Raw genomic sequence first — 71519 nt, 5'->3', positions numbered from 1 at the left:
AGGTCGCTGTAGCTTAACAAGATGGTTTTAATGCTCCTTGGAAGAGACGTGGAGGTCGCAGTAGCTTAACAAGATGGTTTTAATGCCCCTTGGAAGAGACGTGGAGGTCGCAGTGGAATAAAAAGACAATATCAATGCCCCTGGGAAAAGTGGTGGAGGTCGCAGTAGCTTAACAAGACGGTTTTGATGCCCCTTGGTAGAGACATGGAGGTTGCACTGGAATAAAAAGACAATATCAATGCCCCTTGAAAAAGTGGTGGAGGTCGCAGTAGCTTAACAAGACGGTTTTAATGCCCCTCGGAAGAGACGTGGAGGTTGCAGTAGCTTAACAAGACAGTTTTAATGCCCCTTGGAAGAGACGGGGAGGTCGCAGTGGAATAAAAAGACAATATCAATGCCCCTGGGAAAAGTGGTGGAGGTCGCAGTAGCTTAACAAGACGGTTTTAATGCCCCTTGGAAGAATGGTGGAGGTCGCAGTGGAATAAAAAGACAATATCAATGCCCCTTGAAAAAGTGGTGAAGGTCGCAGTAGCTTAACAAGACGGTTTTAATGCCCCTTGGAAGAATGGTGGAGGTCGCAGTGGAATAAAAAGACAATATCAATGCCCCTTGAAAAAGTGGTGGAGGTCGCAGTAGCTTAACAAGACGGTTTTAATGCCCCTTGGAAGAATGGTGGAGGTCGCAGTGGAATAAAAAGACAATATCAATGCCTCTTGAAAAAGTGGTGGAGGTCGCAGTAGCTTAACAAGATGGTTTTAATGCCCCTGTGAAAAGTGGGGGAGGTCGCAGTAGGTTAACAAGATGGTTTTAATGCCCTTTGGAACAGACGTGGAGGTTGCAGTGGAATAAAAAGACAATATCAATGCCCCTGGGAAAAGTGGTGGAGGTCGCAGTAGCTTAACAAGACGGTTTTAATGCCCCTTGGAAGAGACGTGGAGGTCGCAGTGAAATAAAAAGACAATATCAATGTCCCTGGGAAAAGTGGTGGAGGTCGCAGTAGCTTAACAAGACAGTTTTAATGCCCCTTGGAAGAGACGTGGAGGTCGCAGTAACTTAACAAGACGGTTTTTAAGCCCATTGGAAGAATGGTGGAGGTCGCAGTAGCTTAGCAAGACAGTTTTAATGCCCCTTGGAAGAATGGTGGAGGTCGCAGTGGAATAAAAAGACAATATCAATGCCCCTTGAAAAAGTGGTGGAGGTCGCAGTAGCTTAACAAGACGGTATTAATGCCCTTGAAAGAATGGTGGAGGTCGCAGTGGAATAAAAAGACAATATTAATGCCCCTTGAAAAAGTGGTGGAGGTCGCAGTAGCTTAACAAGATGGTTTTAATGCCCCTGGGAAAAGTGGTGGAGGACGCAGTAGCTTAACAAGATGGTTTTAATGTCCCTGGGAAAAGTCGTGGAGGTCGCAGTAGCTTAACAAGACGGTTTTAATGCCCCTTGGAAGAATGGTGGAGGTCGCAGTGGAATAAAAAGACAATATCAATGCCCCTGGGAAAAGTGGTGGAGGTCACAGTAGCTTAACAAGACGGTTTTAATGCCCCTTGGAAGAATAGTGGAGGTCACAGTGGAATAAAAAGACAAAATCAATGCCCCTTGAAAAAGTGGTGGAGGTCGCAGTAGCTTAACAAGACGGTTTTCATGCCCCTTACAAGAGCCATGCAGTACAGCATATTAAAAACATTATTCCCATTATTGGGGAGTGGGTCTCCCATAGTCTTTGCCTATGCCTTCCAAGCAAAAGCTGCCAAAAATTAGGATGGAGGAACTTGCAATGCTGGCAACACGGACCACGGTTACCCTGGTGGTATAGTGGTGGTGGAGGCTGAGGATAAGGAGAAGGAGAAGAGCAAAATACAGCTGAAATTAGGAAGCGTATACCCATGTGTGGGTGTGAAGCTGTGCATGGGAATACACCTCCGGAAATAACACAGTGGATTTGACTTTATGTTACTCTGCTGTCATTTGGTGGTGATGAGAAGTCTGGCCCAATCCAGCCCTTGTTCATTTTTATTAGGGTCAGCTTGTCAGCATTGTCAGTTGACAGGCGAGTGTGCTTATCAGTTATAATTCCCCCAGCGACACTAAAAACACGCTCCGATAACACGCTAGCGGCAGGGCAGGCCAGGACCTCCAAGACGTACAGAGCGAGTTCATTCCAAGTGTCCAGCTTGGATACCCAATAATTGAAAGGCACAGAGGAATCACGGAGGACGCTGGTACGGTCGGCAAGGTACTCCCTCACCATCTTTTGAAACTTTTCACTCCTTGTGAGAGTACCCCGCGCCTCAGGGCCTGTAAGCTAGGCGGGTCTCAGAAAATTGTCCCAGAATGTTGACAGTGTTCCCCTGCCTCAGCTGGATTGGAGTTGCGTCTCTCTCGCCTGTACGCCTTGGTTGGTCAACGAACTGTGACCTCTGCCGCTAGTGTGTTCAGATGGGAATTTTTTTAACAGTTCTGCAGCAAGGGCCTTCTGGTACTGCCCCATTTTTGTAGACCTCTCCACCTCAGGAATAAGACAGTGAAAGTTCTCCTTGTAGCGGGGGTCTAAAAGTGTCACCCAACATTTTGACAACACGAGGGTCACGGTTAAGGCAGCGTAACATAAAGTCAGCCATGCGTGCCAGACTGGTAACAGGCAAGACTTCCGTGTCCTCACCAAGATGACGACTGACAATGCTCTCCTCCTCCTCCTCCCCCCTGTCCTCAGGCCACCCAAGCTGAACCGACTGTATGAGAGTTGTACAGGTACTACCGTCTACAGCACGATACCAGCTCCTGTTCTTCCTCCTCCTCCTCCTCCTCTCCCTTATTGTCCCCCAATGCACATTGGGATGAGATGAGGCTGGGCTATGTGCAATCGCCCATTAACGGGTTCTTGATCCATCTCATCATACTCTGGCTGCAATGCCTCCTCTTTAATTCTCTGCAGAGAGCGTTGCAAAAGACAGACAAGTGGGATGCTGACTCTAATGATGGCGTCATCGCCACTCACCATCTTGGTGGACTCCTCAAAGTTTGTCAGGATGGTACATACGTCAGCCATTCAGGTCCACTCCTGAGGTCTTATGTGTGGAGTCTGACCTGAATATCGACGGCCTTGTTGCAGCTCGTACTCCACAACTGCTCTCTTCTGCTCACAAATCTTTTGCAACATGTGGACGGTAGAGTTCCAACGTGTGGGGACATCACACACCAGTCGGTGTGCCGGAAGCTGCAAATGCTGCTGCAACACAGCAAGGGCGGCGGAAGCTGTAGCCGACTTGCGAAAATGAGCTGACAGGCGGCGTACTTTGACGAGCAGATCTGGCAACTCAGGGAACGATTTAAGAAACTGCTGAACCACGAGGTTAAGCACATGAGCCAGGCATGCTTCGTGTGTGATCTCACCTCGCCTCAGAGCCGCCACCAGGTTACGTCCATTGTCACATACGACCATGCCTGGATGTAGGTTCAGCGGTTTCAGACACAGATCTGCCTGCTCTTTCACAGCTGTCCACAACTCACAAGCAGTGTGAGGTTTATCACCTAAGCTTATGAGTTTCAGCACAGCCTGTTGCCGCTTGGCTGAGGCAGTACTGCAGTGCTTCCAGCTTGTAACTGATGTGGTGATATCTGAGATGGAGGCTAAGGAGGAGGAGGATGCGCAGGAGCTGTAGACTGTGGGGGCAACTCTGACTGACATAGGGCCCGCAATCCTCGGTGTGGGGAAGATGTGTTCCGTCCCAAGGTCCGACTGGGTCCCGGCTTCCACTATGTTTACCCAGGGTGCCGTCAGGGAGATGTACTGTCCCTGGCCACAAGCACTTGTCCACGTGTCCGTTGTCAGGTGGACTCTCCCAGTAACTGCGTTGTTGAGGGCACGGCAGATGTTTTGGGACACGTGCTTGTGTAGTGCGGGGATGGCACACAGGGAAAAATAGTGTTGGCTGGGGACCGAGTACTGAGGGACGGCCACCGCCATAAGGTTGCGGAAGGATTCCGTCTCCACCAGCCTAAAAGGCAGCATTTCCAACGCAAGCAGTCGTGAAATGTGTGAATTTAGGACTGTGGCCTGTGGGGCGTTGGCTGCGAATTTGCACTTTCGTTCAAAGCTCTGGGATATGGACAATTGAACGCTGCGGTGGGACGTGGACTTTGATGCTGTTTCTTGAGAAACTGCCAAAACAAGTGAAGACTGAGAGGAGGGGGCATCTTTGCATGCAGTGTGGACAGTGGATTGCCTTGCACGCACAATAGGGGGTTCTATTACACGCACTGGTCGTGGACGCTGAGGTTCGCCCCACAAAGTCGGGTGCTTTGCTGCCATGTGCTTGATCATGCTGGTGGTGGTCAGGCTGGTAGTTTTGTCACCCCTGCTGATGCTGGCCTGGCAGGTGGTACAAATGGCCTTTTTGGGGTTATCAGCAAAAAACTTCCAGACTCTGGAAGACCTACCGGTTGTATTGGCAACGTCCGTCGTGTTGGTGTTACGGGGAACGGTTGCCCGCCTTCTGTGTGTGGTCACCACACTGCTTCTTCCTGACTGTTGGGGTACTCTGCCTCCCTCCCCCTGTGTGCTGCTGGCCTCACTCTGCATGTCCTCCTGCCACGTTGGGTCAGTTACTAGATCATCCACCACCTCCTCCTCTTCCACTTGCGCACCACGATCCTCCTCCTCACTTCGTGGCAATTGTGTCTCGTCATCGTCCACCTCTTGTGACAAATTGCCAGCGTCGACTTCCTGTGGCCGTGGCTGTTCAACTATTTGGCCAACGCTACATGGGATCTCCTCTTCCACCACTTCAAGCAGAGCAGGCGAGGGGCCCAAATATGGAAATGGACCAGTGAACAGCTCTTCAGAGTGTCCAAGTGTGGGATCAGTTGCTGTCTGACGACACTCGGCATGGTGGGAGGAAGGAGCATCAGGGTGAGGAGGAGTATACGGTCGAGACTCACGGCTACTAAAACTTGACCATGTAGAAGACAGACCGGACGTGGTGGTGCCCAGGTAACTGGAAGTATTATCTGCTATCCAATTAATAACCTGTTCACACTGATCAGTTCGCAATACTGGTGTTGTAGTGTGCTTCCCTAGTAATTCGGTCAAGAAGTGGGAGCGAGAAGATGTGGCTGTTGGTTGTGGCACATTTTCACCTTGGCCACGGCCCCGTCCTCTACACGCACCATCACCAGAACGTCCAGTTCCACGTCCCTTGCCACGCGCCTTGCCCATTGTAAATGAAGTAAAATAGCTTACACTCGCACTATCAATGGAAAAAGGGTAATAAAGAGTAGATTAGAACCGTGGAAGAGGAAAACCACAGTTCTATTTCTCTGGCCTACACCAGACTCTTTTAAACAGATATATTTGTGTCTGAACAGTCAGGGAGACACTGTTACAGTTTTTTTTTACGGCAAAAAAGCAGGATAATACAGAGATTTGACCTGTGGAACTGCAAAACCAAAGTTCTATTTCTCTGGCCTACACCAGACTCTGTTCAGAGACCAATATATCTGTTTAAAAATCAGGAGACACTATTACTGTTTTTCTTTACAGCAAAAAAATGCAAAAAAGCAGGATAATACAGAGATTTGACCCGTGGAACTGCAAAACCACAGTTCTATTTCTCTGGCCTACACCAGACTCTTTTAAACAGATATATTGGTGTCTAAACAGTCACAGACACACACAATTTTTTTTTGGGGGGTGGGGATACCAAAAGGTTAATAAGACGCGTATTTGTACAGTCTGACTGAGGGAAAGAAAAAAAATACAGGATTTAGATGAAAAAAAAAAGATAAGTCTAGCAATTTGACCAACAGGAGCACACAGGACTGTAATGCAGCGTTTGCTGGTATAACCACTGCGTCTCCTATACAGCCTGCCTGCCTGATATCTGGGATGGATATTAGTCCTGAGAAGGACTGTTTGTTTGATTTTTCAGGCTTTAGAGACCCTACACTAACTATTTCACACTATATATCTCTCCCTAACTCAGCAGCACCCTCCCTACACTGTCTGGTCCAAAGCGACTGTGTCCAAGATGGCGGCACCCGGTTTTAAATAGTCGAGGTGACGCTGTGCGGCCAGCCAATCACTGTAATGCCCACAACCAACATGGCTGCGGCATTACAATGACTGGCTGGCAATTCCTGCATGTTCATTGTCTCTGTAAAGAGCGCCAAACATGCAGGGCGGAGACCCGATCTCCCGCCCGAGTAGCGAGATGCTCGGGCGAGTAACGAGCAGTGTCGAGCATGCTCGCTCAACACTAATCATGACCAATTCTGTTCTGATTTAATTTTCCAATTGGACACTGACATCGGTGATGTTATACAAAACTTTTTATATTATTATTATTATGCTAAAATTAAAATTTATGCTACATGAGAAACTTTATAAAAAGATATTTCACAAAAATAAATGCAGAAATTCACTTTTTCTCCCCATTGAAGCAGTCCTGAAGGTTAAAATATGCCATGTTCCCACGTAGTGTAGATGCACATGACGCGCCCCCAGGGCAGTGGGGTACTCGGTGTCCGGGCCTATGGATGCTGGGGGGGAATATGTCACAGTGGCTGGCCCGGTCCGTGGCCCAGGGCGGTCAACAAAAAGGGGATAGTTTATATGGGATTTGTAGTTTGATCGTGACGTGTGGTTTCTGGTAATTTGTACCAGCGCTGCTGCAGACCTCTGAGGCAGTTGATAGGCAGCTAGGATGGAACAGCTCCCCACAGGTGGAGCGGGCCTCAGGGCAGTGTAGAGTTTGATGGTGGGTGGTGATGCTGAGGCTTGTAGTGCAGTCGGGATGGCGCAGCAGGAGTAACTGACAGAGACAGGGGATTCGCTTCAATACCTTTACTGGTGCGGATGTCAGGTACGGTCCAGGGTACTCGGTAGGAAGGGTGCACTTCAGGACTTCTCCCCAGTGAGCGAATATAAGGCCTCCTGGTCCATGTCTCCCTCTCTCTAAGCTCCTGGCCAGCCTGTAACTGGGCCTAGCTTCTGTCGTACTGTTCCTTCTCCTATCGCTTGGTAGTAGGACCTTCCGCTGGCAACCACTATCCCTGGGCGCCGGGGCCTTCGTGGTTCCTGGTCCTGTAATGGGTTTAGCTTCAGGTCGGCCAGGGACTTGTAGTCCTCCTGGTATGCTGGTGATCCCTACTGGGTATCAAGGGACCCTGTAGGCGCGGACCCGGTGTCTGGTTTGTATACTCGGGGGTGAGCCTATGATGCTCCTCTGCCCCCTCAACTCCTCTCTCCTCTCCTCTTTTCCTTCGGCCACACTCGGGGCCCTCAATTCAGCAGCAGACGTGCTGCGTCTTCACTGCTCTCAGTAGCAGCACACTCTCTGAACTCTCTCCCTAAACTGAACTGCCTGGCTCCACCCTCCATATATATATGTAGAACCCCGAGGGCTTGGCTGCTACAGGGGTATTGCACCTCGAACCAGAGGTGTGATATTCCACTCCCGGGTAAGGATGGAGTGTGGACTAGGGCTCGTTAGGCAGCATGCACCACACACACCCCATTTCCGAGGGACAGCTCAACGGTGCTCCCACAGAAGTGCAGGCATGACAGCTTCTGTCCCTGGCTGGAGTGGGGAGGGGAAAGTACACCCAGTGGTGTAGGAGCAGATAGGGGTGGGTCTCTGGGCATAGGTAGGAGTCCATTGGTTTCTAGTTGACTCGCCCCCTGGGCCGTGGGGCACGTGGAACCGGGCAGTAGGGAGACACTGGGAGTAGTAGTGGCGGCCCGGTCCCGCGGCTCACGGTGGTCAGACCAATGGTAGTCTGCTACGTGCTTTAGATAATGTCCGACTACGCCACCCGTGGATTTGCGGTCATTAGGAACCGCCGCTGCAGGGCAAACCGCTGGGGCTGATGGTGGGTGCAGCTGAGGTGGTGTGACTCCCCACGGGAAGAGTGCAGCCCCAGGGCAGTGTAGTGGATGGTGGGAGTGATGGTGGTGAGAGTCCCAGTACTGGTAGTGCTGGAGGCGCAAAGGAGCACACAGGCAACAAGTTACAGTCCAGGGTCTTTACTCACAGTTCATGTGCTCCGGGTCACTTCGGCACCAGTAGTGACCGCCCGAGCCGTGCTGCGTCCACCAGGTGTGGGGCTCGGTCAACTCCCAGGCAGTTCAGAAGTATGGCTCAGGACCCCCTTTTGTCCTTTCTCTGGCCTGCCTCACCAGTGACCTACTTTTGTCTAGCTGCCGCGGACTTGTGCGGTTAAACGTGGGCCCCGTCCTCCGCTGTCCTATATGGTGCCTTCCTAGCAGGTTTGATGAGGTGTCGCACCAATAAATGATCACGACGACCGGTCTTTGGCTGAGGGTAGTTTCTCCTCCACCAACTTGGGATCTGGTACCCTTAACCTGCCTGACCCTTCACCCTGGATTCTCGTGGGTTCTTAGGGTCCCTTCCACCTTCTTGTTCCTGAGCCCTTCTGTTTCTCTCTCTCTCTTCTTCTCCTTTTCTGTTCCTTTCTGTTCCTTTCTCTTGGAGCTGGGATGAGACGCAATCTCAGCTCCCCTTCACCTCCTCCTCGGCCTCTCACTAGGCCCTCCTGGAGTAGAGCTCCTACAGAGCCTCTACTCCCTGTCTTCTCCTCTCTGGACAGAACGAACTGAACCCTGATCTAAGATGGTGCCCACCTTTTATACCTCCCTCTGACCATGAGCCCAGGTGACCAGCAACCAATGAGCTCCTACCTACGCTCAGGAACCAACCCCTATCTGCCCCTACATCACTGGGTGTTCCACCCCCCTCCCCACTCCAGACAGGGACATAGTCGGTCGTGCCTGCACTTCTGTCTAGTGGGAGCACCGTTGAGCTGTCCCTCGGAAATGGGGTGTGTGTGCTGTATGCAGCCTACTGAGTCCTGGTCCACACTCCATCCTTACCCGGGAGTGGAATACCACACTTCTGGCAGCGGTGCAATACCCCTGTAGCGGCCGAACCCTCGGGGCGCTATACTAGTCACCTGGGCTCGGGTGTTAGAAGGAGGTATATAAGGTGGGCACCATCTTAGAGTCAGTTCGTTCAGTCAGGAGGAGAAGAAGAGAGGAGTTCAGCCAGAGAGGGCTGACAGGGAGCAGAGCTGCTGCATGGGCTCTGCTCCACGGGCAGGCCTTGTCAGGAGGCCGGGGCCTGAGAGAGAGAGAGAGGAGAAGGAACAGAGAGGAAAGTAAGAAAGGAACTGGAACAGAGGAGAAAGGAAGCAAGGAACGAAACATCAAGAGAGGCTCAGAGACGCGAGTGAAGAAGGAACCCCATAGGCCCAGGAGATACAGGGTGAAGGGTTGGCAGAGCAGGGTACCGGAACCCAAATTGGTGGAGGCAACAAATTCCTCAGCCAAAGACCGGAGGTTGTGACCACATCTTGGTGTGACCCCTCACTACATCCACCAGGAAAGCATACCATATAGGGTCAGGGAAACCGGAGATAGGTTTCGCCAATAGAAGGCCCGAGGAAGCTGGACAAAGGTGGGTCACTGGTGGGGACGGCCAGAGAAAGGAAAAGAAGGGAGCCCTGTGCCACGCTCTGGAACTGCCTGGGAGTTGGTCGAGTCCCCTGCCTGGTGGACGCAGCACGGCTTGGGCAGTCATCGCCTGCAGGATTGACACGAATAACAACTGTGAGTAAAGCATTGGAAACTGCAACCGCACGTCTCTGTGTTTCATCGCCGCACCAGCACAACTGGTGCTGGGACGCTCGTGCACCATCACTCCCATCTTCTACACTAGCTGCCCTGAGGTAATACTTCTCCCGTGGGGAGTCATCCCATACTTCGCTGCGCATATAACATCAGCCTCAGTGGTCTGCATCGCAGCAGCGGTCCCCACTGACAGCAATCCACGGGTGGCGTAGTCGGACAATTACAATACTAATAAGGCTGCCACAGGTTTGACCACCCTGAGCCACGGACCGGGTCACCGCCACACTGAGACTACAACCCCCAGCATCTTACAAAAGGCCCGGCTCCGGGTTCCCCATGGCCCAGGGGGCGCGTCATATATATATCCCTAACAGGGCTCCCTCTGGTGGTATGAGGTGGAAGGATGGAGGTGTTTGTTTGTAATGAGGGCCTCTTGTGGAGAAGTCCGTCCATGCACCCTTTTGGGTCCTGTGGTACCTGTGAACAGCAGGGTGCCACACACACACCCCTGATTGGCAAATTTCTGTGAACATTGTGGATAGACAGAAAGCTGCCAATCAGTGGTGGGGGGCGGGGTTACACAGAGCAGGAGGACTAGTTGGCACGAGACAGCTAGTCCTCTAATGATAATCTTCTGATAAAAAAAAACACTATATTGAAACAGCAATACACAGCCTAGTAAGTGACACATCCCTGGAATCAGGGTCCCTTCCCCTACATCATAGTGCTCTCAAATTAAAAAGCAAAAAACTTGCAGATAGATTACCTTTAAAAAATGCTATGTACCAAAAAAAGTAATAAATTAATAAACTCAAAACACTAATGGTGTTAACATCTGCTTGTTTACAATGTAGGACTGGGACCCCAATGATTACAAAAACGGGGGTTCCAAATTTCCCTGTGTGAATGAAATGGTAATATCCATGTGTGCATTACTACATTCACTTCCATGGGACTGACAGCTCAACTATCTGCATCTGACCTATTGAAGTGAACAGTGGTGGTTACACATGCCCACTCCAATCACACAGCGGACTTTGAGACCCCCAAACATTCATATCTTATCCTGTGGAACTGAGAATGACCCCATTATAAGTATGCGGTGTTTCGGGCACCATTGGGATATGCTGCCTGAATAACTTCCACTATGATGCAGATGTGAACAAGCCCATATTTCTGGATTTTTACAAACTATATCTGAAAGTGTGCAGCAGTGGGAGAAATGTAATCTGCCACATGTGGAAACACCGGCGTCCTGCTATATAAAACAGGTAAAAAGTGAGACGCATCCAAAAGAAAGAATATAAGTGAGAAAACTGAGCCCCACTCAGCATATTCCCACAGCACAGTGTATGGCCCCAGCTGCCTCACCGCCTCCTCCCTGATGGGTGGGGTGAATGTTGTTTAGCTTTAAAAGGGGCCGAGATCAGGAAGAAAGAAGGCAAGACACAGATCGGAGCCATGTAAGCAACTACCAAGCCCCAATACTCCCATATATGTAGCATTCATGTAATATGTGCAGCATAATGTGTGCGAGGAGGAGATGGCAGAATTATATATTAGTCACAGCGGTGACGGGAGCGTCAGCTCCTACGAAAAGTCCCTATGTGCTGGATATTTAAGCATAAAAGACCCACAGATTGTGGCAGGATATGCTGCAGGGCTTGGCCTTTTCTGTAAGAGCAGAGTCTGACAAAGGGGGAATGTTTAACTCCTGATTGTCCTCTCCATAAAGAACTAGTAAGTAACGAGGACTTTGTACCATGCTCGCTACTAGAAAAATAATAAAAAAAGGAGCGTCCTCGGTGCTTGATCCCTTTTCATGGCAAACTGAAAAGATGGTAACAAATAGCAAGTTCTGTCCTCAGTAACTATGAGTGAGAGATACATTACAGAGACGTTCTAGATCTAGAATCTGCATTTTTCAGAGGGTGGAAATCCCTTATAAGTCCCGTGACCCCACAATCCACCTTTATGGAGAACTTTCCCAAATATAAAATCAACAGAAATTGTTCACGAGTCATTAACCAACCAATATCCAGAAAGACCAGGTCTATCTCAAAAGCACACGAAGATGGAGAACTCCTCAGCTTCCATTGTTCTAGTCTCATGTTCCCATTACTCACCTGTCAGATCCAGCGCGGCTCGAGAACTGATGCCTTGCTTGTCTGTAACTCCAAGTGACGGCTGCAGCCGATCCCTGGCCTCAGCGATGATGGCAGCGTCCAGGGTATGGGACCTCCTGGGACCGGTGATTGGAGGCAGCAGTCATGTGGATGTACAGAACATGATATTGTAAATTATTAGAGAGCAATAGAAGGTTTTACAATTTATACAAAAGTTAGTTCTTCAGATAGAAGCAGCGGTGACAGTTATATAGATTAAACCCTATTATACAAGGCACTGAACATTTACAATAGACACAAGTGTCTCTATGCTGTCACTCTGTTCTATGGTGCATCACAGTCAGCCATGTACCCGTCACCATCGTTACCCGGTCTGGCTGGTGGTAATAACACACGCTGTCCAGGATTTATTGAAAGGCTATGCTACTACAACGTTAGGCCGCAAGTCCTTCCTTGGTGAGTCGCTTCTAGCACAGGTTGCTCTGGCCACCTCCATCCCCTGAAGATTGGCCCCGGTCCCCTGTGTATTGTACTTCTGCACCTCATGTTGTGGATCACACAAACGTCCCTCTAACACGGTTTGCTTGCTTCTCGTGGCTCTGGTCCCATTCACTCTGCTCTGGTTCTGTTCACTTAACTCCAGTTTCGGTTCTTCACTCGGGTCTGGTCACTCAATTCCTCTCTTGGATCTGGTCACTCGATCCTTCTTTCGGTTGTGGTTGTGGTCTGGTCACTTAGTTCCCCACTCAGATGTGGTCACTTGATTCTTCACTTGTATCTGGTCACTCATAATGTCGGCGGTAAGCCAACCTCGCTGCACCACACGTCTGTCCTGATACAGGTCCAGGCGCCGACTCTCCCCCTTCACTGCCCTCCTGGGCCTTTTATAATTACTATCTGCTAAACAGCTTTCACCTGACCTGGTGTCTCCTCCAATCTCTTTCCCTCAGGAACCATGCGCTTTGTTATACAGTTCCTGCTGATGCAATTCTTTCCACTTTCTCTTGTCTTACAATCTTTGGTCAGTTGATGGTGTTGCTTATTTCTAGACGCCTTATTATGCATTAACTGTGGAAATCTTCCATTCATCCATCTCCTTACCAGATCATTACTAGAGGACAAATAAACAAAGACCATCCGGGACCACTGGAGCATTGGTGCTAGAAAGGCACTGGATTTGATGGCTGAGTAATACTATATGTGACGCGCCCCTGGGCCTGTGTCGCGCTGCGTTGCGCACGCGGGAGCTTACCCGGAGCCGGATCTGTTTAGGGTTGTAGTCTCGTGGCGGTGACCCGGTCCGTGCCCAGGGAGTCAAACTGGACGGCAGTCTGTTAGCGGTAGAAAATGGTTGATGACTACGCCACCCGTTGAATGCAGCCAGGGGGCTGCTGCTGCAGGGCAGACCGCTGAGGCCGGTGGAAGGATGGTGCAGCGTGATAGTATAACCCCCAACGGGAGGGGTATGGCCTCAGGGCAGCCGACGTGGATGATGGGGGTAGCAGGAACCACTCAGAGACGGTATGGTAGCGTTCAGGGTCTTTACTGGTAACAACGATAGACCCTCCCGGAGTACTTGCTAGCGAACGGGGCCTGGTCAGTCCTTGAGCAGATGGGATCTCCCCTGGCCAGGCGTAGTTGTAGGCCTCCCAAGCTGACTGTACTCTTCTGGCTACCTTGCTAGAAGCTGATGTAAGTAGCCCACGTCCCTGAGTGTACCGTGTGGTGCTCACCCGTATGGCCGGTGACTCGGGGCCTTCTAATGGCTTCCGCTCCACGATGGCGGTGCTGGTCCCACGCGTGTGACCGGGCCTTCGGGCTTCTGGGCCAGGGGACCTGAAATCCCCTGCCTGACGGATTCTGCTGCTGGGTAGAAGTTAGTCCCCACAGCCTCGGACTCCGGGTCCGGTAAAGAATCTTCTTAGTCAGGGCGAGCTCTTTAGCTGCCAGCCCCTGACTCCTTGTGACTCTGCTGCTTCCTATGCTGCTCTTGTCTCTACTCTTCCTGGACTCCAGGCTCAGGCCCCTGGACAGGGCCTGCCTGTGGAGCAGAGCCCATAGAGCAGCTCTGCTCCCTGTCTTCTCCTCTCAGAACTCCCTACCCTGCCTCAGCCCCAGGTTTATATAGGGGAAGTCCTTCCCCTCCCAAGACTGGGCAGGAGGTGTGGCATGCACAGGATCCCTGACCAAAGGACCTCCCACCTGCTCTCAGACGTAATATCTCTATCACTGTGACAACCAGACCCCTGGGGTGTCACACTCCCCCCTAGTGAAATTTAGTACTCCGGGACTAAACACTTTTTAGAAAAATATAACAAGGTATATCAAAGAACAATAAAATACAATAAGGAAGCACAATAAGATGGTCACGGATGTCCGCAACCGGGTGCAGTCTTTGAAGAAAAGCAAAGGTGTCCATTTCACCAAAACAGGGAGACGTAACCAGGTAGGGGTCTGTCCTACCCCGAGTCCTTAACAGTCTTTTAGTCCATCCTGGGTTACGCTCCACTAACTGTACAAAGGATTCCCGGTAAATCCACCAAGGACTCCTATAAATAACTGGAAACACATAATATTTACAAGATATGGCCGCTCTCAGTCCTCGGCCAGTGGGGATAAGGATTGGCTGCTCACAGTCCTCAGCCTGGTTAAGGATAGGGGACACACGGGAACAGTTCACACTTGTCCCAACGGGGACCATATTTTAATTAGCAACACAAGTACCCCTACGGGTAACTATGTACAGTTCCACTTTACCGTACTTCAGTAACGGCATCCTCCTGCTCCTTCTTGTGTGTAGGCTTCAGACCCGTCCGGGTCCTCTTGGCTTTCCTCGTATTGGTAGTACTGCAGCTCCTCCTTGGTTAACGTGGAGGGCGTACAGTCCTTTTGCACCTGGGGAGTTCAGGCCTTGCGACCAGGCGTGGAGAGGGTCGCCGTTGATGACGCCCGGGGTCAGAGGGTGCAACTTTGGGCCTGGGCGCGGGCTGGTGGTGGTAGTGCCCAGGGCTGGAGGGCTTGGCCGCAGGGCTTGTTGCGGGGGCTGGAGCAGGTCGGTGTCTGCAGCGCCCGGAATCGGCGGCTCCACCAGGGGGCCCGGGAGCAGGCTGACGCTGGCAGCGTCCGGGACAGGGAGACTCCTCTTACCTGCTCCCGCGACCGCTCCTGCGTCACGCGTCTTCTCCCGGCGCTGGTCGGGGCCGGCGACGACTGGGGCACTGCCGATGCTGGGCAGCTTAGTCTGCTGCCGGTCCGCCATCTTGCTGTCCGTTCCTGGTGTCCTCCTCCCCCCTAGTGGACCGTGGCCTACCTTCCGGAGATCCTCTTCCGTAGGCCGCGGCTCCGCAGTCAATCGTCGGGGTAGAGGACCTGGCGTCGCGCTCCTGTGACGTCGGCGTCTGCTGGGCTCCTTCCAGGACCTTACGCAACGTCCGGACGTGAGGCGGGGCTTCAGTTCTCGCGCGCTTTCGGAGTCCACGCCCCTCTTCTTCCCGCGCGGCGTCCTCAAGATGGCGTCCAATGGCGGGAAAACTCCACGGATGGCGGGAAGAAGGTCGAAGATGGCGCCGGATGGCGGGAAAACTTCGCGGATGGCGGGAAGAAGGTAGAAGATGGCGCCGGATGGCGGGAAACCTTCACCACTGGTAAGTTTGAACAGTCTTTGCTTTTCAGGCATGCAGTACCCGGTGGTTGCGGGCACGAAATCCTGCCGACTACGCCAAAGTTGACGCGCCCCTGGGCCTGTGTCGCGCTGCGTTGCGCACGCGGGAGCTTACCCGGAGCCGGATCTGTTTAGGGTTGTAGTCTCGTGGCGGTGACCCGGTCCGTGCCCAGGGAGTCAAACTGGACGGCAGTCTGTTAGCGGTAGAAAATGGTTGATGACTACGCCACCCGTTGAATGCAGCCAGGGGGCTGCTGCTGCAGGGCAGACCGCTGAGGCCGGTGGAAGGATGGTGCAGCGTGATAGTATAACCCCCAACGGGAGGGGTATGGCCTCAGGGCAGCCGACGTGGATGATGGGGGTAGCAGGAACCACTCAGAGACGGTATGGTAGCGTTCAGGGTCTTTACTGGTAACAACGATAGACCCTCCCGGAGTACTTGCTAGCGAACGGGGCCTGGTCAGTCCTTGAGCAGATGGGATCTCCCCTGGCCAGGCGTAGTTGTAGGCCTCCCAAGCTGACTGTACTCTTCTGGCTACCTTGCTAGAAGCTGATGTAAGTAGCCCACGTCCCTGAGTGTACCGTGTGGTGCTCACCCGTATGGCCGGTGACTCGGGGCCTTCTAATGGCTTCCGCTCCACGATGGCGGTGCTGGTCCCACGCGTGTGACCGGGCCTTCGGGCTTCTGGGCCAGGGGACCTGAAATCCCCTGCCTGACGGATTCTGCTGCTGGGTAGAAGTTAGTCCCCACAGCCTCGGACTCCGGGTCCGGTAAAGAATCTTCTTAGTCAGGGCGAGCTCTTTAGCTGCCAGCCCCTGACTCCTTGTGACTCTGCTGCTTCCTATGCTGCTCTTGTCTCTACTCTTCCTGGACTCCAGGCTCAGGCCCCTGGACAGGGCCTGCCTGTGGAGCAGAGCCCATAGAGCAGCTCTGCTCCCTGTCTTCTCCTCTCAGAACTCCCTACCCTGCCTCAGCCCCAGGTTTATATAGGGGAAGTCCTTCCCCTCCCAAGACTGGGCAGGAGGTGTGGCATGCACAGGATCCCTGACCAAAGGACCTCACACCTGCTCTCAGACGTAATATCTCTATCACTGTGACAACCAGACCCCTGGGGTGTCACATATGCATACAATGTTTTTTTCAGGAGTCTTTTGGAGCGGGTTCACTCCAAACAATGTCGGAAAAATCGTTTTAAAAAAAATAATTGAAAGACTCTTCCCCTTCATTCTATTGTTAAACCCTTGTGCTTTTCATATGTTTTAAGCATTTTTTTCCCACTTCAAATTTTGAAACATACCTGGAGGGAAAGAAAAACAAGGCGCTGTCCCATCAAATGCTGAAAAAAAAAAACTTTAGGAAAAACCTGATGGGGAAAAAAGAAAGTGTATGTTACTTTTTTAAAGCACCACTTTAGCTTTTTTTTTATTATTGCAGCAGCGGAGTAGAGCCCCTAACCTACCGTAAGTTAGCTGCCCTTAGTCCCATACTCACCAACCGCCGTCTTCATCTGTTACCGGCACTACTCTTGTTGGTCTCCAGTAGTTTGTGACCTGCCGGACCACTCCAGTGTTTGCTGGGTGGTCCAGTAGTCACGACTCAATGGCAGTCTATGAGAGCCAGAACGAGATTCTCATAGACTTATACTGAGAGTTTGTGACCATTACCTCTGACTTCTAGTCAGTCAGAAGTTGTGCTTGCAAGATGGCAGCAAGGGACCGGAGTGGCGACGGGAGGAGTTGAATATGACAGCTAATAGGTATAAGACTACAGTCAGGGAATTACTATTATTAACAACACTCCAGCAAAGGAATTAAAAAGACAACAACGCTGAAGTGGTGCCGTAAGCGGCTCTGGATGGAATCTGCTCCAAACTAGGCATTGTCCAAATAAAAGGCTGCAAAAAAAAGGCTAGGCTAGGTTCCCATGATGAGCTTTTGGTGAGTTTTTTTATGTTACAGATTTTTTGATAGGTCCCTTGTGTTTCTTCTAAGATACGCAGCGTAAAAAATTCAGCGAAAACTCATCGTGGAAACAAAACCTTAGATAAAAAACTCGTCAAAAATGTTTCAGGAAAAGATGAACTTCTCCAAAGATCTTCCAAGGAAATGTGCACACTGAGTCTTTTTGCTGGGTTTTTGGAGCGGAAATGGAGTGGAAACTAGAACGTTTTTGAGGAGTTTTGAGATTTGGAGAGTTTCCACTCAGTTTCTGCTCCAAAAAACTCCTCAATACCCTCAGTGTGCATGAAACTCAAAGAAGATTCTGAAGTGGATTTAAAAACTTAAAAAACCCATAATTTTTCACCATCTCAGAACTCCGATGCACAAATGGCCATTTTCATTTTGTAACATTTTCTGCAGTCATTTTCGTAAATTATAATCTCAGACACTTTTAAGTTGATTACAGGAGACGATAAGAAAGTGCATTAAAGTGGATATTTTGTGACAGTCCCTTGTAGGAGGAGATGGGGCTGACTGTGAGAGATGCTCTGGTCTATGCTCTAGAGAATCTGGAGAAGATGGGATTTAAGAAGTTTAGAAAGCAGCTACATGAAATTGAGGTAAAAGAGAATTATAGGAGGATCCCGAGGGGCAAACTGGAGGACAAGGATTGGACGGATGTTGCTGATCTGATCCGAGAATACTACAAGGATGTTTATGGGGTTGAGGTGACCCTGGAAGCTCTGGAAAAGATCAATGAGAAGAAAGTGGCAGAGGAACTGGTGGAGGACTTGAAAAAAGGTAACAGGATGTCTAAAACCTTTACATAAAACTAACTAAAGTAAGCTTGCAATTTACCGCTTATTTTTAAGAATTATTTAATTCTATGGTGTACTGCTCATTACCTTGGTTATAGGACACCTCTGCAGTCTATCAGCGGTAGCCGGTTTCCCAGGCCTAGGAGCTCAGCATTATTGGATCCAGTCACCTTCATTGTCCCTGCGCTACTCACTTGATTTGCCTCTGTTATTAACCATGAGAGAGCGCACAGCATTGGCCCCTGCTACTGGTCCGAACTGTCAGTCTTCAGGAGCGCACTGCCCCCTACAAACAGGAAGTAGGAGGTGGTTGGGCAGTGCTCCACCCCTGAGATGCTGGAAAACCAAAAGCCTCCTGGGATTGCTAGATTGCAGTAGGTGCCATCAGGGTCTAGGAAATTTGTCAACTCGTTTGGGAGCCCTCTAGATTTACTGGGAGCATAGTGGATGGCTGATGGGCTCTTAGAAGTCAGGCCCTCTTTATGTCACCAAGGGGGCTGGCTTAGCCAACTAGACTCCTTGGTGTGCCATTCCTCCCCAGTGGTAAATATAAGCCTGAAGCTGCTGAACCCAGAACCAGCAGATATTTTCAGATTAGGGCACCTTCCTTATTCTAAACAAGTTGCATTTATTCATATTTTATGCACATGAAAGATTTTTTTTTCAGGTCATTTAGTGTCGTCCATCAGTCAAATATTTTTAACCTTTTCCTGTATTTCTGTGCAGTGAATCGATTTGTAAGGCTGACTCAACTGGAGGAATCGAAATGTTTAGCCCCTGAAGGTAAGAAAGAAAAAGGAGATTTCCTCTTTCCTTTGTTCCATTTCCTGATACAGAACTTGGAGGCCCCAGAATCCCACCATGAAATAGTAATATCAGTCTTCTATGTCTGAGTGTCGGCCTCCAGTAGTGTACACTCTCGAAAATGACGCACGTCGGAGCGCACATTCGCTCTGCCGGCAGCATTACAGTCTATGGCCCCACTGACGCACAGCAAAGTAGAAAGATCCCGGCACTCACGTGTATACGATCAATTCATTTATTCCACATGTAGGAAAACCACAACAAAACGTTTGACAAAATTCAATTGACAAAAGCCTGCAAGGGGCTGAAACGTTTTGTTGTAGTTTTCCTATATGTGGAATAAATGAATTGATCGTATACACGTGAGTGCCGGGATCTTTCTACTTTCTTTGGAACGCGCCCCCTGTGCCGTGGGGTACTCAGTAGCCGGACCGGTCGTTACTAGGGGAGATGTCACAGTGGCGGTGATCCGGTCTGTGACCCAGGGCGGTCAATAAAAGGGGAATTTGGTAAAGAGGATTATAGTTTTTATGAAATGTTCGTGCCGCCACCTGTGGTATGCGGCTAAAGGTAGCCGCCGCTGTGGAGCAGGTCCTCTGGAGCTGGTGTGAATGCAGCAGAGTTGGTTCAGCTCTCCACAGGTAGAGCTTAGCTCCAGGGCAGAGTAGATGTTGCTGTAAGGCTATGTGCCCACGATGCAGAAATGAAGCAGAAAATTTTTGCAGCATTTCTGCATCTCCCTTGCCAGAAAAAACGCATGCGGATTGTACATGCGTTTTTCCTGCCAAATACATGCGGATGTGAAGCGTTCTTCACATGCGTTTCTGCATGCGGATTGACAAGCGCTTTCCAGGCGATTTTATCATCACTTGGAAAGTGCTTGACAACTTGGTCACACTATATAAATCCATGCAAACTGCATATATAGTGTGACTGTAAAAGAATGGTAAAAAAATAAAAAAATAAACCTATACTTACCTTCCGATGGCCCAGCGTGTGTTGCTGCTCTCGTTCCTGGCTGTCAGCTGATCGCGGGACACTGCACTGAAGGGCCTGCGGTCACATGACTGTGACGTCACCGCAGGTCCTTCAGTCCTGCCCGCAAACAAAGGGAAGGAGACCGGGGGCCGTTGGAAGGTGAATATAATCTTTTTTTTTTATTTTAATCTTTTTTTTACAGGTAGAATGGTACCCAGGTCTGGATGAGAGTCTCCTCTCCTCCAGAACTGGGTACCATCGGCACATTGAAACTCATATAATCTGTGACTACAAATGTACTGACACGGATTCTATGCGTCTCAATGCAAGTTTATGGCGGCGATTACGCTGCGCTTCCGCAAAATTAATGGACATGCTGCGGATTTTTGAGCGCAGCATAAACGCTGCGGAAAAATCCGCAGCATGGGCATAGAACTTGCGGAATCCCCTTGGGGACCATGGGGTGCGGATTACCTAGCGTTTAACAAGCGTTTATGCTGCGGAAATTCCACAGCATATACGCTTGAAAAACGCTACGTGGGCACTTAGCCTTATGGTGTAGTGCAGAGGATGGCGCAGATAATGATCACAGAGACAGTAAGGTGCAGTCCTCAGGGTTTACTCACGGTTTCTTAGACTTCCAGTTACCAGTACTAGAGTAACTCCCCACGGCGTCCTGTGCTAACTCAGGGAGGGGTTCAGCAAACTCCCAGGTCTCTCCGGAGTACGCAACGGGACCCCCTTCTGTGTGTTCCTTCTGGCTGTCTCCCTGCACCTCACACCCAGTGTCTCAGGCCAGTGGCCGCGGACCTTGCCGGGCGACGTCTTCACTGTCCCCTGGGTCCTCTATGGCCACCTGTTTGATGATTAGATGTGGCTTTTGGCTGCAGTACCTGAAATACTGCAGCCTCCGGTTTCCTAATTGAGGCTTAAAGAACTCTGCTAGTTTAGGGACCGGTCCCCTCTGTGCGACCTGACCCCTCCACCTCCTGGTAGATTCGGGCGAACGGGTGGCCTCCAGCACTACCCGTACCCCTGGGGTCCCTTCCATGTTCCTGGAGCCTTTCTCCTGCTCCTCTCTCTCTCTTCAGTCTTGAGCCTCTCTGGCTAGGCCCTCCTCCAGAGCAGAGCTCCTACAGAGCTCCTGCTCCCTCTACTTCTCCTCTCAGACTGTCTCTCTGACTGACTGACTGGACTCCCAAGATGGCTTCCCTCTTTATACTATTCCTAACAAGTGCTCCCCTGATCTACTTCCTCCACCCACACCCACTACATGGTTCCCCCTACTTTGGTTCCCCCCACTCCAGCCAGGGACAGGGCTCAGCAGGGAAGCGACGCATCTTGCTCCTCCTGCTGGTCTGGAGTAGTGTAGTGTTGGATACAGGTGTTAGGGTTCCTGGCAGCACTCCTTACTTACCTGAGTGAGATGCAGTACCTCTGTGGCGACTGAACCCGCAGGGGCGCCACACTTGCAATCTATCTCTCCACGTGCACCACCAATTACTAACAAGGACTACGGAGTGCTGACTATTTTTTTTTATCTACACTGACGCACAGATCTGAATCCCGCTTTGCGGGGGGTTCGGACGTATGCCGCGATGGAGCCACCGAACATGTCCTTAAACGCAATGTGCTGGCCCCCACACCAGATTTCTGGCTTTAAGGGTTGTCTGTGGAGCTTATCTCCTTATGCTTTACTATTAGAAAGATAACCTGGCAGTAAACGAGTTGACCATTAGGCGGTGTTCAAATGTTGAGTTTTATTTTTTTGGCAAAAACATAGCCGTTTTACCACGATCACGACAAGAATAGACCATCGTGGCTGCAATGTGTGAAGGCAGTGTGACGCTCGCAGCCCTGCCCTGGGAAGATGACGGGGGAACTCAGAGCCGGGTCAGATGACCAGGTCCGTCACATTAAAAACTAATGGACTATCGGTGTTGATGAGGACGAGTGGTGGAATTGAGACTACGCCACCTGCGGTGTCTGGTGATGCGCCACCAGCGCTGCTAGCAGTCCTCTGAGGCTGGATGTTGTGGCAGCTTGAGATGTTATGACTCCCCACAGGCGGAGCAGGGCCTCAGGGCAGGGGCGCAGGAGGATGGAAGGAGTAGTTATAGAAATACTCTGGTGCTGTGTGGTGCAGTGCAGAATAAAGAGTCCGGACCCTCTGAATGTTCCTAAACTGTCCCTTTTGACCTCTCCTGTCCACGTGCGTGCAAAGGCTGGGTCTCCCTCTGGACTATGCACAGATTTGGGGCACGGCGGCTATTGCTGTTCCGTCCGTCCCGCGACGGGATCCACTGGAGCCTTCCGGGCTTCTCTGACAGAGACATGAAGTGGCAAAGTCAGATGTCGGGGGCCGGTACCCCTCTTGCAGCAGGAATCCCCGTGGCTGGGCCAGGATGGAGAGTACAGGTGGCGTACGCCGCTCCGTCCGTACTCCCTGGGATCCTTTTGCTTGTGGAGCTGTTTCACTATAGCTCCCTTGAGCAAGGAAACTTGACCGGGGTAGAGACACTGTTAACTCATACCCGCTCCTCGTGTCAAGGTCAGAGCACGAGGACCGTGCATCTACTACATGCTGCAGGCTCCAACACATGGCCACTGCCAGCTGTGAAGACCACACTCCATCAATAGGACTCAGAATCGAGAACAGGAGCAAGATGGCTGGCTAATATATAGCAAATTATGTGAGCTAACTAAAACTGTGTTCTTCCCTTCACCCACTACATGGTTCCCCTTACTTTCGGTTCCCCTCACTTGTGATCCTGCTGAGGCAGCACTATGGTGCATACTTGCCTCCCATAGGTCAGGAGTGTGTAGTGTTGAATGTAGATTAGGGTCCTGACCAGTGCACCTTCCTTACCTGGGTGAGGAGACACTACACCTGCTGACAGGCTGCAGTATCCCCCCTTGTGGCGACCGAACCCTCAGGGGCGCCACAGCAGCCTAAAGAATCACAGTATGGAGAGGGTAACACAAGAGAGGCTACAGGGCAGCACAGGTGCACTTTTTTTTTCCAATGCAGAACAATTGAGAATTTGGTAGATAAAATAATTAAAATTATTCGTTAAAAACAAGTGCATTCGGATATTTTACTTTTTTTTAGCCAGACCAATGATGCTGCACCTGAGCGACACGGGCGAGATGATCTGCAGTGTCACGTTGGAGACATTTTATCCCGGATATCTCCATATGAAATGGAAGTGTGGAAAAGAGAAGTCAGGAGAAGTCTTATCATCACAGGATCTCTACACAGAAAGCCTCGAGCACAGATCATTCTCCGTATGTAGTGAAGCCAGAATTTCACAGGATTCCATCAGATCTCCAGAATCCACCGTCCACGTCAGCTGGGAACATGAATATACAAACACCAAGGGGCAGCAGACGTTCTCCATTACTGATCAAGGTAAGAAAAATCCATACAGAAAGAAGATTAAGGAAGCTATGGTTAAAGGGGGATGTCCAGTCAGACTATACTGAAGAAAGGTAATCAATATCAGATTGGTGAGGGTCCGATACCTAGCACCCCCACCAATAAACTGCACTGCGTACCGCCACTGAATGTGTAGTGGAAGCTGCCGTGTGCTGCAGAGCAGCTCCTATACTTTTGCCTATTCTTTGGAATAGGATCTGTTCTGCAGTGCCCAGCAGCTTCCACTACACATTGAATGGAGCTGCGCAGCGCAATGTGTTTACATCTGGCCATTGTTAGAGCTTGTAACGGTTGAAAAGTGGAGGTCACCAATCTGATATTGATGACCTAGGATAGGTTGTCAGCATATTCTGACTGTACAACCCCTTTAATGGTGCTGAGGGAATCTGTCAGCAGGTTTTTGCTATATAATCAGATAACAGAATGATGTAGCAGAGACCCTGATTCCAGAGATATATCACTTACTGGGCTGCTTGGTGCAGTTTTGATAGAATCCCTGTTTTCTCTGTTGTAAATGTAGCAATGGTCGGAATGCTGAGATCTGTATAAACCCGCCCCACAGCCCTTATTGGCCACTTCCAGTGTACGCTGTGCATAGGGAGAAAGCTACCAATCAGAGGAGGGCAGCGGGGTTACACAGATTAGTTGGACTTTCTGGCACGAGACACCTAGTTCTGCAGTGGTAATCACCTGCTGATAAAACACTGATTGTATTAAAACTACAGCACACAGCCTAATAAATGAATCATTACAGAAATCAGGGTCTCTGCTCCTACCTCATGCTGCGGTCTTAAATTGCAAAAACCTGCAGACAGATCCCCTTTAGACTTTTCCTAGTGTTACAAGATTGTGCATTCTCTCTCTGACAGATTTCCTCTGGAGGCCGGTCATGGATGAGATACAGACGCCGCCGTGTGTATATCACGACAACCCTGTAGTGTTTCAGTGTCGCATATCAGGATATTATCCGGGTGACGTCACGGTGAAGTGGTTCAGGAAAAATAAAAAGACTCTGGAGTTATGTGAAGATTCTGATAATGTTTCAATTCCAAAAATCAGATCGAATAGAAATCCAGACAACACCTACAGCTGTACAGCGAAGCTAACGATAACACCGTCTCTGGAAGACCACCTCGGGGCAGAATACATCTGCCATGTAGAACATCCTTCTCTGGAGAAAGCAATCAAGAAAAGCACAGGAGGAATGAAAATCCTGGGTGAGGTTATAACTGACGATAATAGTTAGGAAGGTGATCAGAAGTCCTCAGGGCTCCTGCAGAGCTCTGTCCAATGAAGGACCACAGTGCACGGACTGTCTGCGGGTCTACCGACCAGAGTTGATTTTGGGTCGAAAACAATCCAATTCACCAACTATTTTGGACAAAACCCTTCATTGCTGCAGGTTGCCGGAGCTGAGCACCTTGCCTCGAATAGGATTCATTAGGATGCGTTTTTTTCCCAAGTTTTTGCCTTAATTTTCACAATTGTCCTATTATCTTCCTTTACAGCAAAACCTCAACTGGAGTCCATAACCAAAGCCCTGGATGATAATATGTTGGTGCAGTTTTCCATGCAACTTAAAAAGTTTTACCCCAAAGACATCAAGGTGAAGTGGCATCGGGGGGAGACACAACCCAGAAAAGGGGTGCAGCAGATGACACTACACACGGAAACGCTCACCCAACGTGAAGATTCCTTGTACGACGTAACCAGCAACTGTGGCATTTCGGGATATTGTTTTGGAGACCCCAAGTATAAAATATATGTGACCTGGCAGCACGAATCTATGGATGGACCGGAGACAAGGACGTTGTCTGCAAGAGGTGAGACCCAGGCGCCAGACTACCATGTGTTATCATTCTGCTTTTACTGCAAACAGTTACAAGCGAAACACCAATCTCCGAGCACCCCCTGCTAGATCAGCGTCTGCACACTTGTGACTTGCATTCTAGATGACATCTTTATACCAGACACTGTAAAGTCATGTAACGGCGGAAAAAATAATGGGGGCGATTCATTAAGACTTGGCACCATTCTACCCCTAGCTGACCAAGACTGGTGTGAAAATGCCAAAAGTTGCAACATTTTTCACCAACTTTGCACTGCGCAAAGACTTCGTGACTTTTCAAAGTGTTTTACACCAAAAATCTGGCGTTAACACTTTGGTGAAGCGGCCCCAATGTCATTTTTCACTGTATAAATTTATACGTAACATATTCTTGTAATGATTAAGGACGGTTGCCTGAAACGCGTTTGATAGATTTTCCTACATTTTTCTTCTGTATCGTTTTGGGATTTTTTTTTTTTAACATTTTTGAATAAATTCTTGGCTTTTAACTGAAGATTCTGACCCTGGAATTTCCCTTCTTTCTCCGTTATTTCCTTTGTGGCCCTACACGTTTCCGTGCCTCGGATCTTTTTATTGGTGAGCTGATTACTTTTTTGCACTTTTTCTAACATATTCGATAATGCACAGGGCTCCAAAATGTAAGCCAGAATCTGTAATATAAAATGGCCTTAGAAGGGGTGTCCTCATCTTCAATCTTCAGGAGCACGTCGCTCCTCTTCCTCCCGGCTTTTTGCTTGCTGGGGGCAGTGCGCTTCTGATGACTGACAGTTCGGGCCGGCAGCATGGCTGAGCCGCTGGCCTGAGCTGTGGGCACATCGATGCTGCGACGTGGGCAGCTTTGCTCTACAGCAGGGTTCCCCAACTCCAGTCCTCAAGGCCCACCAACAGGTCATGTTTTCAGGATTTCCTTAGTATTGCACAGGTGATGTAACTATTGCCTGTGCTGATGATGGAATTATCACCTGTGCAATACTAAGGAAATCCTGAAAACATGACCTGTTGGTGGGCCTTGAGGACTGGAGTTGGGGAACCCTGCTCTACAGCATCGGAGGAGCACAGAGGCACTGACAGGGATCCAACCAGCTTCAATTTTAGCCATTAACCCATTCCCGGCATAAGACATATCGGTACATCATATGTTGGGTCCCCATATGTTGAGGCTCAAGAGCTGCCAGCATTTGCTGGTTACAGCAGCAACCGGAGCAGCATTTAAACAGCAGCCATCACTGCTCTGACTCCTAGGCGGAGGGAAGAGCTGCCATTGCTGTCCTCTTGTGTCTGGGCTTTGTAGGAGAACGTTATTTTGTCTGTACACCGCAATATCTTGCTACTGCAGCATATTGTATAAGCGATCAGATGACCGCAAGTTCAAGTTCCCTGAGGGGACTATAAAATTTTTAAAAATAAAAAAATGTAATCACCCATGCTTTTCTCCATTATTAATAATGAAATAAAATAAGCAATTAAAAAAAAAAAAAGTTTATTTGGTAACATCACGTCCGCCAAAGTCTGATTTATCAAATTATAAAATAAATATATAATATAATAAATATAAAAATTAATTAACCTAAACGGTAAATACCGCAATGAGAATAAAAATTAAAACGCCAGAACGCCATGTTTTTAGTTTGCCGCACCTCCCTTAAAAAAATTTGCAATAAAAATAGATCAAAACGTCATGTCTACCCAAAAAACGTATCAATGAAAATACCAGCTTGCGAAGCATAAAAACAAGCCCAGTTCCATTGATGAAGTAAATCTAAAAGGTACTGGTTGGAGAAGATGGCAACACAATTTTTCTTATTACGAAATTTTGTTTTTCAGTGCGTTATATGGTGAAATTAAAGGGAATCTATCAGCAGCTTTGCCATGTAATTTGACAGCAGCATGATGTAGGGACAAAGACCCTGATTCCAACAATGTATCAGTCTACTGGGTGAAGTAGTTGTAATAGATTCACAATTTTCTCTGCTGCAGATCTAGCAGAGCTCTGAATCCAGACCACTGATTGGCAGCATTCGGTGTACACTGTATATTGACAGAAAGCTGCCAATCAGTGGTTGGGGCGGGGTTGGACCAGGAAGCACAAGACATCTAGGACTTACAGGAAATGTTCTGTATTCCAGGAGGGTGGTATGGTAGGTAACAATCTAGGAGTGATGATACCAGAACTAACAGTCCCCATGTTCTTCCTCTCCACAGATCTGCCCTGGATCCCACAAGTAGAAGACATATTTGTCCTCAGGTTGGAAGATGATCACAGAACCATGATGATGTGCCCAATCACCGGCTATTACCCAAATTCAGTGACTGTGTCTTGGTATAAAAAGGAAAATGGAAATGTGTCGGCCATGCTGGACTCCGATGACATTGCCGCAGTGATTAAACCTCATGACAGGAAAAACAAGACATATGGTTGTACGGCAGTTTTACATTTTACTCCAGATTCTACAAAGGACCAAGGCTCAGAAATTATCTGCAGGGTGGATCATCCCAGCCTGGAGCATCCGATAGAGAAAAGCACCGGACCTCTCCGTATATTAAGGGCTGGTGAAGAGGAATGATTATAGCCTGGATTCCACTAGTCTGCAATGAGACCGACTCACATGTTGTCACAGGATCCACCATACACAAATAGTGATGGTCACAGCTCACCTCCTCCCCCTCTCTGCACAGATCACACAGCATGCCCACAAGTCAATGAACATTTCCAGTCTGTTCTAGAGATACGCTGATCTCATCGGACTGCTGTAAAATATATTTCTGAATGCTGTTAACCGAAAGCTCAGGCAAGATGGCCTCCACATAATCATGTTCAGTGGTGAATAGTTTATGTATACGGTAGAGTTGAGAGGATCGATTTGTGGGACTCCTGTCCAGGTCAGTGGTGCCTGGCAGCTAGATGAGAGGCTCACAAATCTCTTATCATCAGTTGTCCCAGATTAGGCTTTTGATTAGCCATATGCTGTAGCAACGTCATCTTTGCGACGTGACCCACAGATGTTCTCGCGCCAACCCTAAAAAATCAAATGCCCCACCGGGGACGCTGCAAGGTGAGAGATTTGCAGGTCACTCGTCTAGCTGCTAGGTACCTCTGACCTGGATCCTGGACCGGACTCTCATGAATTGATCTGCTCATCTCTAGTATACAGATTTGCTCTCTATGGCCGTCTCCAGCCCACATCACATATCTTTGAAATATTACATATTCATTGATCCATTTGTTACACGCACGCTGCCTAAGTTCAGATAGGGGCGAGACGGGTTTCATGAATTCTTTGGAATCCTCAGGGAACCGTTACTCAGGGAACCATAGGCTGCAGCTTCTCTGAGGCACACGATAGATTCAGTTGCTGACCAGACACATCTGACAAGAGTCTTCATAAATGGTAGAACAGTCGCATTTATTATCAGAGCACGGACAGTCCATTGTAAGGGTTTTGAGCAACAAGCTCCAATAATAAACAGTCTTTTCTTCAAGACTCAGTACAATGTCTTTCCCGCCTTAGCACAGTCCAGCACAAATCTATTATCTTTAGCAGCACATGTCCATGCACTCATGTTCCATCTCTCTTGATCCCACTAAACAGTTCTCCCACCAACAGTCCCCGGGTCACAGCGTCCCTGGCTTTAACCTTTAGTGCAGTGAGGTACAGGGGGGATTGAACGGCAGGATAAACCCAGTCCTCAGATGTGGTGTTTGATCCCTGCGCCTGCTCTGCAGCAGATAACTCCTTGCTCCACTACTTTCTTGTGTAGATACCACGGACAACCGGGCGGCAGTTGCAGTGGAATAGTGTCCCAGGACCCTAATCAGCCTGATGAAGAGGTCCACATCTTTTAAGCTTACTCCCCAAGCCAGAACTGACTGTATTCAGTCTCTCTGAGGCAGGCCTGGCCACGCACCCTAGCAGCACCCTGTTAACCCATCTGGTTGCTGGATGCGTCTGCGCTATGTGTGGTATCTACCCTTCACATATTCTATGCCACCTGTGTCGTAATTCATGTTCAAAACAGTCCACTGACGTATTTGTTATCAAGGAACGCAACGACTCCTCTGATTTTAAGTGTTTTAATTTGTGGCCTTGGCAAACACAAGAATCCTGCTATACTACTCTCCTTGACCAGTAGGAGGATTAAGGGGTCTGGTAGGGACCCTTTAAAATCTTTCATGCAGAGGCCAAGGGTCAGACCCAGGAGATGCAGTCAGGATTGTAGATCTGTCTAAATTTCAGCGTTCTCCTCCACAGGATCTCTCACTATTCCAATTAGTAAGGCTGTGTGCCCACGATCCGGAGCCGCTGCGGGATTGACGCTGCGGACTTATGCAGCGTCAAACACGCAGATGTTACAGCATAGTGGATGGGATTTGTACAAATCCCATGTCCACTATACATCTGCGGCTCACCCGCGGAAACTGACATGCGGTGCATCTTTCCAGACCGCAGCATGTCAATTTCTCGGGCAGGTCCGCATGTAGGCTTTCTCCATAGACCTAACCTCTATGAGGAAAGTCTGCATGTGAAAAAAAAAATAGCTGTCGCTCATTTGCATAGATGAGCGGAAACCACCGGCAGCTCTTCCGCAGCATCTGGGCCGCAAGCCCGGAAGCTCATGGGTACATACCCTAAGGGGTTTCTTTATTTTAGCCTTGTTGTTTTTCTGTTTTGCCTTTTCTGTATTTCATTTTTATTCCACCTTTTAGTCGTTTTGTAAGCACTTTACTATTGTATATTAAATCAATAAATGGATACGTTTGTGCTTTGCTGCTTTAAACGTACCCACAACTTCAAAGAGGGAAACTATAACCTGACTGTGTTACCTGGTGAAGACCAGAGTGCAAGAAGTGTACCTGTTTGATGCTAGGGAGCGGTATGTATGTGTGTACTAGTGTGTTACCCAGTGTTCACTTTATAAAAACAGTGAATGGGAGCAGGAAGAAATTTGGTGAGGGTGCACTAGTTTTAGGGTGAACTTAGCTCATTTTTAGTTAATTGCAGTAGGCGAGGTAGAATATAAGAAGCGGAGCACTCTTTTATAGTCCCATCCAAATCACATGTGTAGTGAGTGGGCCAATTTTTGACACCTGTGAGTTTATGTATACTCGTGTGAGGGTGTATATGTATGGTTTTATACCACCCCCTTCCCAAATTTAGGCTGTTTGTGCTGATGAAAGACTAAGTAAGTGGTTGCTTTTTGGTCATTAATGATAAGCAAACAATATACACTCAATTTCTAATAATCTTTTTTTAATTTGTTAGTCGAGTTTAAACTCAAAAATAAGGGTTTTATCTATGTAATGTATTAGAATATTGTGTTGCAGTTTTTTAAGCAGTGTGTTCCGTTCTCACACCAAGACTGTCTTTTAAAAAGGCCCAAAATGGGCAAGAGTGTCTCTACTACTGTCACAATCGCCAACATCATTAACCACAAATACTGTATGTAAATCACTGGTACATTTGGAAGATTTTCGGGTTTATAAACTCCTCCTCTGGACCCGCTCTTCTGGGATTCAACGGTCAACAATAACACTACAAATAGTAGGGTCATTTATCCATTTAGCACAAATGAACACTATATGCTGCGGTCAGCATGTATAGACCTGAGCTCTCTCCACAGATGCTAGCCGTCTTCCATAGCCGGCATCTATGTCTAACAGAAGCGACCAGAGCTATCTCCAATCGCTGCTGTTTAACCATTCAGATGCCGCTGTTGTGCCACTGGCAACTGCAGGCTGCCCACGGATTACACCGACAGACAGGGGCTGTTGTACTGCAGTATCCAGAAGATTGTTTGCAGGTTTAAGTCCCCTTTATGTACAGAAAATCAGAAAAAGATTTTAAAAAGTTTTCGGCCCCTGCAGTGTCAGTGCGTGCAGGGATTGGACTTCAGATTAGGGGGCACTCCAAAAACAGGCGCTATCAATCAACATAAAGTGAGACAAAAAGGATTAGAATTTAGGGTTCGGAATGGCACATCAAGCCCTTTGCCACACCAAGGTTGTCCTTAAACCCCTTAATTTATATTCTGTGTGTAATACAACTTTTAATATAAAATGCAAAAGGTAAAATCTGCAGTACAAGTATGATTTTTATAGGAGTTAAGTCCCCTACATGAATGTCTAAATGGTTTACTTTGAGGTTTGGGGAGTGACAGATGCCCTTTACAGAAACCTGTCTCCTAATTCAATCAGCACTGAGTGATATCAGCTACCTTGTCCTCGTTAACACTTTCTCCTGAGCTAATGAGAAGATCATTGATATGATGTAAGAAGGTTATTTTGTGGCAGGGTTCAAATTCAATGGATTAAGTTAATTTTTATGGCAAGGAATGACTTTGCTTTTTTTTTTTCAATTCATCTTATCTCTCTTCATAATCAAGAGTTAATGCAAATTGCCACAATATACATTTGTGAGAACCAAAATTTGTGTCAATTTCAAAACTTTTGGCCAGGATTGTAGACACCTAAAAAGTGGTCACACAGGAAGTCTGAGGGAAGTAATACCATCTTGGCCACGATATAATAAGATGGGAATACCCCGTAACCCGGTAAATAGGGGCACATGTCCCTGTTCGCTTCAAAAACACATAGGGGTGGACAGCTAACGAAAACTCAGCCTGAGATACTGAGGTCAAACTGCAGGAAAATGTTCTAACCGACTCCAGTAAAAATATGTAATCAGCTAATACAACGTCAAGATTCTGATTCAAAGGTTACAGGAAAGTGAAAGTAATGCGGTTCGAAGTCGTGGAGCTGAAGAATAAGCACAAAGGGATTTCCTGGTAGAAGAGATCCAGAATTATTTAGGATTAGTAGATACAATCACAAGGTATCGTCTGATGAACGATTCGGGGGTTCCAGGGTAGAAATGGATCTCATAAAGAAATGCGTCGTCCTCCTCCTCCTGCACCAAACAGGTGAGTGTATTTCCTCCCTCTTCTAAGTGTGTGAAGGTAGACTTGTTTCCTTAAGAGTCGGAGGACACCGATTTCTGAGGCTTCAGCTTACACATCAGTGTGGGGGAGGCAGAGGGCAGGGAATGAAAGTCAACAGTACATACACTACATGTAGGAAGGAATTTATGGGATTACTAACCCTCCAGAAATTCATGAACAGTCCGTAGAAATAGGACATATTTTTTCGCCGTCCTTTAAAAACAATTTGTTGCGTTTGTGATTATTTTGAAGCTGGAGAAACTCATAGATTATTATGACCGTAATTATCATCTTTTTACAGTGAATGCAGCTGATGTCTCCATAGCAGAATTATGGTCCGTAGACACAGATCATTTATAATCATAATTAGTTATTATAGTTTTCCAATGTGTCCATAAAAAATATCGTCTGCCTGGGATTTTTTTGAGAAGCTGTCCAGAAAAAGTAAAGTTGGTAACCCTGTTCCTTCCTTTTGCAACAGGAGACCACGACGGCTAAGCCTTGCCTGAGATCTGGAGGAAAAGCCTATTTCTTGTACTTTATTTTCTGGTGTTAATATAGTGCCAACATAATCCATAGCGTTGTACAAAGATTATGAGTTTAGTCTTTCTAGAGTTAGATTAGCGGGGCTCTGATTGCTGGGACCTGCACCGATCGGCAGAACGGAGCACTTTTACCCCCGATAGAATGGACCCGCAGTGCTCATGCTCGACCGCTGCTCCATTCATTCCTTCTGGAGCTGCTGTAAGAAGACGAGCGCAGCACTGACGGCCCCATAGGCAATGGATGGAGCGGCGGTCGAGCATGAGCACTGCAGGTCCATTCTAACGGGGGTAAAAACGCCCTGTTCAAACTCCTAGAGAAGTTTTCTTTTTGCCGAAAGAACCCCTTTAAGGTCAATTTCATAGCGCACATATAAGCTTGTATTCTCCACTTGCTATTTTATTACATTGTGCAATGAAACAAGGGGTCCAATGGGTAAATGGAAAATAATAAGACTTATAAGCCATGCATGCTCCTCTGGGAAATTAAATATGCAAATTGTCTCTTCAGAGAGAAAGAGGACTAGAACTCCACCTATTGGAGGCAGCGATCCTAACAGTCAATATCAACTTTTTAACGAGCCTTGCATATTTAATTTCGGAGAAGAAATTATAAGTCTCCTCACTCTGACATGCCAGGTTTGGCTTGTCACTCACCACAAGGAGAAATATTACCCCTTAGACCCCAGTCCAGAGCCTCTCACCTAGACAAATCAGATCTCATACTTTGCACTGATGAGGGGCAACAACCAGAAACATTGTGTCTGAAAATTGAGATTGTGGTTTGGCTTTTATCCTAAGTCATATTGCACGACTTGTTCAAGAGTGGTGCTACAGTTCTAGTCCTCTTCCCATCTGAAGAGACAATTTGGATATTTAATTTCCCAGAGGAGCACGCACGGCTTATAAGTCTCCTTACTCTTGACATGCCAGGCTTGGCTTGTCAGTCTCCACAAGGAGAAACATGACCCCTGGAATCAAACAACAAACTTTGCACAATTGTTCAATGACGGACAATAACCAATTACAGAGTAGGGTTCACTCAGGTCATGTATATTCCACCTTCTTTACACACAGGTGCAGCGTTGGAGGTCTCTGCTCCTACAACATACGTGGCGACAATGGGGTCAGACAATCTGATTCCCTGTGAATATACTGTAGAGAAACCCCCAGTAGATCCAAAATTTTTTGCAGCATTTTGGTTTTTTCAAGGAAAAGAAATTTTGACCTACGATAATGAAGTAAGAACAACCGATTCCAGATATTCATTGGACACAGAGAAAGCATTACAGGGACTAGTAGATCTGTCTATATCTGACTTCTCTATGTCCGATGCCGGGGTGTACACCTGCTCAGTGATCTACAGCCCGGACAGGAAGAAGAAGGATATTACTGTGGACGTTAAAGGTAACTCAAGCCTTCTCTGTGGACTCTAACAATATGAATTATTGAATTTTTCTTCACCAGTTTAAAGGGGTTGTCTGGTCCAAATCAATAAGTCTGCAGTCACTCTGCACGCAAGCTGTCAGATGTCTATTATTAATGGAAAAATAATAAAGTTACGGTTCTTGGAAGAAGCAGAGGAAAAAAAAAAGGAAAGGGCAAAAATAAAAAAATCCCCCGGGAGTAAAAGGGTTAATGCACCTCCATGGGACTGGAATAAGATTTGTGGCATAAGGAAGACCGCCATTTGTCATGAATTTGATGAGTGGAGGTCATCATGTCACCATCTTGCCCCAGCTCCGCTCACTTTGTCAGACCTGGTCAAATCTGTTGTTTAACCCCTTTACCCCCGAGGGTGGTTTGCACGTTAATGACCAGGCCAATTTTTACAATTCTGACCACTGTCATTTTATGAGATAATTACTCTGGAACGCTTCAACGGATCCCCCTGATTCTGAGAGTGTTTTTCGTGACATATTGGACTTCATGATAGTGGTAAAATTTCTTCCATATCACTTGCATTTATTTGTGAAAAAAAATGGAAATTTGGTGAAAATTTTGAAATTTTCGCAATTTTCAAACTTTGAATTTTCATGCCCTTAAATCAGAGAGATATGTCACACAAAATAGTTAATAAATAATATTTCCCACATGTCTATGTTACATTAGCACAATTTTGGAACCAAAATTTTTTTTTTGTTAGGGAGCTATAAGGGTTAAAAATTGACCAGCGATTTTTACAACAAAATTTACAAAGCCATTTTTTTAGGGACCACATCACATTTGAAGTGACTTTGAGGGACCTTTATGACAGAAAATACCCCAAAATGACACCATTCCAAAAACTGCACCCCTCAAGGTACTCAAAACCACATTCAAGAAGTTTATTAACTCTTCAGGTGCTTCACAGGAATTTTTGGAATGTGGAAGAAAAAAATGAACATTTATTTTTTTCCACAAAAATGTTACTTTAGACCCTAATTTTTTATTTTCGCGATGGTATCATTAAAAATGAACCCCAACATTTGTTGTGCAATTCCTCCTGAGCCCGCTGATACCCCATATGTATCGGAAAACCACTGTTTGGGGGCACGGCAGGGTTCGGAAGGGAAGGAGTGCCATTTGACTTTTTGAATGTAAAATTTGCTTGAATAATTAGCGGACGCCATGTTGGTTTTGGGGAGCCCCTGATGTGCATAAACAGTGGACCTCCCCATTTTGGAAACTAGATTCCCCAGGGAACTTATCTAGATGTGTGGTGAGCACCCTGAACCCCCAGGTGCTTCACAGAAGTTTATAACATTGAGCCGTAAAAATAAAATTTTCACATTTTTCCAACAAAAATGTTTTTCAGCCCCCAATTTTGCATTTTCATACTGGTAATGGGAGAAATTGCACCATGAAATTTGTTGTGCAATTTCTTCTGAATAAGCAGATACCCCATATGTGGGGGAAAATACTGTTTGGGCGCACGGCAGGGTTCGGAAGGGAAGGAGCGCCAATTGACTTTTTGAATGTAAAATTTGCTTGAATAATTAGCGAACACCATGTTGCATTTGGGGAGCCCCTGATGTGCCTAAACAGTGGAAACACCCCCCAAGTGACCCCATTTTGGAAACTAGACCCCTCAAGGATTTTATCAAGGGGTATAGTGAACATTTTGAACCCAGAGGTACGACACAGAATTTGATAACATTAGGTCATAATATTGAATAAGTTGTCATTGGTCTTGAGCGCAAGTGCTCGTTACTTGAGTTTGCATCGGGTACTGGGGTATGCACCAAGTATCACGGGTGCTCAAGTGACATGCACGAGTCCCCGCCCCGCATGTTTCACGGTTATTAGACACCAAAAAAAAAACATGCGGGATCACTCGTGCATGGCAGGCAATCCCCGCGAGGTTTTTTTGGCTGTATAACAGCTGCAAAACATTTGGGGCGGAGACTCGAGCATGTCACTCGAGCACCCGCTATACTCGGTGCATACCCGAGCACCCAATGCAAACTCAAGTAGCGAGCATTTGCGCTCAACATTAGTCGCCATATTGTCGTCATTTTTTTTCTTTACTTCTGAAAAAATCCCAACCCAAACACAAGCCTAACCCCAACCCTAACCCTAGCACAACCCTAAACCTGGCACAACCCTAACCCTAGCACAACCCTAACCCTACCCCTAGCTCAACCCTAACCCTAGCTCAACCCTTACCCTAGCCCAACCCTAACCCTAACTCTACCCTAACCCTAGCACAACCCTAACCCTAGCACAACCCTAACCCTAACCCTAGAGTTTATTTTTTACGCCGTTCCTCGTGCGGTATACGTTATTCTTCGGGTCGGTGAAATTACAGCGATACTACACTGTGTGCAGAATTATTAGGCAAGTTGTATTTTAGAGGATTATTTTTATTATTGATCAACAACTATGTTCTCAATCAACCCAAAATACTTATAAATATCCAAGCTTAATATTTTTGGAAGTTGGAGTGGGTTTTTTTTTAGATTTGGCTATCTTAGGAGGATATATGTTTGTGCAGGTAACTATTACTGTGCAGAATTATTAGGCAACTTAATGAAAACCAAATATAATCCCATCTCACTTGTTTATTTTCACCAGGTAAACCAATATCAGTGCACAAAATTTAGAAATAAACATTTCTGACATGCAAAAACAAAAACCCAAAAAATTAGTGATCAATATAGCCACCTTTCTTTATGATGACACTCAGCGGCCTTCCATCCATAGATTCTGTCAGTTGCTTGATCTGTTTTCAATCAACATTGCGTGCAGCCGCCACCACAGCCTCTCAGACACTGTTCCGAGAGGTGTACTGTTTTCCCTCCCTGTAGATCTCACCACAGCCTCTCAGACACTGTTCCGAGAGGTGTACTGTTTTCCCTCCCTGTAGATCTCACATTTTATGATGGACCACAGGTTCTCTATGGGGTTCAGATCAGGTGAACAAGGGGGCCATGTCATTATTTTTTCTTCTTTTAGACCTTTACTGGTTAGCCATGCTGTGGAGTAGTTGGATGCATGTGATGGAGCATAGTCCTGCATGAAAATCATGTTTTTCTTGAACGATACCGACTTCTTCCTGTACCACTGCTTGAAGAAGTTGTCTTCCAGAAACTGACAGTAGGTCTGGGAGTTGAACTTCACTCCATCCTCAACCCGAAAAGGTCCCACAAGTTCATCTTTAATTATACCAGCCCATACCAGTACCCCACCTCCACCTTGCTGGCGTCTGAGTCGGAGTGGAGCTCTCTGCCCTTTACTGATCCAGCCTCTGGCCCATCCATCTGGCCCATCAAGAGTCACTCTCATTTCATCAGTCCATAAAACCTTTGAAAAATCAGTCTTAAGATATTTCTTGGCCCATTCTTGACGTTTTATCTTATGTTTCTTGTTCAAAGGTGGTCGTTTTTCAGCCTTCCTTACCTTGGCCATGTCCCTGAGTATCGCACACCCTGTGCTTTTTGATACTCCAGTAACGTTGCAGCTATGAAATATGGCAAAACTGATGGCGAATGGCATCTTGGCAGCTTCACGCTTGATTTTCCTCAATTCATGGGCAGTTATTTTGCGCCTTTTTTGGCCAACACGCTTCTTGCGACCCTGTTGGCTATTTGCCATGAAACGCTTGATTGTTCGGTGATCAAGCTTCAAAAGTTTGGAAATTTCAAGACTGCTGCATCCCTCTGTAAGACATCTCACAATTTTGGACTTTTCAGAGCCCGTCAAATCTCTCTTCTGACCCATTTTGCCAAAGGAAAGGAAGTTGCCTAATAATTAAGCACACCTTATATAGGGTGTTGATGTCATTAGTCAACACCCCTCCTCATTACAGAGATGCACATCACCAGATTTACTTAATTGGTAGTTGGCTCTCAAGCTTATGCAGCTTGGAGAAGGACAACATGTATAAAAAGTATCAAAGTGATCAAAATACACATTTGCCCAATAATTCTGCACGCGGTGTAGATTCATAATGGGTTTTTATGATTGACAGCTGTCACACTAAAAAATTTAGTAGCAGCTGCCATCTCCAGTCTCAGTAATGGGAAAGTTTGTCTTCACTAAATACAGATTTCACAGAATCTTTACAGAATTTTGATAATGACGGATCAATTTTGGCAGAGAAAAAGCTATTTTTTCTGATAAGATATATTAAGGAATGGGGGGCACATGGATAAAGGGACCGGAAGGTGAGAGAGCGATGATGATGTTACACATTAGCCAAAGGACAGATGAGCTCTCGACAATTATAGATGAGCATGTGTTATCCACGAATCCCAGATTTTGAAAAATTTAGCATATGAGTCATTCAGAACATTTGTAGGTTACAACATTTCCTATTTCACAAAAATCCACTATATAGTAACTTTTTCATTCATGATCAGCTCTTCCGCAGGTGACAATCACAAGTAAAACAGTGAATGAAAAGAGTGTCCTGCGCTGCTTCGTCACCAGATTCTACCCCGCGGACATTGATATTAAATGGTTCAGGGGCTCAGAGAGGCTGAGTGATGTTACCGAGGATCCGCCCCTGAGGAACCCGGACAGAACCTACAGTGTGAACAGCACCGTGACCATCACACCCACTGAGGAGGACAGAGAGCGGATCTTCTCATGTAGAGTCCAACATGAGTCTCTAAAGCAACCTCTCCAGGAAGACTTCCAGCTGGGATATAAAGGTAATGATATTCTTAATAACTAATAAGAGATTTGGGGACCAACACAATTCATCTCCTGCAATGAATGTCCAAGGTTTTATGATTCAGTTATTCATTTCAACATTTCCCATTTGAAAGTTCCCAGGTTTTTTTTGTGAGTTTATTACAGCTTCTCGTTGGACGGAACGAACAGCGACGTTGTTTTAGATTGAAAGCAATTTTGGAAGTGTTTTTATTGTACACAATGTGCATTTTCTGCAACAAAATCCTTGCAAAAATAAATGAAAACCCCACTGTGTGAACATGTACTTTCGGTACAGCTTTTAGTGATTACATTCCGAACTAACACGATGTCCGGACTTATTCTCTGTATGGGGGGTAAGACATGTCGCCCATCGCTGCCTCCAGTTATAGCCGACATGTTGTACGGTGCAGCACATAAAGCGCTTGTTATATAATCGTTATTTACTTCTAACTGATCTGTCTATTGTTTTATATTTTAACAGATAAAAGTGCGACTTCAGGGAACGAGAATCTAATAATTCTTATTGCTGCAGTTGTGGTGATTCTTCTGATCACTACGGTCATATCACTTACAGTAATCTACTTAAAGATCAGAAAACAAAGCGAGTATCTCCACTGTCGTCATATTGCAGAGGCCGGTATGTGATCTATAGGTGTTGCACGGTGGCTCAGTGGTTAGCACTGTACTATGTATAGGGCAGCACGGTGGCTCAGTGGTTAGCACTGCACTATGTACACTGTGTGCAGAATTATTAGGCAAGTTGTATTTTAGAGGATTATTTTTATTATTGATCAACAGCTATGTTCTCAATCAACCCAAAAGACTCATAAATATCCAAGCTTAATATTTTTGGAAGTTGGAGTGGGTTTTTTTTAGATTTGGCTATCTTAGGAGGATATCTGTTTGTGCAGGTAACTATTACTGTGCAGAATTATTAGGCAACTTAAGAAAAACCAAATATAATCCCATCTCACTTGTTTATTTTCACCAGGTAAACCAATATCAGTGCACAAAATTTAGAAATAAACATTTCTGACATGCAAAAACAAAAACATGAGTGATCAATATAGCCACCTTTCTTTATGATGACACTCAGCAGCCTCCATCCAAAGATCCTGTCAGTTGCTTGATCTGTTTTCGATCAACATTGCGTGCAGCAGCCACCACAGCCTCCCAGACACTGTTCCCAGAGGTGTACTGTTTTCCCTCCCTGTAGATCTCACATTTTATAATGGACCATTATTTTTTCTTCTTTTAGACCTTTACTGGCCAGCCACGCTGTGGAGTAGTTGGATGCATGTGATGGAGCATAGTCCTGCATGAAAATCATGTTTTTCTTGAACGATACCGACTTCTTCCTGTACCACTCCTTGAAGAAGTTGTCTTCCAGAAACTGGCAGTAGGTCTGGGAGTTGAGCTTCACTCCATCCTCAACCCGAAAAGGTCCCACAAGTTCATTTTTAATGATACCAGCCCATACCAGTACCCCACCTCCACCTTGCTGGCGTCTGAGTCAGAGTGGAGCTCTCTGCCCTTTACTGATCCAGCCTCTGGCCCATCAAGAGTCACTCTCATTTCATCAGTCCATAAAACCTTTGAGAAATCAGTCTTAAGATATTTCTTGGCCCATTCTTGACGTTTAATCTTATGTTTCTTGTTCAAAGGTGGTGGTTTTTCAGCCTTCCTTACCTTGGCCATGCCCCTGAGTATCGCACACCTTGTGCTTTTTGATACTCCAGTAACGTTGCAGCTCTGAAATATGGCAAAACTGGTGGCGAATGGCATCTTGGCAGCTTCACGCTTGATTTTCCTCAATTCATGGGCAGTTATTTTGCGCCTTTTTTGGCCAACACGCTTCTTGTGACCCTGTTGGCTATTTGCCATGAAACGCTTGATTGTTCGGTGATCGCGCTTCAAAAGTTTTGAAATTTTGAGACTGCTGCATCCCTCTGCAAGACATCTCACAATTTTGGACTTTTCAGAGCCCGTCAAATCTCTCTTCTGACCCATTTTGCCAAAGGAAAGGAAGTTGCCTAATAATTAAGCACACCTTATATAGGGTGTTGATGTCATTAGTCAACACCCCTCCTCATTACAGAGATGCACATCACCAGATTTACTTAATTGGTAGTTGGTTCTCAAGCCTATGCAGCTTGGAGTAGGACTACATGTATAAAAAGTATCATGTGATCAAAATACTCATTTTCCTAATAACTCTGTGTAACATACCTGGCGGCGTCCTTGCATAGTGGTCCATCTCCCACTGTGCAAGAGCGCGCACTTGATCTCCAGTCCAGAATGTCTCTCTGGCTTCCCTCCATGCTGTCTGTTTGTGTCTGTTTCTGCTGCTTAAGGGCGGCGCCCGATCACTTCCTGCTTTTTGTACCTGCTGTGGGTCACACCCCTTGTGCGTCCTCAGCCTATTGCTGTCTGTCACCTGGTATTTAACCCAGCTGCTCCAATCAATCCCTGCCTGAGCATCTTGCCCTGTCAGTTGGCTTTTGTCTCTGACATGCCAGGTCCTGTCTATGTTACCTGTCTTGCAGTATCTGTTCCCATGTCTGTACTGTGTCCTATCTGTGTACCTTAACCTGCAGTCTGTACTCGTTCCTTGCCTGTTCGTTCCGCCTTCCTGGAGGCTGTATTTCCAGGCCAGTCTGAACACGCTCCTTGCCTGTTCGTCCCGCCTCTCTGGGGGCCGTATTCCCAGACCCGCTCCCGTATCCCGCTGCAGTGTCGGTCTTCTCCGTACACTCAGTTCCAGTCTGAACTCTCTCCTATCTTTTACCTGTTTTTTCTCTATGTCCGTTCCTTTCCTTTTTCTGCAGAGTCTGAACTCGTACCTAACTCCTGCTTGTTGTCTCTGTACTCCCGTTTGTGAGTTTGTGGTCCACTCGCTACTTCACTGCAAGTACCCTGTGGGTATCTGGCTCTGCCTTTCCCTTCCTGTCTGTTCCGTGTGAACAGAGCCCTGTCCATCCTGCTCTGACTCCTTGCTCACTGCTCCGGCAGCCTTGCTCCGCTCTGACCCTTTTGCTCACTGCTCCAGCAGTCTCGCTCAGCTCTGACCCTTTGCTCACCGCTCCAGGCGGTCTCGTCCTGCTCTTGCTCACCGCTCCAGGCGGTCTCGTCCTGCTCTGCTCTTGCTCACCGCTCCAGGCGGTCTCGTCCTGCTCTGCTCTTGCTCACCGCTCCAGGCGGCCTCGTCCTGCTCTGCTCTTGCTCACCGCTCCAGGCGGTCTCGTCCTGCTTTGCTCTTGCTCACCGCTCCAGGCGGTCTCGTCCTGCTTTGCTCTTGCTCACCGCTCCAGGCGGTCTCGTCCTGCTCTGCTCTTGCTCACCGCTCCAGGCGGTCTCGTCCTGCTCTGCTCTTGCTCACCGCTCCAGGTGGCCTCGTCCTGCTCTGCTCTTGCTCACCGCTCCAGGCGGTCTCGTCCTGCTCTGCTCTTGCTCACCGCTCCAGGCGGTCTCGTCCTGCTCTGCCCTTGCTCACCGCTCCAGGCGGTCTCGTCCTGCCCTGCTCTCGCTCACCTCTCTGGGCGGCCTCACTCTGCTGTGTTTGTCCGCCACATCTGTGGTTCTGTTCCAGAGTCCCAGTGTGTACTGGGTCCTATCCCGCCTGTGTTCCTACCTGCTAGTGCCTTCCTGTCTGCACTCTGGCCGTGCTTGCCTGTACCCCACTGCCTGCATACCCGCCTGCCTGCATACCAGTCGTGCCTGCCTATTCCCACCAGTCTGTGTGCCAGCCTAACCAGTCTGTTCCTGTATTCCCCTGTGTGGGTCAACAGCCGTGTCCGGGGTCTGTCCTGGAGTAGCACCTGGTCCCTCTGCTCGGTTCCTCCTTGGTGCACTGGCGTCGTATGCCGTCGTGCGACCCTGGTCGGATCGGGTGAATACCTAGTTACGCCCCTCCAGGCATTCACTCTCCGGCACGGTCCAGTGGAATCACACGCACACGCCGCTCAGCCCGGGCGTGTGCATTACACTCTGCACACAGTGTATAGGGCAGCACAATGGCTCAGTGGTTAGCACAGCACTATGTATAGGTCAGCACGGTGGCTCAGTGGTTAGCAGTGCACTATCTATAGGGCAGCACGGTGGCTCAATAGTTAGCACTGTACTATGTATAGGGCAGCATGGTGGCTCAGTGGTTAGCACTGCATTATGTATAGGGCAGCACGGTGACTCAGTGGTTAGCACTGTACTATGCATAGGGCTGCATAGTGGCTCAGTGGCTAGCACTGTACTATGTATAGAGCAGCACGGTGGCTTAGTGGTTAGCACTGTACTATGTATAGGGCAGCACGGTGGCCCAATGGTTAGCACTGTTCTATGTATAGGGAAGCATGGTGGCTCAGTGGTTAGCACTGCACTATGTATAAGGCAGCACGGTTGTTCAGTGGTTAGCACTGTACTATGTATAGGGCACCATGGTGGCTCAGTGGTTAGCACTGTATTATGTATAGAGCAGCACTGTGGCTCAATGGTTAGCATTCTACTATGTATATGACAGCATGATGGCTCAGTGGTTAGCACTGTACTATGTATAGGGCAGCATAGTGTCTCAATGGTTAGCACTGTACTATGTATAGGGCAGCATGGTGGCTCAGTGGTTAGCACTGCACTATGTATAGGGCAGCATGGTGGCTCAGTGGTTAGCACAGCACTATGTATAGGTCAGCACGGTGGCTCAGTGGTCAGCACTGCACTATGTATAGGGCAGCATGGTGGCTCAATGGTTAGCACTGTACTATGTATAGGGCAGCATGGTGGCTCAGTGGTTAGCACTGCATTATGTATAGGGCAGCACGGTGGCTCAGTGGTTAGCACTGTACTATGCATAGGGCTGCATAGTGGCTCAGTGGCTAGCACTGTACTATGTATAGAGCAGCACAGTGGCTTAGTGGTTAGCACTGTACTATGTATAGGGCAGCACGGTGGCCCAATGGTTACCACTGTTCTATGTATAGGGAAGCATGGTGGCTCAGTGGTTAGCACTGCACTATGTATAGGGCAGCACGGTTGCTCAGTGGTTAGCACTGTACTATGTATAGGGCACCATGGTGGCTCAGTGGTTAGCACTGTATTATGTATAGAGCAGCACGGTGGCTCAATGGTTAGCACTCTACTATGTATAGGACAGCATGATGGCTCAGTGGTTAGCACTGTACTTTGTATAGGGCAGCATAGTGTCTCAATGGTTAGCACTGTACTATGTATAGGGCAGCATGGTGGCTCAGTGGTTAGCACTGCACTATGTATAGGGCAGCACAATGGCTCACTGGTTAGCACAGCACTACATATAGGGCAACACAGTGGTTCACTGGTTAGCACTGCACTGTGTATACTGCAGCACGGTGGCTCAGTGGTTAGTACTGTACTGTGTATAGAGCAGCACATTGGCTCAGTGGTTAGCACTATACTATGTATAGGGCAGCACGGTGGCTCAGTGGTTAGCACTGTACTATGTAAAGGGCAGCATAGTGGCTCAGTGGTTAGCACTGCACTATGTATAGGGACGCACATTGGCTCAGTGGTTAGCACAGCACTATGTATAGGGCAGCACGGTGGCTCAGTGGTTAGCACTGCAGTATGTATAGGGCAGCACGGTGGCTCAATGGTTAGCACTGTACTATGCATAAGGCAGCATGGTGGCTCAGTGGTTAGCACTGTATTATGTATAGGGAAGCATGGTGGCTCAGTGGTTTGCACTGTACTATGCATAGAGCTGCATAGTGGCTCAGTGGCTAGCACTGTACTACAGTGGTGGCCAAAAGTATTGGCACCCCTGCAATTCTGTCAGATAATACTCAGTTTCTTCCTGAAAATGATTGCAATCACAAATTCTTTGGTCTTATTCTCTTCATTTAATTTGCTTGCAAGGAAAAAACACAAAAGAGAATGAAGCAAAAATCAAATCATTGATCATTTCACACAAAACTCCAAAAAAGGGCCAGACAAAAGTATTGGCACCCTCAGCCTAATCCTAGGTTGCACAACCTTTATCCAAAATAACTGCGAACAACCGCTTCCGGTAACCATCAATGAGTTTCTTACAATGCTCTGCTGGAATTGCAGACCATTCTTCTTTGGCAAACTGCTCCAGGTCCCTGATATTTGAAGGGTGCCTTCTCCAAACTGCCATTTTGAGATCTCTCCACAGGTGTTCTATGGGATTCAGGTCTGGACTCATTGCTGGCCACCTTAGAAGTCTCCAGTGCTTTCTCTCAAACCTTTTTATAGTGCTTTTGGAAGTGTGTTTTAGGTCATTGTCCTGCTGGAAGACCCATGACCTCTGAGGGAGACCCAGCTTTCTCACACTGGGCCCTACATTATGCGGCAAAATTTGTTGGTAGTCTTCAGACTTCATAATGCCATGCACACGGTCAAGCAGTCCAGTGCCAGAGGCAGCAAAGCAACCCCAAAACATCAGGGAACCTCCGCCATGTTTGACTGTAGGGACCGTGTTCTTTTCTTTGAATGCCTCTTTTTTTTCCCTGTACACTCTATGTTGATGCTTTTTCCCAAAAAGCTCTTCTTTTGTCTCATCTGACCAGAGAACATTCTTCCAAAACGTGTTAGGCTTTCTCAGGTAAGTTTTGGAAAACTCCAGCCTGGCTTTTTTATGTCTCGGGGTAAGAAGTGGGGTCTTCCTGGGTATTCTACCATACAGTCCCTTTTCATTCAGACGCCGTCGGATAGTACGGGTTGACACTGTTGTACCCTCGGACTGCAGGGCAGCTTGAACTTGTTTGGATGTTAGTCGAGGTTCTTTGTCCACCATCCGCACAATCTTGCGTTGAAATCTCTCGTCAATTTTTCTTTTCCATCCACATCTAGGGAGGTTAGCCACAGTGCCATGGGCTTTACACTTCTTGGTGACACTGCGCTCGGAAGACACAGGAACATTCAGGTCTTTGGAGATGGACTTGTAGCCTTGAGATTGCTCATGCTTCTTCACAATTTGGTTTCTCAAGTCCTCAGACAGTTCTTTGGTCTTCTTTCTATTCTCCATGCTCAATGTGGTACACACAAGGACACAGGACAGAGGTTGAGGCAACTTTAATCCATGTTAACTGGCTGCAAGTGTGATTTAGTTATTGCCAACACCTGTTAGGTGCCACAGGTAAGTTACAGGTGCTGTTAATTACACGAATTAGAGAAGCATCACATGATTTTTCAAAGGGTGCCAATACTTTTTTCCACCCCCTTTTTTAGGTTTGGTGTGGAATTATATCCAATTTGGCTTTAGGACAATTCTTTTTGTGTTTTTTTCATTGAAGACAAATTAAATGAAGAGAATAATACCAAAGAATTTGTGATTGCAATCATTTTCAGGAAGAAACGGAGTATTATCTGACAGAATTGCAGGGGTGCCAATACTTTTGGCCACCACTGTATGTATAGAGCAGCATGGTGGCTCAATGGTTAGCACTCTACTATGTATAGGACAGCATGATGGCTCAGTGGTTAGCACTGTACTATGTATAGGGCAGCATGGTGGCTCAGTGGTTAGCACTGTACTATGTATAGGGCAGCATGGTGGCTCAGTGGCTAGCACTGTACTATGTATAGGGCAGCAAGGTGGCTCAGTGGTTAGCACTGTACTATGTATAGGGCAGCATGGTGGCTCAGTGGTTATGCATAGGGCAGCAAGGTGGCTCAGCGGTTAGCACTGTACTATATATAGGGCAGCATGGTGGCTCAGCGGTTAACATTGTACTATATATAGTACAAAACCATGGCTCAGTGGTTAGCATGGTTGCTTTGCAGCACTGAGATCTTCCACAAAGGACAACATCTGCAGGAATTTGTATGTTCTCCTCGTGTTTGTGTGGATTTTCTATTGGTTTCTCAGTTTCCTCCCACACTCCAAAAACATCCAGATAGGGAATTTATATTATGGGAACAGATCTGTAAAGTAATGCGGAAAATGAAGGCGCTATATAAGAAAGTAAATAATATAACCGTGCCATCTGTGGTTTCCAATAAATACATTTTCTCCATATCATCCATATTTCTTCATTTTGGCTAATAGTATCAGGTTTTTGGGGGTTGTATATTTTGTATACACAAACCTTCATGGTGATAAATTACCACCAAACATTGTGGTACTACTGCTGTAGATCCCAGTGTGATGCCCCAATGTTTCCTATAGAGTAAGGCTGTGTGCCCACTATGCGTTTTTTAAGCATTTCCGCAGCGGTAATTCTGCCGCGAAAACGCTTAAAAAACGCTTGCTAGAAGGTCTGCAATGTTCCCCAATGATAATCCGCATCTGCTGTGCACATGTTGCGCAAATTTCCGCTGCAGATTATCATTGCGGGAAAATCCGCAGCATGTCCATTAATTTTGCGGAATCGCAGCGTTTTCGCCGCCATTGACTTGCATTGAATCGCTTAATATCCGCATGACTACATGTGCACATGCGGATATTAAGGGATTCACTGTGCGGATGATACCCGGGTCTGGAGAAGAGGAGACTCATCCAGACCCGTCCATAGTACCTGTAAAAAAAAAAAGAATTTAAAATAAAAAAAAACACATTATACTCACCCTCTGATGGTCCCCGGTACGGGGCGTCCTGGCTCCCCGGTGGCTCGCGATGATGTAAAAGGACCTTCCATGACGTCATTTAGTCATATGACAGGTCGCGTGACCTGTCATATGACTAAATGACGTCATGGAAAGTCCTTTTACACCACCGCGAGCCACCGGGGAGACTGGAGAAGGAGACCGGGGACCATTGGAAGGTGAGTATAATGTTTTTTTTTATTTTTTACCATTTTATTATTTTTTTTAACTTTTAACTTGGTCACACTATATAAATCCATGCCGGTTGCATGGATTTATATAGCGTGACCAAGTAGTCAATCACTTTTCCAAGTGATGCTAAAATCGCTTGGAAAGCGCTTGTCAACCCGCATGAGAAATCGCATGTGCAAACGCTTGTCCCTGGCTGAAAAAACGCATGTAAAATCCGCATGTACAATCCGCTGTAACATACCTGGCGGCGTCCTTGCATAGTGGTCCATCTCCCACTGTGCGAGAGCGCGCACTTGATCTCCAATCCAGAATGTCTCTCTGGCTTCCATCCATGCTGTCTGTTTGCCTCTGTTTCTGCTGCTTAAGGGCGACGCCCGATCACTTCCTGCTTTTTGTACCTGCTGCAGGCACACCCCTTGTGCGTCCTCAGCCTATTGCTGTCTGTCACCTGGTATTTAAACCAGCTGCTCCAATTAACCCATCCCTGAGCATTGTGTTTCATTCAGTGTGCTCTTTCACTCTGAATGTGCCAGGTCCCTTTCTGTGTTTGCTTGCTTGCCTTTCTTGTAGGCTGTATTTCCAGTCCTTTCTCTATGTCCGTACCTTTCCTTTTTCTGCAGAGTCTGAACTCGTACCTAACTCCTGCTCGTTGTCACTGTACTTCCGTTTGTGAGTTTGTGGTCCACTCGCTACTTCACTGTAAGTACCCTGTGGGTATCTTGTTCTGCCTTTCCCTTCCTGTCTGTTCCGTGTGAACAGAGCCCTGTCCCCCCTGCTCTGCCTTGCTCACCGCTCCGGCGGTTCTAGCCTGCTCTGCCTTGCTCACTGCTCCGGCGGTTCTAGCCTGCTCTGCCTTGCTCACTGCTCCGGAGGTTCTAGCCTGCTCTGCCTTGCTCACCGCTCCGGCGGTTCTAGCCTGCTCTGCCTTGCTCACCGCTCCGGCGGTTCTAGCCTGCTCTGCCTTGCTCACCGCTCCGGCGGTTCTAGCCTGCTCTGCCTTGCTCACCGCTCCGGCGGTTCTAGCCTGCTCTGCCTTGCTCACCGCTCCGGCGGTTCTAGCCTGCTCTGCCTTGCTCACCGATCCGGCGGTTCTAGCCTGCTCTGCCTTGCTCACCGCTCCGGCGGTTCTAGCCTGCTCTGCCTTGCTCACTGCTCCGGCAGTCTCGCTCCGCTCTGACCCTTTGCTCACTGCTCCGGCAGTATCGCTCTGCTCTGACCCTTTGCTCACTGCTCCGGCAGTCTCGCCCTGCTCTGACTACTCTTGCTCACCGCTCCAGGCGGCCTCGTCCTGCTCTACTCTCGCTCACCGCTCCAGGCGGCCTCGTCCTGCTCTACTCTCGCTCACCGCTCCAGGCGGCCTCGTCCTGCTCTACTCTCGCTCACCGCTCCAGGCGGCCTCGTCCTGCTCTACTCTCGCTCACCGCTCCAGGCGGCCTCGTCCTGCTCTACTCTCGCTCACCGCTCTAGGCGGCCTCGTCTTGCCCTGCTCTCGCTCACCACTCTGGGCGGCCTTACTCTGCTGTGTTTGTCCGCCACATCTGTGGTTCTGTTTCTGAGTCCCAGTGTGTACTGGGTCCTATCCCGCCTGTGTTCCTACCTGCTAGTGCCTCCCTGACTGCACTCTAGCCTGTACCCCCCTGCCTGCATACCAGTCGTGCCTGCCTGCATACCAGTCGTGCCTGCCTGCATACCAGTCGTGCCTGCCTATACCCACCAGTCTGTGTGCCAGCCTAACCAGTCTGTTTCTGTATTCCCCTGTGTGGGTCAACAGCCGTGTCCGGGGTCTGTCCTGGAGTAGCACCTGGTCCCTCTGCTCGGTTCCTCCTTGGTGCACTGGCGTCGTATGCCGTCGTGCGACCCTGGTCGGGTGAATACCTAGTTACGCCCCTCCAGGCATTCACTCTCCGGCACGGTCCAGTGGAATCACACACACACGCCGCTCAGCCCGGGCGTGTGCATTACATCCGCATGTACAATCCGCATGTACAATCCGCATGTACAATCTACATGCGCTTTTTTCTGCCAGGGAGATGCAGAAACGCTCAGGAAAAATCCGGAGCATTTCTGCATCGTGGGCACATAGCCTAAGTTGCATGAAAGTCTACAAGTAATTATATTCCATCTTCTCTATTCTCAAACATGTGAGGTTATGTAATTGCAGGGTGTCATCAGTAACCATCTTCTTTTTTTTTTTTTAACCTTCACACAAAATCACTATATAGAGTAACGTCAGATATTGCTCATGGTCAGGCAGTGTGGAAGTTACACTGAACCCCAGTTTTGGTCTTCATGGTGGGACGATTATTTTTTTGCTTTTGATTCCTGCCAGGTTTTATTTTCCTTACAGCTTTGTCTTATGGTGGCTCGTTATTCTGCACGGCAAGTTGAAATTTTTTGTACAAATAACGTATTGAAAAACTTTTATAAATTACTTACTACAGTACTTTATTCTGTAGTATATATTACCGTGTTAATACTCCTGTACTATAAACCCCTGTTCTTTGTGTCTCTATAACCTGGGAGCTGTAATATTTCTATTTTCCCTGTGATTGAGAAGTGAGAGGACTTGTTTTTTGTGGGTTATTTTTGTGTTTTCAATGGTAGAATTTGGAGGCACATACAATTTTTCTTCCACTTTTTATTCTATTTTTATTGTAAGCTGTGGGGATCATTAATAGGGAAATGAAGCGACTGTCAATTCAGAGGATAAAAAATAATACTATGTAAATCATGACCTACAGGGAGCGATCACCTTGTATTTGCTTTTCTCGGATCTTTCTGATCTGCTTCGCTCAGTTAGGGCAGAGCTGTGAGACTGCAATGTGCAGGACCTTAGGTCATGTGACCATGATGCTGCCAGAGGTCCTGCTGCCCTCCTAGTGCAGGGCTGGCATTGTCAGTGCAGTTTATGGCCTGTAAGGTATGTGCACACTACGTTTTTTCCAGGCTTGTGAACCTGCCAAGTTTCCAAAAGGAAGATTGCTTCAGGAAACGTTGCTTTTCTCTTGCATTTTTTTAGTTTTCTATTATTTCCTGAACACTTTTGCAATGGTTTTGATCACCAGTGGATTTTTTTTTGTGTTTTATTTTCTTTTAGTGTTTTTTGCAGTATCTTTTTTTACTAGTGTTTTCGGGACATTTTCTTTTTAACTCTGTTCAATATTGAAGAACCTGCTAGCGATTTCTGAAGCCAAAACACTGGCAAAATGTAAAAAAAAAAAAAAATGAATGTCTTTTGGGCCCTACCATTGACTTCTATTATAAAGTATGGAGTGTCTTCACCGCAGAAGCCGCCTGAAGAAAGGACCCGTCACTTTTTTTAACCACTTGGTGTCTTTCAAAACCTGGAATTGTTGATGGACATCAAAAAGCCCGAACATATGTCAGCTAAAGGGCTCATACCCATATGCATGAAAAAAAAAAACGTTCCGATATCTGGACCCAAAAATCGGACTAGTGTCATGCGATTTTCATGAGATTTTTCACACCTAGCATCCATATGACAATCAGTATGCAATGCGTTTTTTTTCTCTGCAACTATTATTCTTTATTCTGCAATCATTTACAGGACCATTTACAGTGCTCTATATTACGGTATAGTAATGTATCCGCAAAAATCGGATGGCATACGGATACATTACGTATGCCATCCGTTTTTTGTCTCAAACCCATTGACTTGCATTGGCGAGTCTCATCCGAGATAACGCAGCATGCTGTGATTTTTTTCGCAAAAATTGCAGGTGAGAGGTGTCTCATAGAATAACGTTGGTTAGAGTGCAGTCCGATTTTTTTATCGGACTGCACTCGTCTGTTTTTCTCTCAAATGAGTATGAGCTCTTATGTAGAAATGCATATGTTCATTGGGTCACGGCCCCACTATCAGTATTTGGTCAGTATTTGGTCAGTATTTTTCTCAGGAGTGGGAGCCAAAACCAGGTGAGGAGCAATCAGTGAAAAGGTATAATAGAAACAAGTCACCAATTCTGCATTTATCACCCACTGACCGAATACTGACCAAATACTGATAATGGAGCCGTGGCCTTATTTTGACCATTTTGTTAGTGCTTTTTTAGATTTTTGGTTTTGGAGCCGATCTGCCTGGAAAAAAATATATATTTTCGTGCATATACTCTTAAGGCCAAGCGGCCACCGACTTACTGGACCACCGGACCTGCAGCTGTGAAGGGTCCCCCCCAATAATGCCGGCCCCGCCTACAGCTCAGTCTCCTCACATTGGCAGCTGAATATAAACCCAAACCCAGCAGGAAGATCAATAAACTATATGTAAAAAATGTGTGAGACACAAGAATTGCAGTTATTCATATGTGTGTGTGAACATGTCTGTAATCAGATGCCGTATTTATATAGGAGTTCCGGCTGAACTGAAGATTGGGGACGTAATAACACCAGACCTGACACTGAATAGAAATGCCAATCTGAAGTGCCCACTATATATTTATAAGGTGGGTGAACATTATGTGGAGTGGTATGAAAAGAAGCAGGACACAGAGAAACTAATACCCAACAGTGATAATCGGAGGCTCCAAACCGTAGATAAAAACGATGGGAACTCTTGGACGGCCTATCTGGCTCTCACTCCAGTCAATATAGAGGATGACGAAATAAAATATATCTGTAAAGTGAAAGGTTCCCAGCAGACGGTCGAGGCGAGTGCGAGTACAGAGGAGTTGAGTGTGACCGGTGAGTAGAATTATTAGATTGGAAAATTTACGTAAAGTTATCAAAATAAATACGTCACCCGTGGCTCTAATATAAGGACAGAACAAAGAAACAACCAACACCAGGATCACTTTCTCTGTATTTTATTTTAATACCAAGATTAAAATATTAATTTTGGAAGATCATGTAAAAAAAAAAAGAACAGAGTTTTCAATTGGAATCATTAAACAAAATGCTCGTATCTTTCGGTATTTGCGCTATATAATTGTTACGTTGCCTCCTTGACGTTTATATGATTTTCTTATGTGTCAACCATTAGTGAAAAGCGGCCTCTTCTAGTGCTGACCCTTAGGCTTTGTGCCCATGATGAGATTTTGATGCTGCGCAAAAAAAAAAAAAAAACGCAACGTCTTAAGGTTCCAGCGAAGTTGGATTTATAGACATCTCCTGCCAGCTGTGCTTTGCTTTTACGTTGCATATCCTGACCTGCGGAGCGTGTGTGAAATCCGCAACAAGTTCATTGCTCTAATTACGCCTTACATTTGCAGATTTTCTCAATAGACTTGAATAAGGAAAATCTGCAGGTAAAATACGCACAAAACATTGTAAATAAAGTTTGATTAAAGCTAAATACCAAAAAAAAAATTAATAATAAAAATAATAATAATACACACCGGAAAGTATCAAATATATCAAAAATGCAATGAAAAAAACTAATTTAGCTAAATGCTGCAAAAAAAATCCCTAACATTAAAAGTGCGACAAATACTCATCGTGGGAACGAGGCCTTAATATCTGGGATGCACAATAACAGGAACTGCTCTGAAGCCCAAATGTGAGAGGGTCTGGGTGATGGGACTGAGCTCTTGGGCTCAGATGGCCCCTAGCTTTTATGTCAGGACATTTAAAGGGGTTGTCCACTACTTGGGACAACCTTTTCTCAAGTATTATATTCTCTCGTGGAAAATAAAAACAGCCTCCAGTATCGGTGCCGTTCCAATGATGTGAGCTCCTAGTTCCCCAGGGCTTGCGTGACATTGTTATGCCCCGGTGCGGCTGCAGGGATAATATGACTTTCCCACTATATGTGCAGTTTTGTAGATGATTGATTTCCTTTAATAATATTAGAGAAACTAAACTAACCTTTTGCACTTTCAGCTCCTCCGCAGGTGACAGTCACAGATAAGATGGCTGTAGTGAATGCAGAGAGTGTCCTGCGCTGCTCCGTCACTGGATTCTACCCCGCGGACATTGATATTAAATGGTTCAGGGGCTCAGAGAGGCTGAGTGATGTTACCGAGGGTCCGCCCCTGAGGAACCAAGATGGACTCTACAGTGTGAACAGCAGCGTGACCATCACACCCACTGAGGAGGACAGAGAGCAGAACTTCTCATGTAGAGTCCAACATACATCTCTAGAGGAACCTCTCCAGAAAGACTTCCAGCTGATATTTACAGGTAATGATATTCTTAACAATAAAAATTAGTAATAAATATCATTCATTCACTTGCAATAAATAACCAAGATTTTATTTCCGTTTTTAAGTTTGTGACAAAGCAAAATGTTATTGTTTGTTATTCAGTGTTTAGTATATTCTGCGCCGAAGAGAATTCTACATAGAACCAGTATGGCGTTACATAGTGACAGCATAAAGATGCCAATCAATCAGTAATCATTTAGGTTATGATAACACATTTGGCACATGAATTATTTAGAAATATATAAATTATATAATCTAGATGTGAATATTCTGCAAAGAATCAAATTTGCCAAATAGACTGGATTTTACAAGGAAATTCAATTTGCAACAAAGTAGATTAATGATAATTGAATGTTCCTTATTTTGCTCTGAGGTTTTTTGGATGTAGAAAAAAAAAATCAAAACTCACCTCACCTGTCCTGCTGTCCCTGCCGCCTGTCCGATCCTCCGCACCTCTTCTCTTCCCCTTCCCCCATTGCACACCTGTTGTCGGCACCTTCCATAATGGAGCCCACTCTGTCTGACCCCTTTAATGCTGAAGATACAATCGATAGCAGCATCGTAGGGGTTAATTGTCAAGAATATAGTTACTCACGCTATAAATGTATGGTGCATACCATTAACTACCTTGCACTCTGAATTCAAGCTTGATGGCACCAAGAGATTAAACCTGGAATACATAGAATCTGCTAAATAATCCCAAATACCCTGAAGTTCTGAATTGTGTAAATTAAAATAATTAAAGAGAATGTGTCACCAGAAAATGAAACATTGATTTAATCAGATTTGTGTTATTTTTTTTTAAATTTGCCATTGGTTTTTAATATATATATATATATATATATATATATATATATATATATATATATAAAAAATGAAATATTGCAATTCTCACACTGACCACTGGGGCTATTCAAGAATCTAACTTCCTGTTGCTTAAAAAATGTACATGTACATTAGCAGCAACAGACCGACTCAGTCCATATACTTTATATTGAAGCATCTAATGAGAGTGTGCAAAGGTCATTGTGGAGGGGGGAGAGGAGGGTCAACTGGGACATCACCTGTTTTGATTGGCTGATCCTGTACTATCAGCTGTGTATAGAGGGGTAGAGGGGTTACCCCCAGAGCCAGTTTGAAAATTGCAAGATTGCTATTAAAAAGAAAAAAAAGGAAGATTGTGATATGAAAATGTTTACATTTATAAGAGTTGGCTGTAGTGCCGGCGTCCCTGCCCGCTGCTAGGCAGGGACGCTGTTCCCCTCACCGCTCTGCTCCATGCCCGGCGTCCCTCTCCCGCTCTGCTGGCAGCGCGCGCTCCTTCCCGGCCACTGTGCTTAGGGCACGCGTGTGCGCCCTCCCTCCCTCTTAAAGGGGCCGCGCGCGCCGTCCTAAGGAGTCCCCGGCCAATGGCCGGAGGACTTTACCATATATAAGGCACCTCCTCCAAAATGGAGGTGCCCGAGCAATGTTGTTGCACCGTTCTACTCTGCTTCAGCCCTCAGGTCCCGTTGCCAGTTACCTGCCAGATTCCTGCCAGCTTGCTGTCCTAATCCTGCCTGATTTCCTGTTACCTGCCTGCCTGCCTGAGGTCCGACGGTCTGCCTTACAACTCCGGTCAGTCTGTCTAAGGACCAACTTGCCCGCTCACCTGGGAGCGCACATCAGCTACCTGCCTGCTTGCCTGAGGTCCGACGGTCTGCCTTACAACTCCGGTCAGTCTGTCTATGGACCAGCTTGCCCGCTCACCTGGGAGCGCTTCTCCGCTACCTGCCTGCTTGCCTGCCCGGAGGCTCCGCTGTCACGTGCTGTGACCACCAGCTATTCCAGACTCTTGCCCGCTCACCTGGGAGCGTTTCTCCACTACCTGCCTGCTTGCCTGCCCGGAGGCTCCGCTGTCACGTGCTGTGACCACCGGCTATTCCAGACTCTTGCCCGCTCACCTGGGAGCGCTTCTCCACTACCTGCCTGCTTGCCTGCCCAGGGGTTCCGCTGTCACGTGCTGTGACCACCAGCTATTCCAGACTCTTGCCCGCTCACCTGGGAGCGCTTCTCCGCTACCTGCCTGCTTGCCTGCCCGGAGGCTCTGCTGTCACGTGCTGTGACCACCGGCTATTCCAGACTCTTGCCCGCTCACCTGGGAGCGCTTCTCCACTACCTGCCTGCTTGCCTGCCCAGGGGTTCCGCTGTCACGTGCTGGGACCACCAGCTATTCCAGAGACTCTTGCCCGCTCACCTGGGAGCGCTTCTCCGCTACCTGCCTGCTTGCCTACCTGGAGGCTCCGCCGTCACGTGCTGTGACCACCTGCTATTCCAGAGACTCTCGCTTGCTCACCTGGGAGCACACATCCTCCATCTGCCTTGCTAGCCTACCTGGAGGTTCAGCCATCACAGGTCGTACCTACCCTTTACCTAGAGACTGCCCCGGTCACTTGCCGTGACCTCCAGCCCGTTCTTCCAGAGACTGCCCCGGTCACTTGCCGTGACCTCCAGCCCGTTCTTCCAGAGACTGCCCTGATCACTTGCCGTGACCTCCTGCCCGTACACCCAGTGACTGTCCCGGTCACCTGCTGTGACTGCCTGCCTGGTCGCCACCCGCTCCCTTACAAGGACCGCTCCCTTGTATAGTAGCCCAGAGGTTCCGCCTCCCAGACCCGTTACAGTTTGCTCGGGCCATGGAACCCGGTGGCACCCAAGCTCCCTCGCTCTCGGACCTGTGTCATGAACTGTCCCGTCAAAGGTCCCAACAGGAGTCCATCCTGGGTCACCTGCGGAATGTCAATACTCGCCTGGACACTCTGACTGTTCCACCAACAACCTCCGCCAGTGCCATGTCTCGCAATCCGGCAGCTCCGCTGTCCACTAACACCATGATATCCTACCCCGGACCTCGGCTTTCTGCACCTCCTCGCTTCGGAGGCGACCCCGTCCAGGCTCGGGGCTTCATAAATCAGTGCACCCTGCACTTTGAACTGTTGTCCCACCAGTTTAACTCCGACCGAGCCAAAATTGCATTCATCATGTCCCATCTCACCGGGGAGGCCCTGGCCTGGCTAAATCCTCTATGGGAGAGAGGAGACCCCCTGGTGTCCAACTTGCCTGCTTTTCTCACGGCCTTCCGGAAAGTCTTCGACGAACCCGGACGGAATACCTCATCCGCATCATCGTTGCTACGCCTCCGTCAGGAAAGTCTCACCGTGGGCCAATATGCCATACGGTTCCGTACCCTTGCCTCGGAGCTGGCCTGGGATAACGACGCTCTGGTTTCCGTCTTCTGGGAGGGTCTGTCCGGCCGTATTAAAGATGAACTTGCCGGTCGGGACATTCCTACCACTCTCGATGACTTAATAACTCTTGCCACCCGGATTGACCTACGGTTCCAGGAGCGTGCCAGAGAGGTCACCCGTGAGAGGAGGTTACCACGTCTAGCTCCTACTTTTCAGAAACCCGTCACTCCTTCTGTCTCTAACCAGGTACACCCTCCTGAGCCTATGCAGGTCGACCAGACCAAGATGGTCAAGACCCGTCAGGACTTACGCCGTGCCGAGGGGACCTGCTTCTACTGTGGCAGTAAGGAGCACCGGATCCGTGCCTGCCCGGAGAGGTCGGGAAACGCCTGTGTCTAGGTTCGCTCAGAGAGGTCCACCTAGACAAGAATAAATCCTCTCCATCCCTGCTGTTGTCAGTTTCAATCGTCTACGGGGAGAACCGTTATTTCGAACTAGCCCAACTGGACTCTGGAGCAGCCGGGAATCTTATTTCACAGTCCCTGGTAGAGAAATACCGCATCCCCACCAAACCTCTGGCTGTACCCTTGTCTGTTGCTGCCGTGGATGGGGGGCTCTTACCATGCCCCATCCAACTCATCACCGAATCCATTACTCTGCAGGTGGGAATGCTGCATTCTGAAAGTATCTCCTTCCATGTTCTGCCTGGACTCTCTCACGCCCTCTTGCTAGGCCTACCTTGGCTCCAGAGACATGCACCCGTTCTTGACTGGCAGACCGGAGAAGTCCTTCGCTGGGGACAGGGCTGCCATAAGACCTGTCTGGTTCCCGTTCATCCCGTCCGTCCTTCTCCTACCCCAGCTAATCTACCTGGACTTCCGATTCCTTATTGGTCTTATGCTGATGTCTTTAATAAAAAGGAGGCAGAGACACTACCCCCTCATAGACCATACGACTGCCCTATCGACCTGTTACCTGGTACTTCTCCTCCCCGTGGGCGTATTTATCCATTATCCGCTGCTGAGACCCGGTCGATGTCCGAATATATTGAGGAGAATCTGGCCAGGGGATTCATCCGGAAATCTACCTCCCCGGCGGGAGCAGGCTTCTTTTTCGTCAAAAAGAAGGACGGCTCTCTCCGTCCCTGTATAGACTATAGAGGCCTTAACCAGATCACGGTGAAGAATAAGTACCCCCTTCCGCTCATTCCGGAGTTATTTGATCGTCTGAGGGGGGCTAGAATCTTCACCAAACTGGACCTCTGTGGGGCGTACAACCTGGTTCGTATCCGTCAGGGGGATGAATGGAAGACGGCATTCAACACCCGGGACGGCCACTATGAATATCTGGTAATGCCCTTTGGCCTCTGTAACGTTCCTGCCGTCTTTCAAGAGTTGGTCAATGACATCTTCCGGGACCTTCTCTACTCCTGCGTAGTGGTGTACCTGGACGACATCTTGGTCTTCTCTCCGGATCTCCAGACTCACCGGAGGGATGGTCGTCAGGTCCTGCTCAGGCTCAGGCAGAACCATCTCTACTCTAAATATGAGAAGTGCCTCTTTGAGCAGACCTCGCTTCCGTTTCTGGGCTACATTATCTCTCAGACCGGCCTACAAATGGATCCTGAGAAACTGTCTGCCATCGAGAAATGGCCCCGACCAGAGGGGTTGAAGGCTATTCAACGGTTCCTGGGCTTCGCCAACTATTACCGCCTCTTCATCCCGCACTTCTCTTCCCGGACTGCCCCAATTTCCGCGCTCACCCGTAAGGGTACTAATCCCAAAGAGTGGCCGCCCGAAGCAGAGGAGGCCTTTCTTTCCCTAAAACAGGCCTTCTCTTCCGCCCCGGTGCTGCATCGCCCGGACGGCAACAAGCAGTTCTTCCTGGAAGTTGACGCCTCCTCCTCTGGAGCCGGAGCGGTACTTACTCAAAAATCATCTTCCGGGAGAATGGTAACTTGTGGCTTCTTCTCCAAACTCTTCTCCTCTTCTGAGCGCAACTATTCCATAGGAGACCGAGAGTTATTGGCCATCAAGCTGGCGTTGGAGGAGTGGCGTTACCTACTCGAGGGGGCTCTTCATCCGGTAATAATTTACACTGACCACAAGAACTTGGCTTACCTCCAGCATGCCCAGAGACTTAACCCGCGCCAAGCCCGGTGGTCCTTGTTTTTTGCTCGCTTTGATTTTGTTCTTCATTTTCGCCCGGCTGACAAAAACATCAAAGCAGACGCCTTGTCCCGATCCTTTCTGGTGTCCGATCTCGAGGAAGAACCTAAACATATCATCGATCCCGCCAGAGTAATGCAGGTGGCTCCCGTGAGTCTAAATCATCTCCCTCCCGGTAAGACGTTTGTTTCAGTACCTGATCGGGAGAAGATCCTACACTGGGGCCATTCGTCTAAACTAGCTGGCCACGCCGGTCAGAAAAAGACCCTCCAGCTTATTGCCTGGCACTATTGGTGGCCTACCCTGCACAAGGACATAATAGACTTTGTTTCTGCCTGTGTGTCCTGCGCCCGCAACAACGTCCCGAGACATCTGCCAGCTAACGCCTCCTTCCGCTTCCTGTACCTGCTGCCCCCTGGCAGCATATAGCAATGGACTTTATAACTGATCTCCCCGTCTCTGCCGGTTGTACGGTCATTTGGGTGGTCGCTGACCGCTTTTCCAAGATGGCTCACTTTATTCCCCTGCCAGGCCTTCCGTCTGCACCCGAGCTGGCTAAAGACTTTATCCGCCACATCTTCCGTCTTCATGGCCTGCCCCTCCACATCGTGTCGGATCGTGGGGTACAGTTCACCTCACGTTTCTGGAGAGCCACTTGTAAACTACTAGACGTCACCCTGGACTTCTCTTCCGCTTACCACCCACAGTCCAATGGTCAAGTGGAGCGGATCAATCAGAACCTGACCAGTTACCTCCGGCACTTCGTTAATGCCCACCATTCTGACTGGGTGGATCTCCTACCATGGGCCGAGTTCTCTTATAATAATCACGAGAGCGAATCCTCCTCCAAATCCCCGTTTTTTGTAGTCTTTGGTCAGCATCCTCGGATTCCTTTTCCTGTCTCCACCTCTGTGGACAACCCGGCTGCGGAATCTCTCGTTAGCAAATTTTCCTCCATATGGGAGAGTACCCGGTCCGCACTCCTTCTGTCATCCGAGCGTATGAAAAGACACGCTGACAAAAAACGCCTGGATCCTCCACAATTTCGTCCAGGAGATAAAGTCTGGCTCTCATCTAAATATGTTCGACTCAAGATACCTTCTTACAAGTTAGGGCCTCGGTTCATCGGTCCTCTGGAGGTCATCAGTCAGATCAACCCGGTGGCCTATAAATTGAAACTCCCGGCCAACTTACGGATCCCTAACTCCTTCCATGTATCTCTCCTCAAACCCGTGGTGCTTAACTCTTTTTCCAAGTCTACAGGTACGCCTCCTGCTCCGGTTTCTGCTGAGGACGAGTTTGAGGTAGAGAACATTCTTGCCACCAAAAGGGTAAGAGGAAAGACCTTTTTTCTGGTAGATTGGAAGGGGTTTGGTCCTGAGGAGAGAACGTGGGAGCCCCGGGAGAACATCCATGCCCCTCTCATCCTAGCTAAATTTCTATCTGGCCTAAAAAAGGGGGGGCCTAAAGGGGGGGGTACTGTAGTGCCGGCGTCCCTGCCCTCTGCTAGGCAGGGACGCTGTTCCCCTCACCGCTCTGCTCCGTGCCCGGCGTCCCTCTCCCGCTCTGCTGGCAGCGCGCGCTCCTTCCCGGCCACTGTGCTTAGGGCGCGCGCGCGCGCCCTCCCTCCCTCTTAAAGGGGCCGCGCGCGCCGTCCTAAGGAGTCCCCGGCCAATGGCCGGAGGACTTTACCATATATAAGGCACCTCCTCCAAAATGGAGGTGCCCGAGCAATGTTGTTGCACCGTTCTACTCTGCTTCAGCCCTCAGGTCCCGTTGCCAGTTACCTGTCAGTTACCTGCCAGATTCCTGCCAGCTTGCTGTCCTAATCCTGCCTGATTTCCTGTTACCTGCCTGCCTGCCTGAGGTCCGACGGTCTGCCTTACAACTCCGGTCAGTCTGTCTAAGGACCAACTTGCCCGCTCACCTGGGAGCGCACATCAGCTACCTGCCTGCTTGCCTGAGGTCCGACGGTCTGCCTTACAACTCCGGTCAGTCTGTCTATGGACCAGCTTGCCCGCTCACCTGGGAGCGCTTCTCCGCTACCTGCCTGCTTGCCTGCCCGGAGGCTCCGCTGTCACGTGCTGTGACCACCAGCTATTCCAGACTCTTGCCCGCTCACCTGGGAGCGCTTCTCCACTACCTGCCTGCTTGCCTGCCCGGGGGTTCCGCTGTCACGTGCTGGGACCACCAGCTATTCCAGAGACTCTTGCCCGCTCACCTGGGAGCGCTTCTCCGCTACCTGCCTGCTTGCCTACCTGGAGGCTCCGCCGTCACGTGCTGTGACCACCTGCTATTCCAGAGACTCTCGCTTGCTCACCTGGGAGCACACATCCTCCATCTGCCTTGCTAGCCTACCTGGAGGTTCAGCCATCACAGGTCGTACCTACCCTTTACCTAGAGACTGCCCCGGTCACTTGCCGTGACCTCCAGCCCGTTCTTCCAGAGACTGCCCCGGTCACTTGCCGTGACCTCCAGCCCGTTCTTCCAGAGACTGCCCTGATCACTTGCCGTGACCTCCTGCCCGTACACCCAGTGACTGTCCCGGTCACCTGCTGTGACTGCCTGCCTGGTCGCCACCCGCTCCCTTACAAGGACCGCTCCCTTGTATAGTAGCCCAGAGGTTCCGCCTCCCAGACCCGATACATTTGCCACTAGATTGCAAGTGAATTACCTGCCATAGATAAGCAGTTCACTAAATACCTCGCTTTCCCTAATCCTTTTGTAACCTGAGCTGCTCCCCGTAGTCACATGATCTCTGCCTGAGAATCCCCTGACTTCCTGTGAAGTCAAAATCCTTAAGTTATGGGCTCTGGAAAGTGATGGGTGGGTGTGGTTTGCTGTGTGAGTGGGTGTGGTTTGCTGTATGGGCATGGTGTGTTGTGTTGGTGGGCGTGGTTTGCTGTGTGGGTGGGCGTGGCTCCATTCAGCAGAGCTCACACAGCTCCTGTGCATGCTGCTGCAAACACAGCTCTCCCTGCAGACCCAGCTCTCTCTCATATCTGCACAGTATGTAAACAGCAGGGCGTATAAACATGTCCACACGCTGCTGTATAGCCTCCCTTGGTAATATATATATACACTGCTGTGTATGCGCTACACTATAAATAAATATCTTTCTCTCCCCACCCATGCATCCATCCAATACAGGGGATAATATTTATTGCTGGGGCTGCTGTTCTGGTGCTTTGTGCATTACTTCTACTCCCTGTATCAGGGTACTGTACAGGTCATGGTGCTGAGGCTGTGTGTGATCCTGGGGGAGGAGTGGGAGGGGCATAGGTGGAGTTACTGGTCTGTGCTTATTGCTGGCTTTCAGCCCAGCACAAGGAATGATGGGAAATGTAGACAGAAGAGAGCAAAGGATTCTGAAGAGAAAAGTGATGTATAAGACAGCAGAGAAGGTGGCAGAGGACGGGAAGTGAACCAGAAAGGTATAAAACAGCATGAAAATTGGCAAAAAGGTATGTGGGGTATTTATCTGCATCATCCTCAAGCATTTCTGGTAAAAAAAAAAGTAACTGAGTCATGGGAGTGGACAACCTCTTTAACACAAAAACTTGATTTAAACATTAAGACATTTTCTGACAGCACCTTTCCCTTAAGTATGGATCTTTAATATGAAAATTAAACTAATGAGAATTGTTTTCTTTTATGCAGAACAAAAGTCATTGCTCAACAATAAAAATGGAAAATCATCCAAAAGTCCAGGAAAAAGCACATCCCAAAACATACCAGGTCATCCTATAGTAGCATCATATAGAAAAGAGACTGAGACATCAGCTAAAGAGAGAAATCCACTGGGCCTGAAGAAGCAGGATGAAGAAGGTTTCCGTTCAGTCAATGAATCAAGTCAAACAAAAATTCCACCAAAATCTGCAGAACAAGAAACAGAACAACTGAGGAAAAGTCACGGCCATAAAAATACAGAGAGACCAAAGAACGGAAAGAGACAAGAATTGTGTCCAGGTAATGAACTGCCTGGAGAAGAGGAGATGGAAGAACATTCACTGTCCACCAATAAGACAGGTCACGAAAAGAAGAGGAAAAGTTGTACCAATAAAGAGGACAAGGAAGCGAACCAGGAGAAAGAGAACGAAGGAACTTCACATCTCATCACTGACTCGTTCCCTCAACAAGAAAGTAATGCATCAATGGGAAGATCTACCGGGGAAGATAAAGAGGAAATGATCAATACTGGAGCGTCACTTAATAAAGAAGGAGCTGATACAGAAGAAATCTCTAAGGAGTATAATAATGAAGGACGACCACCGGAAGATAGTGACAATGAAGAGACTTCACAACTGATACATACCGGTGCATTAGCCAATAAAGAAGCTGAATTAAAAGAAATCTCTATGGAGGGGGGACCAGAGAATAGTGGAGGAAGACCACTGGGAGATAGTGATAACGAAGGGACTTCACTGCTGAGTAAGTAAAAAACTGCAGCGAAGGAGGAGGAAAGAATAGTGATTGTGAGCAGAGGATTATCTAAGAAGATGATGATGATAAGACTGAAACTATTAAAAGAGGGATGGTCCACAATGCATATTCCATGACTGGACACCACTTCCCACATGTCCTCCATTCCGGAGCGACATACAGGGGTCAGGAAGGTCCAGAATCTGAGGTCCCGGAGGTGGCCACATAGTGCCCCATCAGTACTTACCTGTCCATGCTCCCATGTTACAGGCTTGTATTAAACATACACAGGACTCCATGTCTAGGAACAGATAATCCGGGCCTGCACAGCATGACATGGAGGGTCACAAGTGGCCCCCGGCCGGCAGCTTCTGCTGAACAATGACACATCCTACAATAAGCTCCATGACCTCCTCATCACTGCAGGACTTATACCATTACCAGGACAATTGCTTTGTTGTTTTTCCACAAGTTGTTTAACTCTGAATAATATATTTCATAATTCAATTGTAGGACGAGTTTCTTTCACAAGACCGGTGTCATTGCTGTTGTGATATGAAGGGGTCACGTTCTTACTTGTCAGCCTGCTTACCGTCCATATCTGCTCTCCGGTTTAGTCTGTACAATTATCCATTTATCGTTAAGTGGTTTAGACGGCAGCTATTTTGGGACTGTAGCCAGTTTGTCAGGTTTCATAGTTACATAGGTTGTTACATCGGTCCATCAATTTCAACCTTCCTCCCCCAATTATACATTTGTCACAAAATTATCTATAACCCACAATGTTCTGTGTATTGAGGAAATCCTCTGGCCCTTATATACAGCTGTTATAGTGTCGGCCCCTGTATACAGCTGTTATAGTGTCGGCTCCTGTATACAGCTGTTATAGTGTCGGCTCCTGTATACAGCTGTTATAGTGTCGGCTCCTGTATACAGCTGTTATAGTGTCGGCTCCTGTATACAGCTGTTATAGTGTCGGCCCCTGTATACAGCTGTTATAGTGTCAGACCTTGTATACAGCTGTTATAGTGTCGGCTCCTGTATAAAGCTGTTATAGTGTCGGCTCCTGTATACAGCTGTTATAGTGTCGGCTCCTGTATACAGCTGTTATAGTGTCGGCTCCTGTATACAGCTGTTATAGTGTCAGACCTTGTATACAGCTGTTATAGTGTCGGCTCCTGTATACAGCTGTTATAGTGTCGGCTCCTGTATACAGCTGTTATAGTGTCGGCCCCTGTATACAGCTGTTATAGTGTCGGCTCCTGTATACAGCTGTTATAGTGTCGGCTCCTGTATACAGCGGTTATAGTGTCGGCCCCTGTATACAGCTGTTATAGTGTCGGCTCCTGTATACAGCGGTTATAGTGTCGGCCCCTGTATACAGCTGTTATAGTGCCGGCTCCAGTATACAGCTGTTATAGCGTCGGCTCCTGTATACAGCTGTTATAGCGTCGGCTCCTGTATACAGCTGTTATAGTGTCGGCTCCTGTATACAGCTGTTATAGCGTCGGCTTCTGTATACAGCTGTTATAGTGTCGGCTCCTGTATACAGCTGTTATAGTGCCGACTCCAGTATACAGCTGTTATAGTGTCGGCTCCTGTATACAGCTGTTATAGTGTCGGCTCCTGTATACAGCTGTTATAGTGTCGGCTCCTGTATACAGCTGTTATAGTGTCGGCCCCTGTATACAGCTGTTATAGTGTCAGCTCCTGTATACAGCTGTTATAGTGTCAGACCTTGTATACAGCTGTTATAGTGTCGGCTCCTGTATACAGCTGTTATAGTGTCGGCTCCTGTATACAGCTGTTATAGTGTCGGCTCCTGTATACAGCTGTTATAGTGTCGGCTCCTGTATACAGCTGTTATAGTGTCGGCCCCTGTATACAGCTGTTATAGTGTCAGACCTTGTATACAGCTGTTATAGTGTCGGCTCCTGTATAAAGCTGTTATAGTGTCGGCTCCTGTATACAGCTGTTATAGTGTCGGCCCCTGTATACAGCTGTTATAGTGTCGGCTCCTGTATACAGCTGTTATAGTGTCAGACCTTGTATACAGCTGTTATAGTGTCGGCTCCTGTATACAGCTGTTATAGTGTCGGCTCCTGTATACAGCTGTTATAGTGTCGGCCCCTGTATACAGCTGTTATAGTGTCGGCTCCTGTATACAGCTGTTATAGTGTCGGCTCCTGTATACAGCGGTTATAGTGTCGGCCCCTGTATACAGCTGTTATAGTGTCGGCTCCTGTATACAGCGGTTATAGTGTCGGCCCCTGTATACAGCTGTTATAGTGCCGGCTCCAGTATACAGCTGTTATAGCGTCGGCTCCTGTATACAGCTGTTATAGCGTCGGCTCCTGTATACAGCTGTTATAGTGTCGGCTCCTGTATACAGCTGTTATAGCGTCGGCTTCTGTATACAGCTGTTATAGTGTCGGCTCCTGTATACAGCTGTTATAGTGCCGGCTCCTGTATACAGCTGTTATAGTGTCGGCTCCTGTATACAGCTGTTATAGTGTCGGCCCCTGTATACAGCTGTTATAGTGTCAGCTCCTGTATACAGCTGTTATAGTGTCAGACCTTGTATACAGCTGTTATAGTGTCGGCTCCTGTATACAGCTGTTATAGTGTCGGCTCCTGTATACAGCTGTTATAGTGTCGGCTCCTGTATACAGATGTTATAGTGTCGGCTCCTGTATACAGATGTTATAGTGTCGGCCCCTGTATACAGCTGTTATAGTGTCGGCCCCTGTATACAGCTGTTATAGTGTCGGCTCCTGTATACAGCTGTTATAGTGTCGGCCCCTGTATACAGCTGTTATAGTGTCGGCTCCTGTATACAGCTGTTATAGTGTCGGCCCCTGTATACAGCTGTTATAGTGTCAGACCTTGTATACAGCTGTTATAGTGTCGGCTCCTGTATAAAGCTGTTATAGTGTCGGCTCCTGTATACAGCTGTTATAGTGTCAGACCTTGTATACAGCTGTTATAGTGTCGGCTCCTGTATACAGCTGTTATAGTGTCGGCTCCTGTATACAGCTGTTATAGTGTCGGCCCCTGTATACAGCTGTTATAGTGTCGGCTCCTGTATACAGCTGTTATAGTGTCGGCTCCTGTATACAGCGGTTATAGTGTCGGCCCCTGTATACAGCTGTTATAGTGTCGGCTCCTGTATACAGCGGTTATAGTGTCGGCCCCTGTATACAGCTGTTATAGTGCCGGCTCCAGTATACAGCTGTTATAGCGTCGGCTCCTGTATACAGCTGTTATAGCGTCGGCTCCTGTATACAGCTGTTATAGTGTCGGCTCCTGTATACAGCTGTTATAGCGTCGGCTTCTGTATACAGCTGTTATAGTGTCGGCTCCTGTATACAGCTGTTATAGTGCCGACTCCAGTATACAGCTGTTATAGTGTCGGCTCCTGTATACAGCTGTTATAGTGTCGGCTCCTGTATACAGCTGTTATAGTGTCGGCTCCTGTATACAGCTGTTATAGTGTCGGCCCCTGTATACTGCTGTTATAGTGTCAGCTCCTGTATACAGCTGTTATAGTGTCAGACCTTGTATACAGCTGTTATAGTGTCGGCTCCTGTATACAGCTGTTATAGTGTCGGCTCCTGTATACAGCTGTTATAGTGTCGGCTCCTGTATACAGCTGTTATAGTGTCGGCTCCTGTATACAGATGTTATAGTGTCGGCTCCTGTATACAGATGTTATAGTGTCGGCCCCTGTATACAGCTGTTATAGTGTCGGCCCCTGTATACAGCTGTTATAGTGTCGGCTCCTGTATACAGCTGTTATAGTGTCGGCCCCTGTATACAGCTGTTATAGTGTCGGCTCCTGTATACAGCTGTTATAGTGTCGGCCCCTGTATACAGCTGTTATAGTGTCAGACCTTGTATACAGCTGTTATAGTGTCGGCTCCTGTATACAGCTGTTATAGTGTCAGACCTTGTATACAGCTGTTATAGTGTCGGCTCCTGTATACAGCTGTTATAGTGTCAGACCTTGTATACAGCTGTTATAGTGTCGGCTCCTGTATACAGCTGTTATAGTGTCGGCTCCTGTATACAACTGTTATAGTGTCGGCTCCTGTATACAGCTGTTATAGTGTCGGCCCCTGTATACAGCTGTTATAGTGTCGGCTCCTGTATACAGCTGTTATAGTGTCGGCTCCTGTATACAGCGGTTATAGTGTCGGCCCCTGTATACAGCTGTTATAGTGTCGGCTCCTGTATACAGCGGTTATAGTGTCGGCCCCTGTATACAGCTGTTATAGTGCCGGCTCCAGTATACAGCTGTTATAGCGTCGGCTCCTGTATACAGCTGTTATAGTGTCGGCCCTTGTATACACCTGTTATAGTGTCGGCCCCTGTATACAGCTGTTATAGTGTCGGCTCCTGTATACAGCGGTTATAGTGTCGGCCCCTGTATACAGCTGTTATAGTGTCGGCTCCTGTATACAGCGGTTATAGTGTCGGCCCCTGTATACAGCTGTTATAGTGCCGGCTCCAGTATACAGCTGTTATAGCGTCGGCTCCTGTATACAGCTGTTATAGTGTCGGCTCCTGTATACAGCTGTTATAGCGTCGGCTTCTGTATACAGCTATTATAGTGTCGGCTCCTGTATACAGCTGTTATAGTGCCGACTCCAGTATACAGCTGTTATAGTGTCGGCTCCTGTATACAGCTGTTATAGTGTCGGCTCCTGTATACAGCTGTTATAGTGCCGGCTCCTGTATACAGCTGTTATAGTGTCGGCTCCTGTATACAGCTGTTATAGTGTCGGCTCCTGTATAAAGCTGTTATAGTGCCGGCTCCTGTATACAGCTGTTATAGTGTCGGCTCCTGTATACAGCTGTTATAGTGTCGGCTCCTGTATACAGCTGTTATAGTGTCGGCCCCTGTATACAGCTGTTATAGTGTCAGCTCCTGTATACAGCTGTTATAGTGTCAGACCTTGTATACAGCTGTTATAGTGTCGGCTCCTGTATACAGCTGTTATAGTGCCGACTCCAGTATACAGCTGTTATAGTGTCGGCTCCTGTATACAGCTGTTATAGTGTCGGCTCCTGTATACAGCTGTTATAGTGTCGGCTCCTGTATACAGCTGTTATAGTGTCGGCTCCTGTATACAGCTGTTATAGCGTCGGCTCCTGTATACAGCTGTTATAGTGTCGGCTCCTGTATAAAGCTGTTATAGTGTTGGCTCCTGTATACAGCTGTTATAGTGTCGGCTCCTGTATACAGATGTTATAGTGTCGGCTCCTGTATACAGATGTTATAGTGTCGGCCCCTGTATACAGCTCTTATAGTGTCGGCCCCTGTATACAGCTGTTATAGTGTCGGCTCCTGTATACAGCTGTTATAGTGTCGGCTCCTGTATACAGCTGTTATAGTGTCGGCTCCTGTATACAGCTGTTATAGTGTCAGACCTTGTATACAGCTGTTATAGTGCCGACTCCTGTATACAGCTGTTATAGTTTCAGACCTTGTATACAGCTGTTATAGTGTCGGCTCCTGTATACAGCTGTTATAGTGTCAGACCTTGTATACAGCTGTTATAGTGTCGGCTCCTGTATACAGCTGTTATAGTGTCAGACCTTGTATACAGCTGTTATAGTGTCGGCTCCTGTATACAGCTGTTATAGTGTCGGCTCCTGTATACAGCTGTTATAGTGTCGGCTCCTGTATACAGCTGTTATAGTGTCGGCTCCTGTATACAGCTGTTATAGTGTCGGCTCCTGTATACAGCTGTTATAGTGTCGGCTCCTGTATACAGCTGTTATAGTGTCGGCTCCTGTATACAGATGTTATAGTGTCGGCTCCTGTATACAGATGTTATAGTGTCGGCCCCTGTATACAGCTGTTATAGTGTCGGCCCCTGTATACAGCTGTTATAGTGTCGGCTCCTGTATACAGCTGTTATAGTGTCGGCTCCTGTATACAGCTGTTATAGTGTCGGCTCCTGTATACAGCTGTTATAGTGTCGGCTCCTGTATACAGCTGTTATAGTGTCGGCTCCTGTATAAAGCTGTTATAGTGTCGGCTTCTGTATACAGCTGTTATAGCGTCGGCTCCTGTATACAGCTGTTATAGCGTCGGCTCCTGTATACAGCTGTTATAGTGTCGGCTCCTGTATACAGCTGTTATAGTGTCGGCTCCTGTATACAGCTGTTATAGTGTCGGCTCCTGTATACAGCTGTTATAGCGTCGGCTTCTGTATACAGCTGTTATAGTGTCGGCTCCTGTATACAGCTGTTATAGTGCCGACTCCAGTATACAGCTGTTATAGTGTCGGCCCCTGTATACAGCTGTTATAGTGTCAGCTCCTGTATACAGCTGTTATAGTGTCAGACCTTGTATACAGCTGTTATAGTGTCGGCTCCTGTATACAGCTGTTATAGTGCCGACTCCAGTATACAGCTGTTATAGTGTCGGCTCCTGTATACAGCTGTTATAGTGTCGACTCCTGTATACAGCTGTTATAGTGTCGGCTCCTGTATACAGCTGTTATAGTGCCGGCTCCTGTATACAGCTGTTATAGTGTCGGCTCCTGTATACAGCTGTTATAGTGTCGGCTCCTGTATACAGCTGTTATAGTGTCGGCTCCTGTATACAGCTGTTATAGTGTCGGCTCCTGTATACAGATGTTATAGTGTCGGCTCCTGTATACAGATGTTATAGTGTCGGCCCCTGTATACAGCTGTTATAGTGTCGGCCCCTGTATACAGCTGTTATAGTGTCGGCTCCTGTATACAGCTGTTATAGTGTCGGCTCCTGTATACAGCTGTTATAGTGTCGGCTCCTGTATACAGCTGTTATAGTGTCAGACCTTGTATACAGCTGTTATAGTGCCGACTCCAGTATACAGCTGTTATAGTGTCGGCTCCTGTATACAGCTGTTATAGTGTCGGCTCCTGTATACAGCTGTTATAGTGTCGGCTCCTGTATACAGCTGTTATAGTGTCGGCTCCTGTATACAGCTGTTATAGTGTCGGCTCCTGTATACAGATGTTATAGTGTCGGCTCCTGTATACAGATGTTATAGTGTCGGCCCCTGTATACAGCTGTTATAGTGTCGGCCCCTGTATATGACGCGCCCCCTGGGCCAGTGTTGTTGGGGATACCCGGAGCCGGATCAGATGGGGGTTGTAGTCTCCGAGTGGCTGTGACCCGGTCCGTGCCCAGGGTGTCAAGCTCAGTGTGTGGCAGTCCTTATGATGTTACTAGATGTTCTTTTGTGTCGACTACGCCACCCGTTGAATTGCGGTCAATACGGCCGCCGCTGCAGCAGGGTCCACTGAGGCTGGTGATGTATGTGCAGCTCAGGTAGTATAACCCCCAACGGGAGGGGTATAGCCTCAGGGGGTCAGTTGCAGAGGATGGGGGTTGTGGTGGTGCAGCGGGGATGGAAATGAGAGTCAGAGTCGGGCTGTGCAGTTCAGGGTTTGTTTACTTACTGCAGTTGTTCTGGTCACTCCGGCCTTGAGTGACCACCCGAGCCGTGCTGCGTCCACCAGGTCCTGGACTCGGCCAACCCCCAAGTGATTCTGGAGCGTGGTCCTGAGCTCCCTTTCTGTCCTGTCCTCTTCTCTGGCCTTCCCCACCAGGGATCCACCTATGTCCGGCTCCCTCGGGCCTCTTGGTGGTAAAACCTTCTCTGGCTTTCCTGACCCTATTCGTGGTATGCCTTCCGGGTGGATTTAGTGGGTGATCGTGGCAGATCCTGCCCACGACCTCCGGTTCCTGGCTAAGGTGTGCTGTAGCCTCTGCCAGCTTGGGATCCGGTACCCTGTTGCCAACTCTTCACCCTCTGATCTAATTTGGGCTCTTGGAGTTCCTTCTTTCTCCCCCTCTGGGTCTTTCTCTCTCCTCTCTCTCTCTGGGCCTTGG

General features: G+C 47.9%; 2 protein-coding genes across 2 annotated transcripts; both read left to right on the top strand.

Annotated features, from left to right (window-relative positions):
- Positions 1-10975: 10975 nt before the first annotated feature.
- LOC141162487 (uncharacterized) lies at positions 10976-30056 on the top strand. Its single transcript, XM_073648653.1, has 7 exons — positions 10976-11109; positions 17883-18175; positions 18919-18975; positions 23087-23386; positions 24283-24630; positions 24922-25236; positions 27465-30056. The coding sequence occupies exons 2-7, from the start codon at positions 17899-17901 to the stop codon at positions 27824-27826; spliced, it is 1659 nt and encodes a 552-aa protein (XP_073504754.1). The 5' UTR covers positions 10976-11109; positions 17883-17898; the 3' UTR covers positions 27827-30056.
- A 1914-nt stretch (positions 30057-31970) lies between these two features.
- Positions 31971-64416, top strand: LOC141161216 (uncharacterized). Its single transcript, XM_073646001.1, has 7 exons — positions 31971-32180; positions 33818-34147; positions 38584-38877; positions 39363-39518; positions 52016-52348; positions 53486-53785; positions 62864-64416. The coding sequence occupies exons 1-7, from the start codon at positions 32132-32134 to the stop codon at positions 63640-63642; spliced, it is 2241 nt and encodes a 746-aa protein (XP_073502102.1). The 5' UTR covers positions 31971-32131; the 3' UTR covers positions 63643-64416.
- The last annotated feature ends 7103 nt before the right edge of the window (positions 64417-71519 follow it).

The sequence above is a fragment of the Phyllobates terribilis genome, unplaced genomic scaffold (assembly GCF_046119375.1).
Source record: "Phyllobates terribilis strain yellow unplaced genomic scaffold, ASM4611937v1 Scaffold_9__5_contigs__length_417890890, whole genome shotgun sequence".
Lineage (NCBI taxonomy): Eukaryota > Metazoa > Chordata > Amphibia > Anura > Dendrobatidae > Phyllobates > Phyllobates terribilis.
This window is presented reverse-complemented; position numbering and strand designations above follow the sequence as displayed.

Bases quoted from the DNA above. Each gene is read 5' to 3' on its own strand.
- LOC141162487 (XM_073648653.1), top strand. From the start codon at position 17,899: ATGGGGCTGACTGTGAGAGATGCTCTGGTCTATGCTCTAGAGAATCTG. The intron at 18,176-18,918 runs GTAACAGGATGT...ATTTCTGTGCAG, and splicing joins GGTGGAGGACTTGAAAAAAG to TGAATCGATTTGTAAGGCTG. The intron at 23,387-24,282 runs GTAAGAAAAATC...TCTCTCTGACAG, and splicing joins GTTCTCCATTACTGATCAAG to ATTTCCTCTGGAGGCCGGTC.
- LOC141161216 (XM_073646001.1), top strand. From the start codon at position 32,132: ATGGATCTCATAAAGAAATGCGTCGTCCTCCTCCTCCTGCACCAAACA. The intron at 38,878-39,362 runs GTAATGATATTC...ATATTTTAACAG, and splicing joins CTTCCAGCTGGGATATAAAG to ATAAAAGTGCGACTTCAGGG. The intron at 53,786-62,863 runs GTAATGATATTC...TCTTTTATGCAG, and splicing joins CTTCCAGCTGATATTTACAG to AACAAAAGTCATTGCTCAAC.